At 39.9% G+C, this 70,897-nt stretch overlaps 6 protein-coding genes across 10 annotated transcripts in view; 5 read left to right on the top strand and 1 right to left on the bottom strand.

Annotated features, from left to right (window-relative positions):
* Window positions 1-6,453: 6,453 nt before the first annotated feature.
* LOC113420652 (fatty acid-binding protein, liver) lies at window positions 6,454-9,503 on the top strand. The gene is made up of 4 exons (XM_026680688.2): window positions 6,454-6,613; window positions 6,891-7,063; window positions 7,707-7,796; window positions 9,363-9,503. The coding sequence occupies exons 1-4, from the start codon at window positions 6,547-6,549 to the stop codon at window positions 9,411-9,413; spliced, it is 381 nt and encodes a 126-aa protein (XP_026536473.1). The 5' UTR covers window positions 6,454-6,546; the 3' UTR covers window positions 9,414-9,503.
* Window positions 9,504-15,711: 6,208 nt separating this feature from the next.
* Window positions 15,712-32,887, top strand: LOC113420663 (interferon alpha-inducible protein 27-like protein 2B). Of its 2 annotated transcripts, none has more exons than XM_087970577.1 (5): window positions 15,712-15,758; window positions 16,167-16,187; window positions 18,139-18,168; window positions 30,695-30,853; window positions 32,702-32,887. In XM_087970577.1, the coding sequence occupies exons 2-5, from the start codon at window positions 16,184-16,186 to the stop codon at window positions 32,773-32,775; spliced, it is 267 nt and encodes an 88-aa protein (XP_087826703.1). In that variant the 5' UTR covers window positions 15,712-15,758; window positions 16,167-16,183; the 3' UTR covers window positions 32,776-32,887. The 2 variants fall into 2 exon arrangements, with proteins under 2 accessions (XP_087826703.1, XP_087826702.1); XM_087970576.1 differs by lacking the exons at window positions 15,712-15,758; window positions 16,167-16,187; window positions 18,139-18,168 and adding exons at window positions 26,946-27,022; window positions 27,591-27,610; window positions 27,996-28,025.
* A 2,894-nt stretch (window positions 32,888-35,781) lies between these two features.
* SRSF10 (serine and arginine rich splicing factor 10) lies at window positions 35,782-48,716 on the top strand. Of its 4 annotated transcripts, none has more exons than XM_087970582.1 (6): window positions 35,782-36,109; window positions 37,490-37,596; window positions 39,983-40,084; window positions 42,122-42,281; window positions 42,534-42,587; window positions 47,721-48,716. In XM_087970582.1, the coding sequence occupies exons 1-6, from the start codon at window positions 36,045-36,047 to the stop codon at window positions 47,725-47,727; spliced, it is 495 nt and encodes a 164-aa protein (XP_087826708.1). In that variant the 5' UTR covers window positions 35,782-36,044; the 3' UTR covers window positions 47,728-48,716. The 4 variants fall into 4 exon arrangements, with proteins under 4 accessions (XP_087826708.1, XP_087826707.1, XP_087826710.1 ...); XM_087970581.1 differs by lacking the exon at window positions 47,721-48,716 and adding an exon at window positions 42,724-44,236; XM_087970584.1 differs by lacking the exon at window positions 42,534-42,587.
* On the bottom strand, window positions 45,276-52,733 carry PNRC2 (proline rich nuclear receptor coactivator 2). Its single transcript, XM_026680659.2, has 3 exons — window positions 52,651-52,733; window positions 49,143-49,348; window positions 45,276-47,807 (listed from the first exon to the last, which is right to left on the bottom strand). The coding sequence occupies exon 3, from the start codon at window positions 47,787-47,789 to the stop codon at window positions 47,373-47,375; it is 417 nt and encodes a 138-aa protein (XP_026536444.1). The 5' UTR covers window positions 47,790-47,807; window positions 49,143-49,348; window positions 52,651-52,733; the 3' UTR covers window positions 45,276-47,372.
* A 10,818-nt stretch (window positions 52,734-63,551) lies between these two features.
* CNR2 (cannabinoid receptor 2) lies at window positions 63,552-64,772 on the top strand. Its single transcript, XM_087970580.1, has one exon. It carries the CDS (start codon window positions 63,616-63,618, stop codon window positions 64,624-64,626), a length of 1,011 nt encoding a protein of 336 aa, XP_087826706.1. The 5' UTR covers window positions 63,552-63,615; the 3' UTR covers window positions 64,627-64,772.
* Window positions 64,773-65,509: 737 nt separating this feature from the next.
* The window catches only part of FUCA1 (alpha-L-fucosidase 1), a 23,042-nt gene continuing 17,654 nt past the window's right edge, over window positions 65,510-70,897 (top strand). Inside the window, exons 1-3 of the mRNA XM_026680651.2 lie at window positions 65,510-67,821; window positions 70,637-70,771; window positions 70,866-70,897. The exon at window positions 70,866-70,897 is cut by the window's right edge and continues 106 nt beyond it. Coding sequence (XP_026536436.2) covers window positions 67,394-67,821; window positions 70,637-70,771; window positions 70,866-70,897 — 595 coding nt within the window. The 5' untranslated portion in view covers window positions 65,510-67,393. The remainder of the gene's footprint in view (window positions 67,822-70,636; window positions 70,772-70,865) is intronic.

Below are 70,897 nucleotides of genomic sequence, written 5' to 3'. Positions count from 1 at the left end.
TCCAGTACCTGTCAATAGTGGTGTCCCCCAGGGCAGTGTTCTAGGACCAACTCTCTTCATACTCTACATAAACGACCTCTGTGATCATATTAAGAGCAATTGCGTTCTCTTCGCTGATGATGTAAAGCTGTTCAATACCACAGACAATACTGCTACCCTACAAAAGATCTTGACTATGTATCTGAATGGTCAAACAAATGGCAACTTCAAATCTCAACAAATAAATGCTCTGTCTTACATATTGGCAAAAAAAATCAGAAAATAAAATACAAGCTGAATAGTCAAGATCTTGTTGATGACCCAAGCTCTGTAAAGGACCTTGGAATACTCACCTCTAATGATCTAAGTGCTAGAGCCCACTGCAACTACATAGTCAAAAGGCATTAAGAGTTGTTAACCTAATCCTACGTAGTTTTTCTCTGGTAATATCACACTACTAACCAGAGCATACAAAACATTTGCTAGACCAATACTCGAATACAGTTCATCAGTCTGGAACCCTCATTACGTATCTGATATTAGCACAATTGAGAAAGTCCAGAAATATTCCAAAGAAGAGTTCTCCACTCTTCTACTCGTTGTAGAATACCTTATGCCACCAGACTTGAAATTCTAAAACTAGAAAACCTTGAATTACGCCGTCTTCGGTCTGACTTAAGCATGGTATATAAAATCATACATTGCAATGTCCTACCTGTCAATGAATACTTCAGCTTCAACCATAACAACACAAGAGCACACAATAGATACAAACTCAAAGTAAACCGCACCAAACTTGATTGCAGGAAATACGACTTCAGCAATAGAGTGGTCAATGTCTGGAATACTCTACCCGACTCTATAGTCTCTTCCCCAAACCCCAAAAACTTTAACCTTAGACTGTCTACTATTGACCTCACCCCTTTCCTAAGAGGTCTGTAGGGGCGTGCATAAAGCGCACCATCGTGCCTACCGTCCCTGTCCTATTGTTTCTCTTATTCTTTTATTTTTCTTATATGTACCCATTTCATGTATTCACAACTATGTATACACTTATACTTATTATCTTGTAAACAATTGGCAAATCAAATAAATAAATAAATAAATAAATAAAAGGCTGCTTTCCAACAATTAGCTCCGACAAGAAAGACCCCTGCCAAGTTGTTTGTCAAGGCTGCCAAAAACCCAGATAAGAACTAATTTACAAGATTCTCCAAACATGAACTAAGATGTCCACCAGTTGAGCTTAAGAGCTTCTTTGCTGTCTGCAAAGAACTCTTTTCCAAATCTGGCTTTTATCCTCTTGAGGGAGGGGCCATTACCTTGCAGCCTTACTCCTGAGTCACCTGTGCTGCTGTAATTGTTCTTTCCTCCGAGTAATCCTTTGTGCACATGCACTTGGCACAGGCTCCTCAGGAACCTCCTCATCACTGCTACCAGCCCCCACAATCTCTGGAAGGCAGCAATCCACTCCCTGAAGGTCCTGCCCTTCATCAGAGTCCTCGCTCTCCTCAGCCATCTGCACCTGCTGCCGGCTAACCACAACAGAAACAGGATGGGAGCAACGATACCTCTGGAGGAATAATGTTCTCTAAAGAAGGGGCCATCTCCAAGAAGGCCCTTTTTCGTGGTCCCACTAGATGCTCCAATAAATTGATTCAGCACTAAACATTGATGGTCTCATTCACTTATTATACTAAGGGAATTGTTGGTTATGTAAGGGAACCCAGTGTGAAGAACACAATGTCCACGCAGGATTGAAGAAAGACAAAACTCTTATTTCTGTACAGAAGAAGAAAAGGTCTCCTCTAGGTTTCATACCCAAAGAGAAATCAGGCACAGTTATTTTTGTAAAATTCACTACAGGAAATAAAAATACCGTAAGAAAATTGCTGATTGGTTACAAAGTTCCATGACAGTCACACATGCATTCAAAGAAAAGGCATCTGCATACTCCATTAATTATTTAATTCTATTGTACTATCATACAAGTTGACTACCTTTGGATATGTTTTTTTTATAGTGCTAAAGATAAATTTTGCTTACTCCTGAATCTTTATCTCGCCTCTTGCTGCTGCTTTGGCTAAATAACATGTCACTTTCCTTGATTCCAGTAACAGGAATTCATAGCTTACAAAAGCCTCTAATTTAAAATAAGAGAGTTGGAAGGGACCTTGAAGGTCTTCTAGTCCAACTCCCTGCTTAGTCAGGAAAGGTTACACCACTTCAGACAAATGGTTGTCCAATCTCTTCTTAAAAACTTTAAGTGTTGGAGCATTTACAACTTCTGGAGGCCAGTTGTTCCACTGATTAATTGTTCTAATGGTCAGGAAATTTCTCCTTAGTTCTAAGTTGCTTTTCTCCTTGATTAGTTTCCACCCATTGTTTCTTGTCCTGCCCTCAGGTGCTTTGGAGAATAGCTTGACCCCCCCACCCTCTTCTTTGTGGCAGCCCCTGAGATATTGGAACACTGCTATCATGTCTCCCCTAGTCCTTCTTTTCATATTACTAGACATATCCAGTTCCAGCAAGCAATCTTTTTATGTTTTAGCCTCTCATCCCCATATCATCTAATTCGTTATTGATTATCTAATAAGCCACCAGACCTTCAATCTGCAGGGGTGTCATGGCTGTAAATAAATACCAGGCAAATTTCTACTCATCCTGCAGAACATCTAGGTTTCTCTTCCTACGAGACTCAAATTACTCAGCCCCATTTTAACTTAGTCTAGCATGTTTGCAAACTCAGACTTCAAGACGTGCAAAGGAAGTGGGCAAGATTGCTCTCTGAATCTTTGCCAGGGTGAGCAGCGTTGATGGCCAAATCAAAGAAAGAGAGAGCCACTTAACCTTTTTAAACACCTAAAAAGAGTTCAAGTTGCGAATTAACTCTGATTTTCTCTCTGAGATAGAGAAGTGTCAGGTATGAAGAATCGGAACCACAAATTAAGCTGATTTGTTGCTCCTGCCTATACACCAGAATCTGATCAACTAATAGTCGGTACTAAATTAATGCTGGATAAGAGTTAACAAAATTCAAGAGGAATTGGACTTATCCCAGTTGTGGGAACCTAAGGACTCCAGGTTGATTCCTTTCTTGACTCCACCCCCAGGCTCTGCTACACATAGCCCAGCTTTGGTGATGTATAAACTAGATTTGTTTAACTTACGCATTTAGAAAGACGTATCTCACACACGAACATTTTATTTTGGGGATTTTTAGCAAATCTTAAGACATCAAATTTAAACCCATCTGCAGGGTGAATGTCCTCTGTTATCATCCTCCCTGCACAATGGTTTGAAAGGTTTACAAGTAACATTACTTATACAACAAGAAAGCATCAGATAAAACAGACTAAAAAAAAAAAATAGAAGGGATAGAAAGAAAGTCTGTCCTTATCATCCTCAGGGAAGATCCGGAAAAAAGTTGGACAAGCAAGTGCCTTGACTAATGTTTCTCAACTTTGGCAACTGTCAGATATGTGGACTTCAACTCCCAGGATCCCCCAGGGCTTAGGGGCCAAACATCGGACAGTTGCCAAGGTTGAGAAAAACTGATCTAGAGCTAGTAATGCCTCTTTAAAAAAATTAGCGTGTGACAATGTCCTAACAAAGGAACTCGCTTCAATTTCAGAGTCACAAACTGCATCTTGATTTTTCTGACACCTTTTAGTAGAACCCACTGAGAATTATGACAATATGACATTTGTAGCTTGTTCCCTTTTCTGAGCAGTTAAAGCAGTGCAAAAGTCCTGATCAGCAGATTTGTACAAATAAAACCAGGGAGGGGCAGCTTAAGCACTCTTTCAAAATAGCTCCCTTTTTCCTGTTCAATTTATGAAGCAAAGGGAGAAAAATGTGAATGGCTAACCCTATATATACTTCTGTCCTGGTTAAGGCTGTTATCAGGGACAGAAAGTCAAACTTTGCTCCCTTTCGTAGGTCAGTATAACTCATTTTCCAGGACTGTTTTTCCCCCCCTCAATTTTCAGTGACCTAGACTGGAACACAAAAGCAGGACAATCCCATGCATGATAAGCCTGACCATTGTCGGCATCCATATTAGGATCTCCCCAAACTTTCACAGCAATTGAGACCACAGGTAGTTCTTGACCACAATTTAGTCCACAATTTTCATTGCTAAGCAAGACAGTGGTTAAGTGAACTTTACGACCTTTCTTGTCACAGTTGTTAAGTGTATCACTGCAGTTGTTAAGTAAATCACACAGTCATTAAGTGAATCCAGTTTCTCCCATTGACTTTGCTTCTCTGAAGCCAACCGGGAAGTTTACAATAGTGATCACATGATCCCGAGGCAGTGCAATGTCATAAATACATACATGCATACATACATAAATGCAGGATTTAAGTGTGAAAACCAGTCTTAAGTCCCTTTGTCAGTGCCGTTGTAACTTTAAATAGACACTAAACAAATTGTTGATATCAAATACTACCTGTATTTATAATAGGGAAGAATATCTATTAGAGTCCTGGTCCTGTGTTATTTAAAACATAGAATCATAGTTCACTCAATTCGAGAAGATTCTGAGTAGGCATTAATCAGATTGCATCTTTAATTAAAAAGTTTATTAAATGTAATTCATCAGGTACAAAAGCTTTAGGGAAAACCACTGTTTCATCTCCTTTGGTGGTGGTGGTGGTGTCCTTGTTCTTTGCCTATTTTATACATTTTCTTTGAAACATCTAAAATATTTTTAAAAAACAAACTTCATATCAACTTTGTGGAAAGAGAACATCCTGCCAATACAGTCTATTCTACCTAGAGTTTATGATTCTATTTCCCTTATATAAACAATTCAAACTTTGTATCCCACAGGAACTATTAAAAGCAAAACTGCACCGTATTCTGACATTACAAATATATAGACAACAGTTCCTGTAAAAAGATGATTTTATAAAGAAATTGATAAAGAAAAGTTTGGTCTTCATTGCTCATTGTTTTCTAAATATTCTCACAGAAAAGAAATGGAAAGTCAGAAGAACGTTGGCCGATTTTACAGTAGTATCATGGACATCTAGAAAGTTGGTTGAAGTGGCTCAACTATGACCAGGTACAAATTGAGTAATGTCCTGACAAATAAGGTTGCTTGCATATTGGTCCTGATAAAGTTACCCAACATTTGTGTCTAGCTGATGAGTCATCACTATGATTTGTCTCTAAGCATCAGCTGCCAGGTCTTTGGTGCCTTTCTTTCCTTCTACCTAGCATAAATCTACCAACAATTGCAGACTTGAAAGAATGAAGCACTCCTGTGAATTGAACTCAAGTTCAAAGAGGTCCATGTTGCATTCATGGCAGGAAAATGAAACTGTGGCACTGCTGTCCTCTGTAATTTATTTTCCCCATTTTACAACAGTGAAATTCAATACAGTACAGCCCTTAGATTTTCTGGTGGCCCCTTCAAATACTCTTCCAGTACCAGAAGAATACTGTACCGGTTTGGTATAGTTCTCACAAAGGTACAGCTGAACAAGGGTTAAATGCTCCTTGAGCCTGCTGGATGATTATTCCTAGGATGGATGAAGGAGATCATCTGTCTGAGTTGTTCTTCTGTTGGAAGATAAAGCTTTGTGTCCTAGACCAGAGATCGGTTCCATGGAGAGGTTTTTCTGCAGACCAGACGGAGCGTGGTTTTGCGGGGAGTGGGGACCCATGTCCTAGACAACTAATGGTTCTCTTTGATGGAGTCAATCCTAAAGCAGAGGTGCCCAACCTTGGCAATTTTAAGCTTTGTGGACTTCATCTCCCAGAATTCTCCAGCCACGCTGGCAAGTTGAAATCCATAAGTTGCCGAGGTTGGACACTCCTGTTCTAAATTGAGGAGGGAGCTAACTTTAGAGCCAGGTCAGACAGCTGGAATGAAGGCAGTGAGATGTCAATATGACTTCTCAGTTTTCTATGGTGTTTATACAACAGGCTTCACATTACCAATTTAATCCATTTTCCGTTTTGCATGATGCTTGGCGTTAACCGGGTAGGTTGGGTTCATACAACACTCTTCGGCAGAAAAAAATACATTGAAGTTAAAACAAAACAAACCTAGCATTGTGTAAGTAAGGGTTCAGTGTAAGTATGTTGTGTGACTATAGGAAAATTACAGTGTGAGTGAAATAATCCCATCCAGGATATATTGTTTGGTAGTAACCCTTTTTTCTCTAGTAGATAAGTTCACACATTATCTACACTATGTCGATATAGCCATGAAGAGAACTATGGGTAAGCTTCAGTCAGAAATAAAAATAGACTGATGTAGTTTTCAAATATAAAATTTAGAAGTAAAAATAAGAGGGTTTTTTTTTTTCCTTATGGATGATTCCCTGAACTTGGCCATGGAATTTAGCAAATAATATTCTTCTATGGAGTCAGCCAAGGCTTTTTCTGGCATGATGAACGAGAGGTTATTTTCACAATGTACAAACAGAAGATTAATGATTGATGGCTCAAAAGGGCATAGCTCAGATTTGGCCTTCTGTATAAAGGCAGCCATTGCCAGGAGATGCCCCACTGGCCTCTCCCAATAGGAAGCATCCAGCAGTGTTGCCAACATGGCGTTTGATGGTACCTGGCAAGTCTACACCCAAGAGAAGTATGAAGACTTCCTGAAAGCAATTGGTAAGATACAGGAACTCCCCCCAAAAAAAAATGAACAGGATCTCTGAAGCAAAATCTGAGATTTTTACTGGAGACCTGATTCCATCCTGAGTATAGTGTCCTCTGGGTAAAAGGACAACTGGAAAGCTAAGCAACCTATGATGAGGTTACTCAAACTCAAGGAATGGTCCTTATCTGTTGCTAGATAGTGTTTCTCAACCTTGGCAACTTTAAGATGTGTAGACTTGGCTGGCTGTGGAATTCTGGGTTCTATCATCTTCTCTCCCATCTGCCTCAGCTCTATCAGATGATATCATTAAAATCGCCAAAAACATCAAGCCCATAACTGAAATCCATCAGACTGGGAATACTTTTGTGATCACATCGAAAACCCCCAACAAATCTGTTACGAACACGTTCACGTTGGGGAAAGAAACAGAAATGACCGCCATGGATGGGAAAAAAGTCAAGGTGAGTCATACTCAACTATGTGACATTTTATTGTACACTGCCCAGAGTCTCTCTCTAAGAGAGATGGGCAGTTCAAAAATATGAAAAGTTCAATGAATGAATGAATGAATGAATGAATGAATGAATGAATGGTCTCCTTGACTTGAAAATCTTAAGGTTAGCTATGGAGACTCCAATCCTGGAACCGCCCATCTTAGGGTTTTTTTATAATTTTCTGGACAGACAATAGGAAACATCTATGGAGATTCTCAACTATCCAGGTCATGGTTGTCCCAAAGGTGCTCTTTCCAAAAAATACCTGTACTTTCTTGCTTTTTTCCTTTGAAAATATTTTGTTTCTCATCCAAGTTAGAACTGAATAAATTTATTGGATGTGAAGCAAAACATTTCAAAGGAAAAAAAAATCAAGAAAGTTCAGTTGCCTTTTGGAAAAGCACTTTTGGGACAACTGCAGGAAACCTTTTCTACTGCAATCTATGGCAAAACATCTCTGCATTTTATTAACTCAAGGTTGTAACTTTAGCACTATTTTCTTTTTTTCCCCAAACATTGATATTTTTATAACTTTATGTTTACAGTTTCTGGTGGCTTGGAACATGGCTGTTTGATCTATGTTCAGTTTTATTGTTTTATTGTTTTACAGTGCACAGTAAATCTCGAGGATGGAAAATTAATAGCCAAGTCAGACAAATTCATCCACGAGCAAGAAATTGTAGGCAATGAAATGGTGGAGGTAAGTCAATGTTCGTAGTTTAATGGACAGGAAGAATAAAAATTTAATTTCACCCAGGAAGATATGGTAAGAAGTTGATTCAAAAGGCTGTGGTTCACTGACACAGCCCTAGAGAATATGGAATCCCTGTTTCCTCAGTTAACTCAGTTTTCTCAGTCTTCATGATATACAAGCTGAGATTTTATCACACACTAGGCTGAAATATGCTGGAAAACAATGGTGTCACTCTCCTGGGTCTGCAGGAAGAATGAAGTCAACCCTGATTGTTCATTGGAAGCACAAATTATAAAGCTTATATATTGGAAGCACAAATTATAAAGCTTAAATCACAGTTTCTCACCATGGCAACTTTAGGACCTGTGGACTTCATCTCCCAGAATTCCCCAGCCAGCTATGCTGGCTTAGGAATTATGGGAGTTGCAGTCCACAGGTCTTAAAGTTTGCCACGGTTGGGAAACTCTGGCTTAGATGTTACAGATACATAATACAAGTGAAAGAGTCATTGTTGATCATGATGTTGAAAAAAATCAAAGGCCATTGAAAAAATGGCTAGATACTCTCTGTCAACCTGCCTCCCCAGACAGACCAGATCAGGAAGGCTAAAATTACCTGCATGGACATTGGATATGATAACAGAATTTTACAAGTCTATTCTATCTCTGCCTTCTTTTCATTTTAGTGAAATAGGGAAGAGTCACTTGTACCATAATGTTGTTGTTCTGAATTTAGCAATGTTCCCCTCCCTTTTACTTGGGCAATGATTTTTGCATATTTCCAGCGAAGTCAACTTCCTTATTCTCTACACTCAAGCATGCAAGAAAACTGCATAGTGTATTCACATAGGCATCAGGAGTTGAGGTCAACTTAAAGGGGTTTACTAGCTATAAAACGACCACAATTACTTGTAAATTGTAACCACCTATACAGGTGACAATCTCCTTTTTTTTTCTTTTAATAAATCCAAGACAACCTCTAAGATAGGTAAAAAGAGTGTTCAAAAGTAAAAGGGGTGGGGCACAAAAAATAGTGCAAACTAATTAAAGAGAGAAGAACCAACCTAGAAATGAGGAGACATTTCTTGACAATTAATCAGTGGAACAGCTTGCCTCCAAAAGTTGTGGGTACACCATGACTGGAGGGTTTTTAAAAAGAGATTGGACAGCCATTTGTCTGATATGGGATAGGGTCTCCTGTTTAACCCAGGGGTTGGACTAGAAGACCTCTAAGGTACCTTCCAACTCTGTTACTCTGTTAAAAAGAGAAAGAAACAAAAGCAAAGATTTTTAGCATCTACGCTTGTTTGATGTAAAAAGAAGGGCTTTTTAAAGTAAATTCTTAAATAAATAAAATTCCTGTGTTTTATCAACCAGTGCAGTTCCTCATCTTTTCAAATGCCATTGATTCAAAGATATATTCATTTTCCTCCTAGTTCTTGCCTGCTGCAATTTTAAAGAGCTATACTTGTGTTGAAATATATTTTGTCATGCCTACAGAAGCTTTATTCACATTGGCTAATTAAAAGTCATTTTAATTTCAAAAGCCCATATCTTCACTTTTCTCCCACAGACTATTTCCTGCAGCTCAGCCACATTCACCCGAAGGAGCAAGAAGATTTAAACAAAAAGGGAGATAACTTTATTATTTTTTGTAGGTGCTTTTGTACATGAGAAATAAATAAATAAATAAATAAATAGAAACCACTGTCCATATCAGTTTATGTTTCCTTTTATTCAAAAACAACAGATTTTAGGACAACCAAGCATTTCCTTTTATTCATTTTTATACAATTGTTGAAAGAAATATCCTTCTGGGTTCAGTTCCAAGTGGGGAAAAAGACACTGGAAACATGGAGGCTGTTTGGAAGGTTTAATGGTGAACCGGACCACAGGGACTGGAGCTCCAGAGTGAAAAGGAAGGATGATCACATGCTTCAAGGTGAAGGAAGAGATCAAAAAAGGGCCGAGGTGCTGAGAGTGCCTGGGTTTTATAACCTTTGTTGGGATTTGAATTGGAGCTTGTATTCTGATTGGTTGTCAGACTCCCATGGGGCCATGCAGGGGCAACTTTGTAAGCTGTCCTGAGTTCCAGGCTTGGTTGAGCCTTGCTGGATGATGATGCACTGAAAGGGCTTTTCAGCAATTGCTATAGCTTTACCTGGAGATCTTTGTTATGTAAAGTATTCTGGCCTAGGCCTTAATGGGTGGGCACGCATTAACAAAGGTGGGGGTCAGTTTCTGCTTCTGAGTTTCTACTCTTTTTAGAGGAAATATTCTGCCTTTTTAATATTTCCCAGGATATTTCAATTTTCTAGGAGAGGGGTGTGTGCTAACTTCCTACACAATATTGAAGAAAAAGTAGAAAAAGGCTGGGACAATATATTATTATTATTATTATTATTATTATTATTATTATTATTATTATTATTATTATTTTCATTTTGATACAATTACTGTGTATTTATTTATGTATTTATCATTTTATTAAATAATCCATTTGTTTACATGTTTAAATGATTGATATGGCCACCAGCCTCAGAACTGGAGGGCAGGTGAGAGGTAGCAACATCTGTAGCAAACCACAATGGCACAAAAAGGACCATCCACAATGTTGTGAGATCATCATACAAATGCCACCATTAAGTACCTGCATGGCAGCATCATGTGTAAATATGTAAAATTGCGGCATTTGGAGAATGTTATCCTCACATGCGTGTCCACCTTTTCCTTTCCCTTTGCGCTGCAGATGGTCCAGAAATTATTTGCCACACAACTAGCCAGGTGTACCTGCAAGGTTATGGTTAAAAAAGGCAAAAAGGTGGAACTTTGATGGCATCATTGCAGCTTCACCTTCTTGGCCAGACTTTGAGGATCCTTCTGGAACAAACACGTCTCCACTTGAGCCTTATTCCACTTGAATAAGCATATTAGCATCCTGGTGATTTCCTTGTCAGAAAACCCCCAGCATCCTTCTCCTTTCTCTACCACCTGAGGTTCAGGTCCATTCCTCTATTCATTCAGGACACAGATTAAGAATCTCCCAAATGTTATTATGGATCTCCAGTGTGGTGGTCTCTCATGAAAAGAAGACACAACGCAAGGCTGTCTCGGGATGAGAGCACAGAGCAAACTCCGAAACCCTCTTTTATTAGAAGCAATCTTTGTTAATGTAGCAATTTTGTTAGCGTCCTATCACAAACACATTACATCACACAAAATGCACTGATTATTCGCATAAGCATACAAAGCTGTAAAGTTTAAGTTTGCTACAGTTCTGGTTAAGAAATGGCAACAATTTGTCCTTGCTCCTTGCTTCGTGTTCCAGCCAACCACCAGAAGGCTTCGTTGTCCTAGCACGTACACAAAGAACAAAGAATAATTCCCACACTCCACCATCTTGGTCTTGGTCAGATACACAAGGACACATATATTGATGTTCCCATGTGAATGCATATACAAGCAAGTTTAGAGACACAGTTAATTTCACACAAGAAATTTCAAATGGGGCAGTTGCATTAGAAAATTCACATCTGGTCCTTTACTCATTTCTAAGCAAGTAGAAAAACCTCCAGAAGTTCTTGAAGAAGGCACCTCTGTCCAGGGTCTTATCCTGATTTTGCATTCCATCGCCCTGATCTCAACCCACGTACCTGGCCAGCAGACTTTTACAAGCCTTGGCTTCCAGCTGAGGCTACGAAATGCTGGGTTGGCATGCACAAGGCCTCCTTCATCTGTGATTTGATGTATTATTGGGACCTGCCTGGGTCCAGAAGTGGCAGGGGTGTTCTCCTTTTGGAAATGTGCCCAGCTATGTTTGTGGTGTGGCAACAGCTGAGAATTCAGGCAGGGCTGTGGGTATGATCATTGTTATTCAAGAATCTCTTAAGACTTTCATGGGTGTGTCGCTCCATGGCTTTGCTGCATATAAGAAGTGGTTCATTAATTGGGTTGAAGGGACCAATTGGAATTGTTGCTATTATACCAGCTTCCCTGTTGTATAACAGCCTCCTGAGGTGACCAGGGCATGAGTAATTGTCTGAAAAGCCTCCTGATCAAGAAAACTGCACAAGTGGCCCTCTGCTTTTCTTTTCTTACCATTCCTCTCAAAGAATGTTCTTTCTGCACCAACTCAGAAAGCTCAAACTGCCCAAGGAGCTGCTGATCCAGTTCTACAGAGGAACTATTGAGTCTGTCATCTGCACCTCTAGAACTGTCTGGTTTGGTTCTGCAACCCAACAGGACAGACACAGACTTCAGAGGATAATTAGGACTGCAGAAAAAACAATTACTACCCACCTGCCTTCAATCGAGGACCTGTATACTGCAAGAGTCAAAAAGAGGGCTGTGAAAATATTTACAGACCCCTCACATCCCAGACGTAAAGTGTTTCAACTCCTACCCTCAAAACGACGCTATCAAGTACTGCACACCAGAACAACTAGACACAAGGATAGTTTTTCCCCAAACGCCATCACTCTGCTAAACAAATAATTCCCTCAACACTGTCAAACTATTTACTAACTCTGCATTACTATTACTATTAACCTTCTCATCACTCCTTATTATCTATTCCCTCCCACCTGTGACTGTATGACTGTAACTTTGTTGCTTGTATCCTTACGATCTATATTGATTGTTTCCTAGTATGATTTGATTGCTTATTGTACCCTATGACTATTATTAAATGTTGTACCTTATGATTCTTGACTCTTGACAAATGTATTTTTTCCTTTATGTACACTGAGAGTATTTGAAGCAAGACAAATTCCTTGTGTGTCCAACCACACTTGGCCAATAACGAATTCTATTCTATTCCATTCAAGAGCATTTTTTTCTTCCATTTCTGGAAGAAGCCAATTGAGTTGAGAGGTCAAGGTACCAGGCTAGACACCAGGAGACAGTGAGTTCTAGTCCTGCCTTAGGCATGAAAGCTGGCTGGGTGGCTTTGGACCAGTCACTACCCATGGCAGTTGTTCTGAGAAAACTAGAAGGAGGAAGGAGTATTGCCACCTTGAGTTATTTATAAAAAGTGATAAAGGCAAGATGAAAATAGATAAATAAACAAACATCATGCTAGAAAAGGCTGCTTTGAGATTAATGGGAACATCTGGAATAGCTGAGGTAACCAAATGAGCTCCTCTCTGGTGCCTTTCTCTGGAGCATTTTAGATAATTAAAAAGTGTAGGTGGCTATAGCCCAATCCAAGAATAGCACATTTCCCGAAGTGGGACGGTGGCAAGGAACATCATAGGGACTAATGACAGAGAACAATCTCTCCAATTTACCTTTTGCAAGTATGTTTTTCTGTGTGAGTGATGGAAACAAGAGAAAAACAGAGGGGAAATCATGGCAGCCATTTTGTGAAAGTACCTGAGTTATAGTTTCTACTTGCATCTATTCTTAAGGATAGTGGTTCAAAGGTCCTTGTTTTCCTGAATGAGGCTGTGAAAAATTCCTACAAAATGTCAGCTTATCCTCCCCCACTATTCAACTGGGATTCAGCCTACAATCAAAACTCAGATGCTATTTGTGTCTGGTAGCACCTACATGATATCCAATGCCCCTCTATCCTCTAGACCAATGTTTCCCAACCTTGGCACCTTTTTAAGATGTGTAGACTTCAGTTCCCAGAATCCCTCAGCCAATACAGCAGTGTTTCCGCTAAGATGTGTGGACTTCAATTGCCATGCTGGCTGGGGGATTCTGAGAGTTGAAGTCCGCATATCTTACAGTTGCTAAGGTTGAGAAATCCTGTTGTAGACCACTATGTTCATCCAACAGCAAACAGTGTACAATTTCCCTGCACTGTTGATCCTCTGGCAATGGTCTATATCAGGGGTGTTAAACTGGTAGCCCGTGGGCCAATATTGTGGTTCATCAACTGCCAGTGGAGATGGCAGTCGAGTCAGTTGAATCACAGGAGATGGAGAAGGTGCTTGGGTTACCATGGGAGCTGGCTCTGCAGGAGGTCTCAGAACCAGATGCGGAGCAGGGCCCATCTACTCACACTCAGGTGGAGAAACAGTTGTTTTCAGGGCCTGAGCTGAGTGAGGAGGAGGAGGAACAGCTGGGCCCTGTCCCAAATGCGCCTATGCACAGACGCAGGACTGAGGGCCAACTATCCAGGAAAAGAAGGAGATGTTAACAAGGCCCTTCCTGGCTGGGATATAGGAGGAAGGGTGTGTGAGGCAAGGTTGTTGGAGACAACTGTTCATGCTCCAGAAAAGTTCCCTCCAGCACATTCTTTGCTAGGGTTTCCTTGCCACTAACCAGGTCATTCAGGACTCTTTGTGTTGGGACTGAAATGCTAATTGAGGCTCCTTGAAACTGTTGTGTGAATCACCTAAGGAAGTGTGACCTGGAGCTTTGTCAGTGAATGCCATGTATTCCTGCCTTTCTAAATAAAAAGGGGTTTCTCTTCACAAGTAAGCCGTTGAGTGGGGCTCATGAAGGCTGGGTCAGAACAGCCGGATGCATCAGACGTAGGCCATACCCACCCCAGCTCCGTGAATGGGAAAAACATCACGAAATATCACGTGACAGCAACGTGATGCCATAGGTTTGACACACGTGGGCTAGATGATAAGAGCAATAAGAAACATTTTTTCTTTTCATCTGGTCCAGTACATAAATACTAATGTCACTTTTTATAAGGACAGATGCTAATTGAAATTGAATTGAATTCAAGGCTTCCCCATCAGTTGCAACAAGACTGCCTGACTATTGGGCAGATAAATACAAATACAAATAAATAAATAAACAATAAACAAGGCATGTCTCAACACAAAACTTCCAATTACTCTGGGGGTATATTGATAAAGATAATCCGTCCTTCATATGGAGTTTTCTGGAATGTGTCATGGCAACTGCATTCCTTTTCTATTTGGCTTGAAACATCTTGCTGCTTATTCAAGCAGTTCCTTTGGTCAGACTGAAGAAGCTACAGTCAGATAAACAGTGAAACATTTGAAACCAAGAAGAGAAGAGAAGAGAAGAGAAGAGAAGAGAAGAGAAGAGAAGAGAAGAGAAGAGAAGAGAAAGGTTCATTTAGTGATCATTCAAAGTTACAACAGCATTGGAAAAAAGTGACTTATGACCATTTTTCACACTTACAACCGTTGCAGCATCCTCATGGTCACATGATTAAAATTCAGACACTGGCAACTAACTCCTATTTACGATGGTTGCAGTGTCCTGGGGTCATGTGATCAGCTTTTGTGACCTTCTGACAAGCAAAGTCAATGGGAAATCCAGATTCACTTAACAACGTTACTAACTTAACAACTGCAATGGTTCGCTTAACAACTGGGGCAAGAAACTGGGGCAAAACTCACTTGACAAATGTTTCACTTAGCAACATAAATTTTGGGCTCAATTGTCCTCATTTGGCAGCTAGTGGCGCGGCACAATGATCCATACACCACTGTATTTGTCCTTCTGAATTGTGCCCACGCAATTGGCATTTTACATAAGGTTTCTGTTTATTGTAAGCTTCACCCAATTGCTGTATGAACATCTAAAAAAGTTTACAAACCATAAGAAACCTAAAAATCAGATCTGTTTATTTCCTGCTTGTTATCTCAACTTTGCAGTTCAGCATGACATAAACCAAACAGCCTTGTGACAGATGGAGATGAATTGTCAGCAAATTGTCAGGATGCAGATATTATTGCAATGCTGGGAAGGGCTTCCTGGGTTGCCATCAACCCACAGGGAGGTCCTTCATTCTTTTCCTCCGCTGGGAAATTGAAATTAAAATGCTGCTTGGGAAACTGAAACCTAAAAATAAGATATAAAGGACTGGGTCAATATTTAATAGCTGGAATGTGTGGACTTTTTTTTAAGCCAGTGTACAAGGAGCAGCTCAGGAAGGTTTCGGCAAGTCCTTTAAGTGAATGAAGCGTACTAGCTTCATTTATTAAGAATAACCTTATTTTGTTTCCTCTGTTGGTTTACAAGGTACCAGGTAGTTTGGATTTTAATCATTTCCTTTTGGGTTACAGAATTTTTTGAGCATAGTGAGGGAAATCAGAAGTTCTCGGTTGGCTTGGGGGAAATATGTTCAGATTTGGTACCTGGGCTGGCTAGAAAACAGTACTGGTTGGAAACTTCAGTTCTGGGGATAATGGTTGGATGGACTTCAAGGCATTGGATCAGCAGTCAGAAGTTCTTAGCTGTAGAATGTATTTTCTTACCAGAGTTAAGGGGCGTGCATAAGCGCACCAACGTGCCTACCGTCCCTGCCCTAATGTTCCTTTTTATTTGTATCCATTTCATGTACTCACAATCATGTTTATACATATACATGTTATCTAATGCATGCTTGACAAAATAAATAAATGCATAAAATAAAATTTCTGTTTTTTACTTACAGGTGCATTCACAGCAACGATGGGTGAGAAATAAGACCAATTAATTTAATTCTTAATTAATTAATTAATTAATTTTCTAGTCCTAAACATGTTGTCAACCTTGTATGATATATGATATGAGTTACAACAGCTGGGTTCACTTGGCCATATAAAAGAGATAAATACTATTTTTAACACCATATTAGAGGCATCCTAGGTAGGAGTGTTTGAGTGCGAGAAGTGTGTGTGTGAGAGAGAGAGAGAGAAAAAGAGGGAGGGAGAGGGAATGAGAATGGCAATTGTACACACGTCAGCATCGCCCAACCATGGAGGAAAAGGGGAAGGGGAAAATGTTGGAAAAAGAGAAAGAAAGGGTGTTGACTTCTGATTCCCTTTGAAGCAGTAGAATAAGATAATAATATCAAACCTCAACTTTTTACTTTTACATAGTAATATAAACTAGCCATTTCTATAACAACCTAAATCCTATTAATCAAAATTTCATTTTTTTTCCCCACCTCAGACAGAAGCAGTTTCCCAAAAAAAAGACCCAGCAGGTTTTCTAGGCATAAAATGAAATTAAGCCCCTCCACCCAAATTTAGGCCTATTTTAAAACATACGAAATGGGGGGAAGGGCTGGGGGACTTGCCGTTAGGAGCGCCCCGCAGGCAGCAATTCCTCACCATGAGCTGCTCCTAATGGGTGATCATGGCAGAGCACGGAGAGCTCCCTACTCCTGCCAAGCACCTTTGTGGCAGACCCAAGACCTTCAGCACCCACCGCTGTTGATTTCCCTTCTGCCCATGCCGCCGCCGCGTTTGGAGCTGCCACTTCCACATTTGGAGCACCGCTGCTGTTTGGAGCACCACTGCCATTTGGAGCTGCTGCTTCTGCATTTGGAGCTGCTGCTGCCTTTGGAGCTGCCGCTTCCACGTTTGGAACCCCACCGCTGTTTGGAGCACTGCCGCTGTTTGGAGTTGCCATGTCCGCATTTGGAGCTGCCACTGCGTTTGGAGCTGCCGCTTCCACGTTTGGAGCACTGCTGCTGTTTGGAGCACCGCCGCCATTTGGACTGCCGCCACCACTCCAAACACGGTGGCAGCTCCAAACACAGAAGTGGCAGCTCCAAACATGACAGCGGTGCTCCAAATGGCGGCGGCACTCCAAATGGCAGCGGCACTCCAAACACGGAAGCGGCAGCTCCAAACGTGGCGGCGGTGCTCCAAATGGCGGCGGCACTCCAAATGGCAGCAGCACTGCAAACACGGAAGTGGCAGCTCCAAACGTGGCGGCGGTGCTCCAAATGGCGGCGGCACTCCAAATGGCAGTGGCACTCCAAATACAGAAGCGGCAGCTCCAAACGTGGCAGCAGAATGGGCAGAAGGGAAAGCAACAGCAGTGGGTGCCAAAGGTCTTGGGTCTGCAGCAAAGGTGTTTGGTGGGAGTAGGGAGCTCTCTGCGCTTCGCCATGATCACCCGTTAGGAGCGGCTGGTGGCAAGGCTGCCTGCAGGGCGCTCTAGATGAGGATGCAAGGGGGGGAAACCCTGCCGACCACCCAGTAGCCCACCACTGCTACTATTGGTCTATGAGGTACCGGGCAATTTAGGTTTTACCCATTTATCTTGGGTTTATATAACTTTTTAAGCATTGTGTGGGAAGTCAGTAGTTCTCAGGTGGCTTGGGGAAAATATGTTCAGCTTTTGCACCTAGGTTGGCTAGAAAACAGTACTGGTTGGAAGCTTCAGTTCTGGGGATAATGGTTGGATGGACTTCAAGGCATTGGGTCAGCAGTCAAAAGTTCTTAGCTGTAGAATGTATTTTCTTACCAGAGTTAAGGGGCGTGCATAAGTGCACCAACGTGCCTACCGTCCCTGCCCTAATGTTCTTTTTTATTCGTATCCATTTCTATATCCATGTATGTATATAGTCACCATGGATGAATAGGCAGCAATATAAATTCAAATATCTGACTGGCACATATCTATTTCCTTAGGACTGCTAACTGGGGTTGCCATTGGGCTTGGTAAGTTGTTTCTTTATGGATTGTCATATTGGTGGGTGGGAGAGTTTTGCATTAGAGGAGTTCCCAGTTCAAACAAGATGTTTAGTTTGGAGAAAAAAGAACTCCAGATTTTGGGACTCTTCCTAGTGCGGATGGAACTTAAGAATGTTCTTCCATTATTTTTCCTAGCTTTTAAGAAGCCCATGCACCAAGAACCTGTAGTGCCCAAGTCATTTTTGTTTTAACAAAAATGATTTGAGGATCCATAGGGAGGTTCAAAGCTTCGGTGACAAGTGCAGTCTTCAATCTGTATCAGAGATGGGCAACAGCTGAAACACTCATAGAAGTGTGGGAAATGGTTGTGTCACTTTTTTCACTGCCATTTTAATTCTGAATGGTCACTAACAAATGATTGTAAGTCAAAGGCTGCCTGTAGGTTCCATTTTACCCAGATGGATTCCTGTATTCTATGCAGTAGTGTCGTGCTCCTGTTGGAATCTGATTCCGAGGGAGAGGTGGAACAGCTGACAGGGAGTGGGAGTGTGGCTCTGGTGGCTGTGGAGGAAACTGGGGAAGGGAACAGTCCAGCTGGGCATTCAGAGGAAGACCCAGGCCCACCCCCTCTTCATCGTATGGCACGCGGGGAGGAATGGAGAAGGAACAACATGGGTTATGGGGGAGAAAAAGTCCCTGATTCCCTTCATTAGTTGCAGCTGGGAAAACAGGATAAAGAGGGTGTTTGCGCACAGCTCCTTGCTGGAAGCAAAGCATGGATTATTTTGGTTTGTCAAGTCTTATCTGGGTTCCGGAGTCCTCCCAACTGTGGGTGTTTCGTTATCTTTTGAAGTCTGCAATTCCTTATCCTGCCCTTTCTCGTTAATTGCTGCAACGTGGTTTGTGTTGGTTTTTATTTATAATTTAGATATACTTTGGGTTCGACTGAATTTCTTCCCTTTAAAAACTGTTTTTCTCCAGCCGATGAGAAATGGACATTGGGGGCCAAGTTGGAGGTATTTTAGGGACTTTACCTACTTTTGTGACTTTGTTGCTTTTGTGCCACGCCATGGGTCATCACAAGTGGGATACAGTCAGCATGCCGTTAATGTTCACAGAGCACAACGAGAAGCAGCGTTTTTGTTGAAATATTAGTTTGCTGCCTTCCGTGAGTAAAGTCACTACTGGGTTAGCGTGTAGCTGTTTCTGTTAAGACTTTAAGGGGAATACAGGCAGGGGAAGTAATTTAGAAAGCCAATTTATTGGTTAAAATGCTGGATTGCTTTAAGGAGACATGCATTCACTTTAACTGTGCAGCTGATTGAATGACTCTGGTGAGAAATAAGGTGTGGAGAGAAAAATTGCTAGAAAATGCAGTAAATGAACAAGTGATATGAATTTACTTCAGATCTAGTTAGTTATGTAACTAACAGCATGCTTTTCAGGAACTGCCTTCATCGGTGGTCCATTGGCACTGAGTGCCGTGGGGTTCACGGCCACTGACATTGCTGCTGGGTCACTGGCAGCGAAGATTATGTCAGCCGCAGCCATAGCCAACGGTGGTGGTGTGGCCGCTGGAAGCCTTGTTGCCCTTGCGCAAGCAGCTGGTTAGTATCACTTTTCATTTTTTTGCTCTCTTGCAACAAAACCTGTAGTGACCCAGCCATTTATTATGCCATAGCATTTTGCAGATGATTGTCCCATTTCCTCAAATGCCTAAGTTGTGATTTTGAAAAAAGGGATACTTATATACTTGTGGGAAGGTGCCAACAGGAACATAGAAACTGAATTTTATTGCTTTGGATGGTTTAAATAAGAGAAAAAGTCAGCCTGGAATGTTGCAACATGCCTTTTTCTCTCGTGCATCATCATCTTCTTTTAACGACTCCATAATCCTTTGCGGGGTGACGTCTGAGCAACTGAATGGAGCTAGCAGAGTATTTAATGGCCAGATGCCTTTCCTGTTGCCAATGCGGAGTTTTGTTCAGCATATATATTCCCATTGTGCCCAGAGAGAGAAATATCTGCCTCTATCTAGGATCAAACTCACAGTCTCCTGATTGTGAGGTGAGAGCTCCACCTCTAGGCCCTTTTCTCTCATGGATAGGCAACCTTTTTTCCCAGGACCACGTGTGACCCACCCCCAAAAAAGTACTCTTTGTGGAGACTTAGCTGACTTTGCATAATTGGCATTAGTGGACAACAGTGTCTTATTGTTCCATGGTGGGAAACCCTAATATAAGTCCTAAAATTAAAACCAAGACAAATCCTTGGGTGTCCAATCATACTTGGCCAATAAAGAATTCTATTCTATTCTAAAAAATGCCAACTGATGGATTGATCTGTGGGTTTGGCCCAAAGATTTAAATCAAGAGTCCCCAATTTCTGTCTCGGTACCTTAACTATTATAACCCACTGGCTCTTTAAATGGTTCAAGAACCAAAGACCCCAGGTTCCTAGCCAGCCATTTTGGTAGATCCACCCTTCTCCAGTATGTAACTTTCAAATAACAATTTGTGCAAAACAGAGAAAGTTTTCTATTACAACTCAGAACAAAAGACTGAGCTGTGGGAGTTCTGTCAACCTGCTCCATGCCAGCCATAATTGGGCAGAAACAAAGCCAGACGTCTCATATAATAACCAAAACAAACCAAAAATATTTTGGAGTATTTTGGCCAAGGAAAAAAACTGAGATTCAGAGCCCTGATAGCAGTACCAGGATATAAAAGACAATTGACTGAGTTTTAAACATGCTTGGGACAAACATCTGATAGAAATGAAAAACGAGATAATAAAATATAAAAATAATAAATAATACATTCATTCATTAAAAAGTAAACAAAAACTCTAGTGGTTGTTGTCCAAACCTGGTACAGGGAATCCTCAACTTACCACAATTGAGCCCAAAATTGGTTGCTAAATGAAACATTTGTTAAGTGAGTTTTGCCCTATTTGATAACCTTTTTTGCCAGTTAACTGAATCACTGCAGTTGTTAAGTTAGTAACATAGCTAAGAATTTCCCTATTCTTGTTACTTGTCAGAATCTTGCAAAAAGGTGATCACATGAATTGTCTTAAATATGAGTCAGTTGCCAAGCATCTGAATTTTTAATCATGTGACCATGGAGATGTTTGCAATGGCTGTAAGTGTGAAAAATGGTCATAAGTCACTTTTTTCATTGCCATTGTAACTTTGAACAGTCACTAAATGAGTTGTTGTAAGTCGAGGACTACCTGTACTGTAGCATTAGCACCAGGGTTCCCTTTTTATTTGGAAGAACAGATGTTCTTATTGAAAGGATGCAACGAGAGATAGGATGGCTTTGTGTTTGTGATTCCTCACAACACATTCCTTTCAAAAATCAATTACTTCCAGGAGTTTTTGAAGGGTGTATTGAGGGCCACACTGGTATACACGAAGCTCTGCATGTTTTTTTTTTTTTTGTATCTGGCTTTGAAGAACAACCTAACTGGTCGCTTGAAGTCAAATGGACATCCTTGCAGAAAATATTACACTAATTCTATGAGAAGGGTATTTTTTAAACAAATATTTTCAAATATACCTCTCTCTTGTTTTCTCCTAAACTTAATTGGATTGTTTCTCTCCATCCCAGTATTTAAAGATCTGCCTGCATTTATTTTTTCTATTGTTTTTTCCTGAAAACAAAACAATTGGCAGTTTCTACTTGATCGAATGAACATTCGGAGGGAGGTGGGAGGACAAGAAAAAGTTACTCAGAATAGAGGCCCCACCCTGGAAACATCAAACATTTCTCTTTGCCCAGCTACCCATTTAATCCTTTGATGTAGAATATATATTAATAGTATTCCAAACAATATGTAATTGTAGGATAAGCATTCTTGAAGATATACTGGAACAGAGAATATACAGATCAAATCACCAAGTGCAAAGTAGCTTTTGGGTTAAATATGGCACCTACTGCATCAACAGTGCTCCAGGATGAATAGATCATATGTCCATATGACTGTATTTTAACAGGTGAACATAAAATCATTTGCATTTTAAACAACAAAAGGGTACATGAGAATGAACTTTACACAGCCCAAGATTGAATGATAGTCAAATAGCTATCCAAAACCAAGGTATCAGTGCCAAACCTTTGGGGAAAAAAAAAGCATAACAATAATTAAGAGATACTAAGTTTAGCCACATTTATCCTGCTGAATGTGAAGTTTCAGAGCGCCTTGAAAATAAAGCACTTAGTGTATGTGTATATGCGTGTGTATATTTCTAAATCCCAAAATCTATAGCAAACAATGATTTTCTGGGTGCACTTACATGAGTACTTAAATGGACAATAAACAAGACTGATGTATACTATTTACACATTTACAGTACTTCTGCTTATTTTTCCTAGCTCAATTTGCATAAGATCTGACTTTTAAGTTTCCAAGACATCAAATTCTTTTTTTTCCAGACATTTGTAGAACATTTGATCATTTGTTTTTCATCTTCCTAATTATGTTACATTTTTGTTTTTCACCCTAGGGATGGCAGGCCTTTCTGTCGCTACCAAAGCTGCGATAACAGCCATTGGTACAGTGGTGGGGCTCCTGCTGTAAGAAATGTCTGGAAAGTTCACGCTATCTTTAAGAAGACTAGCATTTAAATACATATTTGTGAACTAATAAGCTTAATTGCTACTAACCAATAATTGATTTATGTCAATCATACTCTGAATAAAATAATTTCACAAGTCTCTTCTTTCTGTTGGCTGATTATCTATATATATAAAAGCGAAATACCACTCACGCATCATCACAAAATCTCCAGAACCATAAAGCCTACAAACTTGAAATTTGGCACGTATGTTCCTCTTGGCTTCTAGGTACTCACTAAGAAAGGATTTTTCAAAATGACCATCAGAGCATTAGTATTTCCTATATTGTTATTATTAACATGCTCTGAAAAGAAATCTGTTCCAACTGCCAATTGCCTCACATTCCATTACCTCAGTTCAAACTGGCAGACGTTCCACTCCTTCACTCAGGAGTGTCTGGGGCTCCTTACAGTACTAATTTATTTTTATTTATTTTTTATTTTTATTTATTTATTTATTTATTTCGATTTGTCAATTGTTTACAAGATAATAGGTATAAGTATATACATAGTTATGAATACATGAAATGGGTACATATAAGAAAAATAAAAGAAACAATAGGACAGGGACGGTAGGCACCTTGGTGCGCTTATGCACGCCCCCTACAGACCTCTTAGAAAAGGGGTACCTCACCAAAATGTCTATGCCTTCCACCTATGGAACTGCTTCCGGGCTCAAAGCGACAGGAGCGATATTCCCTTATGTGTTTCAATCACCAACCACCACTGAGCCAACTGACTGAACCAAATTTCTCCTTCATAGCCCGATCACAAAGTTTTGTCACGAAGCACGGATATCCAGCTAGTACATACGCAGAGCTTCTAGCACTTAAACAAAGAAGTATTTGACACTCTCAACTATAGTTAAGGGTGGGGTTCTTTTTTGGAATTGTAGATATTTGAAATAGGAAAAATTTGGTGTATTGGACTTGCTTTTGGTAAAGGAGAAATAGTATCTGTTGGTTATGTTGCGGTTTATTTACATTGGGATATTGGGACCCTCTCAGGACTTTTAAATGGATTTTGTTGCAATTAAGAGTTAAGATGGGAACAAAGGGTGGGATGCAAATATTTTTACTACCAGTTCTGTGGGCGTGGCTAGGTGGGAGTGGCTAGGTGGGCATGGCCACGTGCCTGGATGGGCGTGGCTTCTTTTTTTGTGCAGCACCCCCTGCTCCATTTTTTTTTACCTCCTGGGCAAAGCAGTAAGACAGCGAGGGGGATCCCGGCACAGCTGATCGTCAGAACAGCTGATCGTCAGGAGGGGAAAAAAAGAAATGCCAGTTCAGCTTCTTACTACCGGTTCGCTCAATCAGGCCAAACCGGTAGAATCCCACCACTGGATGTGAAACGCTGTGTTATATAATGTTGATTATTGTCAAAATCCTAGAGCTCTGCATAGACTTTTCGCTGGTAACTGGATTAAAGATGTTACTTATTTGATTTCCCTATTTATTAAATAATTATTTAAACTTATATAGCCGCCCAATTCACACACAATGACTCCAGGCAACATGCATTAAAAATTCAGTTAAAAATCCACAATTTATCACCCATCCCACGGTGGCAATAATTCTATAAGACAAGCAACTTGATAGGCTCAAGCCTGCTGACAAAGCCACTGTAAGCTGCTCAGAGTTACCTTGAGGTAAGATGGACGACCAGTAAATTTGATGGATGGATGGGTGGATGGGCAGACAGACAGACAGACAGTTTTCAAGGCCTTGTGGAAAAGCAACAAGATGGGAGCCAACTTCATCTCTGAGGGAATGGTGTTCCAAAAAGAGGGAGTCATCAGAGAGAAGCCCTTTTTCTATGTCCCACCATTTCTATCCTACATCCAGGCCAGAATCCCAATCAAAAGGGACCCACGTTATCCATTTCCTCCAGCACCCTTGGCCAAGGGGAGCGGGGAAGAGACCTATATCTCTCTACCAGGTTAAAAGTACTAATATCCCCTTTTAAAATGCTAACCATGAAGCTTAAAATCCCAGGCAACATTACTACAAAAAAGATGTTGAGACCTTGGAAAAAGTTCAGAGAAGAACAAGTAAGATGATCAAACATATGAAGAATGGCTTCAGGTTTTGGGTCTGGCTAGTCTAAGATAAAGGAGAGTTAGAGGCGACATGATAGCAGTGTTCCAATATTTGAGAAGCTGCCACAAAGAAGAGGGGGTTAACCTATTTTCGAAAGCACCAGAAGGCAGGACAAGAAACAATGGATGGAAACCAATCAAGGGTAGAAGCAACCTGGAATTAAGGAGAAACTTCCTAACAGTGAGGACAATTAACCAATGGAATAGCTTGCCTTCAAAAATTGTGGGCGCTCCATCACTGGAGGTTTTTAAGAAGAATTATTTTAGGTAATTAAAAGAAACCTCCTTTTCAAAAACAGCTAGCCTTCATATCTTGTTTGCCTCTAGGCTCGGACGGAAGGAACCCAAGGAAATTCTCCCAGCAAAACGTTTTGCAGTTTGTCCAAGCAACTTCTTTGGCTACACTGAAGAAACCACAGTCAGATAAGCAGCAAACATTTCAAAACCAAACAGGAAAGAAAAGTTAGTGGGGAGACAAATGATTAAGGACTTAATCATTTGTCTCCCCACCAACTTTTCTCTGCTATTAACTATAGTGTGTGTGTGTGTGTGTGTGTGTGTGTGTGTACAGTTTGGGCAGTTTGGATATTATGTAATACCAGCTATTTTTATTTTTAAACCACAGCTCATGGTTCAAGCATTGTGTAAGATGCAAGCCCCTATGACTTCTTCAATAAATGATAGTTGAAAAAGCAAAGCCTACCGTGTGAAGCATCATCAGTTCTATGATTTTACTGGTTGACTGGCAAGAGGAATAATGCCGCAAACTACCTTGTTTCCTTGGCTCTCATGGGATTAGATAGCGTGTCAGAATATAGAACACATTAAAGCCAAAATTTAGCTTTACAAAACACCACTGTCAGCTGCCTCCTCACTCTCTGCTTGTGCTTCGATGCCATGCGATGAAAATCTGCTATGAACTATGGAGGAGCGGGGAGGGGAGGGGAAAGCAAAACTGACTGCTGTTTGGGGAAAGCAGAAGGAAATTTTGTATCCTCCCCCCCACCCCCAGGCTGCTTGCTGTAGCTCCCCTGAACCCTGTTTCATGACCACCCAGCTGAGAGAAGAATGCTGCTGCATGCCAACCTACACTTGAAGTAACCATTCTCAAAACATCTTGAACGTGATGGTCAGGGATGGGTTGGCAGTGATGGGAGGCAACTAAGGGAGGGAAATGTTGAATTTAGGGATGGTTGTGCGATTCTCAGTTCTGCCTGCGCATTCTATCTAGCAATGTAGGCAAAAGGCCATATCTCTACAACATAGGCCTGAATATGGTCTCTTACTTGTCTTTGGTTAGACTCAGTCTTTCTCCAACAGCCCTCCAGAGGTTGCTTCTGGCATTTTATTTCTTGATTGATCAGATTTATAAGTTTCCGAGGGTTTCTTTAATAGGTTTAAGGTATCTCAGAGCTTGTCCAACAAGCTGTAAAGCTCAAAGAACATGTATGTCCAGTGGTCATCTGCAGCCAACTTGCACCAGCTTGTGAGAGCTAATTGTGAAATTTTCTGGACTGGTCACTTGAGAGCAGAACTAAGCCATAAGACCCAGTATGCCAATCAGCTGTTTGGGGGATAATGGTGTGGCGTTGCTGGTTGTTAAACAACTATCCATACCCCACTGTCCTTCTGAATCGTGCCCATGTGATCGGCATTATATAAAGTTTCTGTTTCTTGCAAACCTCAGCTAGTTGCTATCTGGACATCCAGAATAAAATCTTGCAAACAGTAACAATCTTAAAAACCTGCTCTATTTATGTAACTTTGCAATTCTGCATGATATAAACCAAACAGCCCCGTGACAGATAAAGATTATCATCCAACAGGAAAGTGTCAGGATGCGAATATTATTGCAATGTTGGGAAAGCCCTCATGGGTTTCCATCAACCCACAAGGAAGTCCTTGATTCTTTTCTTCTGCTGGGAAATCGAAATTAAAATGTTACTTGGGAAACTGAAACCTAAAAATAAGATTTGGGGGCTGGGTCAATATTAAACAACTGGAAGGTGCATCATGGCAACCAAGGCAGTTCTACTGCAATACTATTGGCTATCTGTCACTAGCCATGCCCACTGTGGACAGTTTTTAAGCCACAGGGATGGTCAGTGTACACAGAACACCTCGAGTGTTAAGTCCTTCAACAAGAATATCAACTAGATTTAGTAAGAATAAGCTGCTTTTGTTTCTTCTACTACTCAGAGGGGTTGGCAAGGGGTTTGCTGGTCATGAGCGCACTTTGGGGCTGAAACGCAGTTTCAAACAGGTAACTAATCGACTCAGGCAGCTCCAGTGAATACAGCAGGTGGGCGCAGAACTCGCCTGGGCAGCCTGGGCAGGGGAAAAGTTAGTTATTTAAGGAAAGCATAGCACAAGGACAAGTGGCCGGCCCAACCAGAGATAACAACTAGGGGTTCACCCGAACCCTGCCGACCACCCAGTAGCCCACCATTGCTACTACTGGTCTATGAGGTACCGGGCAATTTAGGTATTAGCCATTTATTTTTGGGTTATATAACTTTTTAAGCATTGTGTGGGAAGTCAGTAGTTCTCAGGTGGTTTGGGGAAAATATGTTCAGTTTTTGCACCTAGGCTGGCTAGAAAACAGTACTGGTTGGAAGCTTCAGTTCTGGGGATAATGGTTGGATGGACTTCAAGGCATTGGGTCAGCAGTCAGAAGTTCTTAGCTGTAGAATGTATTTTCTTACCAGAGTTTCTATTTTTTACTTGCAGGTCCATCAATAGAAATATGGGTAAGAACTAAGACATTTAATTTTCTGCTAATGAAGATGTTGTCAACTTTGTGTGATTTAGTTACAGTGACTTGGTTCACTTGGCCGTGTAAGGTGGGAAAATACCATTATTAGTACTTCACATCAGAGGTGGGGTGTTTGAATGTGAGAAGTGTGTGAAGAGAGAGAAGGAGGGAGGGGAGAGAGGGAGAGGGAGGAAGAGAGAGATTGGTGACTGCATACAAGTCATCAAAGCCCAGCTTCTTTTTACCCACATTGTTCATAGAAAAATTCAGTGTTTCTTTTATAACATTGGGAAGCGTGGAATTCGACTTTCCTTGGCAGTGGAACTTGAAGCTTACTATATATGTCAAAAATGTGACTGGCACATATCTATTTCCTTTAGGTCTACTACTAGCAGCCGTACTCGGTGTGGGTAAGTTGTTTTGCTGTATCTCTAAACAATGGGAGAGGAGTTTTGCATTAGAGGAGCAGTTCTCAGTGCAAGCAAGAAGTTTCATTTGCAAAAAAGAGAACTGTAGGAAATTTTGGACCAGAAATCTTCCTAGTGCAGATGGAACATGACAATCCTTTTCCTTTATATTTTTCTAGCTTTTAAGAAGCATATGCACCAAGACTTTGTAATGCTCAAATAATCTTTGTTAAAATTGACAAAAATGATTCGAGCATCCATAGGGAAGTTAAAAGCTTCAGAGGTAGGTGCAGTTTTCAGTCTCTACCAGGGTGGGCATCTCTTGCCCCTTTAAGACCTGTGGACTTCAACTCCCAGAATTCCTGAGCCAGAATTGCCTGACAGCAGACAATAAGGGCCTGCTGCTTATAATTGACATTTTTAAGTGAATTGCTACTGTACACTATCAGTTTCTGAGCTTTTTAAATAATGAAAATGAAATTATTAATTTCCATTCTGCAGATAAGAGACATCAGCAGCAGAATGAAAGGACTGCCTGAGGTCCTCCCTACAAGGGAGTGCATGCTGAACGAGCACTTGTTCAGCAGCCATTCAAACTTACAATGACATTGAATGAGGGCTACTTATGACGGGTCCCCATAGTTACAGCTGTTGCGGCATCCCCATGGTCACATGATCGCCATTGGTAACTTTCACTGCTGGCTTCCTACAAACAAAATTGATGTGGGAGCCAGCAGGTCACAAATGGCAATCATCTGACCACCAGGCACTGTGGTCTCGTAGTCACCTAGCAGCATCACTTAGCAACAGAATTTCCAGTCTCTGTTACGGCTGGTAACAAGAACTACCTGTAGAGTTGGTAGAAGGAATGGGAGCTTTCTATATAGTCCAAATTTTATGCCACAATATTCACCCTTCATGAGCTTACAAGTATGAAGATCACTTAATAATACCTTGTATAAAAAATGGTTTATTAAAAATCTTTACAGGTACGGGTAGTCCTCGACTTACGGCCACAATTGAGCTCAAAATTTATGTTGTTAAGTGAGACATTTGTTGAGTTTTGCCCCATTTTACGACACTTCTTGCCACGTGAATCACTGTGGTTCTTAAGCTAGTAACATGGTTGTTAATTGAATCTGGCTTCCCCATTATTATGCTTGTCCAAAAGTTGCAAAAGGGGATCCCACAACTCTGGGACAATGCAACTGTCATAAGTATGAATCACTTGCCAGCAGCTGAATTTTGATCACGTGATCACGGGGATGCTGCAAAGGGTCACAAGTGTGAAAAATGGAAAAATGTCACTTTTTTCAGTATTGTTATAACTTTGAACGGTCATTAAATGAACTGTTGTAAGTCAAGAACTACCTATAGTCCTCAGCTTATGACCGCAGTCGAGTCCAAAATTGCTGAGCAAGACAGTTAAGTAAGTTTTGCCACATTCTATGACTTTTTTGCTACTGTTCTCAAGCAAATCACCTTAGTTGTTAAATGAATCATGCAGTCATTAAGCATATCTGGCTTCTTCCCCCATTGACTTCGTTGGGAGCCAGCTGGGAAGGTTGCAAATGGTGAATCACACGACTTCAGCCCAGTGCAACTGTCCTAAATACATGCCAGATGCCAAGTGCCTGAATTTTGATCATAGGAATGTTGCAATGGTCGTAAGTGTGGAAAATGGTCATAAGTCACTTTTTTCATAGCTGTTGTAACTTCAAACGATCATTAAACCAATAGTTGTAAGTCAAGGATTGCCTGTCCTTTTTATCCCGATAGATTCCTGTATTCTACACAATGTAATGTCAGTCTGCGTGTCGTTCATGTTTACAGAGCACATTAGAAGCAGCTTGTTTTGAGCTGAAGGGATTAGCTTGCTGCCTTCTTGCTGCGTAAAACCACTCCTGGGATAGGTTTTTAGAAAGCCAATGTGTCAGGGTTCCAAGTAATAGATCCATATCAAGCAAAACTCCAAGGCAGGTAGAATAGGTTTATTGGAAATACCATATTGGCACATACCTGGTGAAAACCAACACTGAAGGGCCCCACGGTTTTCACGTAATTAACCTGTTCTCCGGCCGGTTGCTGGGTAGGCGTGGCCATGGTGGGAACTTCTGGGAGGCCTGTTTTTCGCCTTTCCCAGGCTCTGGAAGCTTTCCTTGAGCCTCTAGGAGGCCAAAAACTGCCTCCCCTGGGCTCCGGAGACCCTCCGGAAGCCGGAAACGGGTCCGTTTCTGGACTTCTGGAATTTCTGGGAGGCCCGTTTTTCCCCCTCCCGAGCTTCCACTGTGGCAGCACTGAAGCTCCAGGATGGCTTTGGCCAGGCCAGCTTCAGGGTTGACACAATGTAGTGGTTAATTTTTATTTATTTATTTGTTCATTTGTTTGTCAAGCATATATTAGATAACAGATAGAAGTATAACCATGATTATTAATACATGAAATGGGTACGAATAAAAGGGAACATTAGGACAAAGACGGTAGGCACATTGGTGTGGAGACATACATACAGTCAACCCCTTTTGACCATGCAGCTGCTTGAATTACTCTGGTGAGAAATAAGGTGTAGAGAGGAAAAATGGGTAGAAAATGCAGCCCACAAACAAGTAATGTGAATTTACTTCAGATCTAGATTATGTCTGTGCAGCTGTAACTAACAGCATACTTTTCAGGTGGTGTGGTCGGTGCGCCACTGGCACTAAGTGCCGTGGGGTTCACGGCAGCTGGCATTGCTGCCGGAACAGTGGCAGCGAAGATTATGTCAGCCGCAGCCATAGCCAACGGTGGTGGTGTGGCCGCTGGAAGCCTTGTTGCCCTTGCGCAAGCAGCTGGTTAGTATCACTTTTCATTTTTTTGCTCTCTTGCAACAAAACCTGTAGTGACCCAGCCATTTATTATGCCATAGTGTTTTGCAGATGATTGTCCCATTTCCTCAAAGGTCCAAGTTGTGATTTTGGGAGGGGAAAAATGGTATCTATATACTTGTGGGAAGGTGCCAATGGGAACATAAAAACCAGTGGTGATATTCTACCAGTTTGGCCCGGTTCTAGCTTACCGGTAGCGCTGAAGATCAGCTGGCAGATCAGTTCACTCCGAGTCTCTCCGACACTCTGCAGTTGGGCCCCCCACCCACCCACCCCTGCTCCTAGGTCCTTTTTAACCTCTCCGTTGTTTGGCACGGCAGAGCGGATTGCTGTGCTAAACAGCTGAGAGGCGCAGTAGCTTAGTTTTTACTGTTTTAACGTGTCCCCACTTGTACTTGAAATGGCTCAAGAACAAGAATGTTTATGTCATTTTAGTCGACCCCTCCTTTGCCAATATATAGCTTTGTTGCCATCTAGTGGTTTTTCTCCAAATCTGGTACTGTAGCATTAGCACCAGGGTTTCCCTTTTTCTTTGGAATAACAGATGTTTTTCTATTGAAAGGATGCGATGAGAGATAGGCTGGGTTTGTGTTTCTGATTTCTCACAAGACACATCCATTACTTTCAAAAATCCATTACTTCCAGGGGTTTTTGAAGGGTGTAGTCCCAAAGATCAAGATGATGGCCACAATGGTACAAATTGAAGCTCTGCACAGTTTTTTGTTATCTGACTTTAAATTAGATACCTACATAATTAGATAAACCTAATTAGCTTCTTGAGACCAGATGGACATCCATGCAGAAAATATTAAACTGATTCTATGAGAAAACTATTTTTTTAAAAAATATATGTTCAAATAGACCTCTTCCTTGTTGTCTCCTAAACCTAATTGGATTGTTTCTGTCCATCCAGTGTTTAAAGATATGCCTGCATTTACTTTTTCCATTTTTCCTGAAAGAAAAACAAATGGCAGTTTCTACCTGATCAATTTCTACCTGAGCATTTGGAGGAAGATGGGAGGACAAAAAAATAAATTACTCAGAATAGAGACCCCACCCAAATATTTCCCTTTACACAGCTACTCATTTAATCCTCCAAAGTAGTATACACCGGTAGTACTACTAGTACTCCAAGCAATTATAGGACATGCATTTTTGAAGTTATATTGGAACAGAGAATATACAGGTCAAATCACCAAGTATAAATTAGCTTTTGGGTTAAATATAGCATATATTGCATCAACAATGCTCAAGGGTGAATAGACCATATGACTATATGACTGTATTTTAACAGATGAACATAAAATTGTTTGGATTTTAAAATGTGTTCTGAACAAAAGAGTGCAAGAGAATGAACTTTACACAGTGCAAGACTGAACGATAATCAATCAGCTATCCAAAACCAAGATATCAGTGCCAAACCTTTGAAAAAATGCATAACAATAATTAAGTGATGCTGAGTTGAGCTGTTTTTATCCTGCTGAATGTGAAGTTTCAGTCTTGAAAATAAAGCACTTAACTAACACACACACACACACACACACATACAGAATCTCAAAATCTGTAGGAACTTCCAGGGTGCAGTTAACTGAGTACTTAAGCAGACAATAAACAACATCAATGCTTAATTGTACTTTTTACATTTACGGTACTTCTGTGTATATGTGTAGCTTATTTTCCCTAGCTCAATTTGCATTATATCTGACTTTTAACTTTCTAAGATATCACATTATTGTTTTCAGACACTTGTAGAACATTTGATAATTTGTTTTTCATCTTCCTAATTGTATTACCTATTTTTGTTTTTCACCCTAGGGGCGGCAGGCCTTTCTGCCGCAGCCAACGCTGGGATAGCAGGTGCCGGTGCAGTGGTGGGGCTCCTGGTATAAGAAAGATCTGAAAAGGAGTTCACAATGTCATTTAGAACAGCACTTAAATACTTATCTATGAACTAAGAAGCTTATTAGCCACTAACCAATAAAGGATTTATCTCAATCATAATCTGAATAATTTCATAATTTCACAAGTCTCTTCTTTCCGTTGGCTGAGTATGCATATATAAAGCTGCTACCTAAATAAAGAAGCATTTGACACTCTCAGCTATAAGCCATATAGAATTAGGAGTGGGATTTTTTTGGAATTGTATTTAAAATAGGAAAAACTTTGGTTTTATTAGAGCTTGCTTTTTGTAAAGGAGAAATGGTAATATTAAACCTGGGTTTTCTTTATTTTAGTTACATTGAAATATTGGAACCCTCTCAGGCCTTTTAAATGGATTTTCTTGCAACTAGAAGTTGAGATGTGGAATGTTGAGTGTTATATACATTAATTATTGTTAAAATCCTACATCTTTGCATAGACCTTTTGTTGATAACTGGGTTAAAGAAGATGAAACTTATAATTATGGAAAGTTTATAAGTGTTCCCATAGAAGTATGGTACTTATTTGAAAAGTAATGTGTAAAATGTTCAAGATTTAAATGAATATTAATATTAATGATAGAATTGAATTGGTATGGATTGTTGTTTTAATTATGTTATATATTTACAATTTTTTCTTTTTTTAAAATACATTGTGTAGTTTTAGAATATACCAAGCAGAATCCGAACGGAAGTTATGTATTATATTAAGTGTTATAATTTTAGGGGAAAGATATAAAGGCGTCATACTCCTATCAGTGATCACAGGAGAAATTTTGCTTAATGAGAAAAGATAATAGACAGCTGAAACAGAACAGACAAAGAATATAAGTATTATGATTTGAATTGAGATGAAATAAATAAAATAAAATTAAGAAAGTCAAAAGAGGGGAGAAGTTATATAGAAAATGTAGAATGATAATAAGATATGGAATGGAATATAAAAATGACCATGAACTTGAATTTGTGTCTGCACGAAGAGATGTAACCCGGGATCAGGCTGCTTTCAAAAAAGCCCCTTCATTACATCACCCAGCAAGATTCAACCAAGCCTGGGACTCAAGACAAGTCCTACAAAGTTACTGCATGGGAGTCTGACAACCAGCCAGGATACATTTTTTGCCACAGGAACAGGAAGCAAGTTCAAAGCCCAACAGAGGTTATATATCTCTCTCCCTCTCTCACCCATGTGCTCCATTTTGCCTAGGACCTCAAAACCATGTGGTCCTGTCCTCCAATAAACCATCTTTCCAAATAGCCTCCATGTTTCCAGTGTCTTTCTCCCCACTTGGAACTGAACCCAGATGGACATTTCTTCCAACAGTCCCACCATTTTCAACCTACATCCAGGCCAGAATCCCAATTGAAAGGGGTCCACATTATCCATTTCCTTCAGGATCCTCCAGAGCTGCAGTGCAATTACCTTCTCAACCACCCTCCCCAGAAAGGGAAAATTAGAGGCAAAACAATTTATTGATCTTAATGGGATCTAACAATGATTTAAGAGCACCCTTCAAGGCTTGGAGCAACCCTCATACCCACTCACAAGTCAATTTCCATGAAGGCTTTATTAGCCAGACTGTGGACTGCAGCTCCCAGCATTACACCCATCTTAAAGTGGCCATGGTTGGAGAAATACTGCCAGAGACTGAGATGACTTTGCTCTTACAGTTACCACTGTTGGAAGAAATATCCTTCTGCCTTTTTAATATTTCCTAGGATATTTCAATTTTCTAGGAGAGGTGTGAATGCCAACTTCCTACACCACCAAACAAAGGCACCCTGAGTCTGCCAGGGAGATTTATTTGTTTTTATTTAGTTTAGTTTGTCAAGCATGTATGAGAAAACAAGTATGAACATAACATCTAAACATGTAAGTATAAACAAGTATAAGTATATACATAATGAATGAGTACGAATACATGGAAACATAGGAGAGGGATGGTAGGCACACTGGTGTGCTTATGCACGTCCCCTGTGCATAAACACGAGATAATAAGAGCGGGCCACACCAAAGTGGCTTCTGAAAATACCAATCACTAGATAATTCAGACAAAGCAAAAAGCATTTGTTAAGCATGTTTTTATTGAGTACAGAAATGATACATTCATTTGATATATGTGACACATCAGAAAACAAATGAACAATAAAAAGGCATTAATTACATGCAGGACTTGAACAAAAAAAATGATTCTAAATAACATTCCACAAGTGGCAAATTTATTGGTTACATTATTCTTTCCCAGCTGGGTTGGTATCTTTCTTAAAATGTACAGGCATTCAAGACTGTTCAGAATATGCTATTGTTTAGAACTTTAATGAAAAGTTCTGATGTACCAAAAGAAATTACCATGGCCAAACATGTTTTCCTGAGGTTAAAAAGAGACCTATACAACTCTTATCAGATTAAAAGTGCTAATATCTTTTTTAAAACGCTAACAACGAAGCCTAAAATCCCAAGCAACTTTACCACGTCTTAAAGAGAACATTATTTTTACAAAACGCAGCCTAACAAACCAAATGACCAAGGACGTTCCCCCACAGACACGGTTTTAAACGATTTTACATTCTCTTCTTTTTGCATTCCTCCCCTCCCCAAAGAATCACTATTTGTAGTGTTTACGTAGTGTATATTGGAGGTGGTGACTCTTCCAGTCCTGTATGCAACGAAATTTGATTTTATCGTAGGCCGATTAGTGCAGAGGTCTCCAACCTTGGCAACTTTAAGCCTGGCGGACTTCAATTCCCAGAATTCCCTAGCTTTCCTTCCCAGCCAGCAAAGCTGGCTGGAGAATTCTGGGAATTGAAGTCCGCCAGGCTTAAAGTCGCCAAGGTTGGAGACCTCTGGATTATACATTCAAAGTGACAATAAAGTTATTCTAAGTCTCATCCTGTCCCAGCTTTGCCCGGGAAACAAAGGCGGCAAAGCAAAACCCGAATCGACCGCGCAGGCGCCCTGAACCCCAAGCGCTCGCCAAATCACGCGAGACCTGCCTCCGTACAACGGTTGCTGGCGAGGCGCCTCGCTCGACGGATGAGAACGCGAGACGCCATCCCGCCCGCCGTTGGTGCGCGCGGCCTGGCTCTCGCGAGATTTCGCCACAAGGCGGTTGCCCCGAGTCGTTCTCTTGTTGTGTGTGTGCGCCTCTTTCTCCTCAGCGCCGGCCTCGTTTCAACCCTTCTTGGGCTCGCCCTTCGCCTCTAGCCCTGCGGGCCGCTTCCCTTTCCCCGGAATAACCATGTCTCGCTACCTGCGGCCGCCCAACACCTCGCTATTTGTGCGAAACGTGGCCGACGACACCAGGTGTGTGTTAACTAAGGGAAGCGGGGAAGGAAGGGCGCGATAGGCCTGAGGCGCGACCGGGGGCTTGGTTGCCTCGCTGTTTCCCGCGTCCCGGCCTTGCGCTTGCAGCAGCTTCGGGTGGGGTCGCTAGGCGCCCCTTTGTCCCGGGCAGGCCTGCTTGGAGAGGCCTCCTTGGTCGTTTTCCCGCCCCGTGGCCGCCTCACCCGTTCTCCGTTAGATCGCCACTTGGGGCTCGTTTCATTTGTGTGCTAACTTCTCTTTTTGGCGCCAACAGAGACTTAGAAAGAATCGTGTGTAAAATCAAGAATATCGCGTTAGTTGGTGAAATGATAAACCCGTTCTGTGTTTGAGAGATTATTAGGAGAGGAAGAATATTTACATTTTTAACCCCCTTTTTCTTTCCCCTTGCCTGCGTTTCTGCCAGCTTCCTTTCGGTTTTTGTACATTTTTTGCTATTTTTTTTCCTTTTCCGCAAGACTGCTGCATGTTTGCTGTATCCACTGCTTCCTTTATTCGAATTTAGCCTCATTAAAATGACTCCTCGGTAATGATACATAATAATTCCAATTTTAGTATGTTCCAAGTCTTCATTTTTTTACTTTAACTTTGGATTATGTTTTGACATTTACATTAAGTTTTATTTTCCCCAGATTCTTCTCTCCTTTCCTTTCCTAAGACTAGAGAACTTAAGTAATTAATTGAAATCTACAGCAAGTCTATTTTCCTCCCCAATGTTCTTTATTAATCTGCATCTAAGTAAATGGTCAGATTCTGATTATTAGAGTTGGTGCATGAAGTCTTACAGTATAGGGGGAGGCACCAGGCGTGATGTTTCTTTACTTTATTTTCTTATATGAACCATTTCATGTATTCACAACTATGTATACATTTATACTTATTATCTTGTAAACAATTGGCAAATCAAATAAATAAATAAATAAATAAGTAAGTAAGTATTATGGCTTGTAGGAGCGTGCACACACAAAAAGTTCAGCGCACAAAATAAGTTGGGGTTTGGAATTTCAATCAAATGTTTCCAGACCAGTCGTGCAGGTTTTTCAGTTTAATCACAAACCACCTTGAAATCAGCTATTCTGATGCAAGAACTTTTGTATATCTCTAGCTAGTAGCCATTTACAAGCTTGAATTTATTTTCTCCAAAGGTTACATTCTTAATAATATTTGGCATGAATGGCATATTGTTTTAAGTCTTGTTTCATTATATTCTATTAAAAATTGGGTTCTTGCTTCAAGATGGCAAGGGAAAGCTCGTACTTAGTGGGATGTACTTAGCAAAGTCATAGTATTGTACCCCCAAATCTATATGGGTTGATACAACATATATACACATAAGTATCTTAGCGTTAAATCTTATTGCAGGTCTGAAGACTTACGTCGGGAATTTGGTCGATATGGTCCAATAGTTGATGTATATGTACCCCTGGATTTCTACACCCGCCGTCCAAGGGGATTTGCTTATGTTCAATATCCTTTCTTCAGATGACTGATTGGTGAGAGGGGTGTTGGAGTTTGAAATTCACGTTTGTGTATGAGGTAACAAACCTAAATGACAAGGCTGTTTTCTTCTGTTATTTGTAATATGTTGTGTGTGTTCCATTCCTTGAGATTAATGCATTAACAAATTTTATACTTTGAAAACTTTTAACTATAGTCAATAATATGTTGCATTATTGTAGCACAGGCCTCATATTTAGATGTGCTTTTAGTATGGAAATGGCATTTGCTGTGGCCTCCAAAGTTTATCATTGCAATTCAGCATATTGGGCATTTCTAGTAAATATATTCTTAATGCTTAGCAAAATGTGACTTTTATTGTTTATTTAATCAAGAACAGACTTGTATAAAATAAGGTGAAAATTCTTGCTCTGATTATTGTCCCCTAATTTACTGTCCTCTGTTGTTGCCTCAGAGTGTAAAGCTGTACAGTAATGGCGACCCCAAAGAAAAAGCATGAAAGAACCTTTAGAGTAGAATTCAAGAATTAAGGCAAGTAGACAAGCCAAAGACCTCTTAAGGATCAGGCTTGAAGAGAAGGGAAAGTTTGGGAAAAGAAAATATAAAGAAAAGCTGGAAGAAGGACAAGCCATAATGGGAGAAAAAGCTTCGCTTTATCTACAAATGGGGGAAAAGGTTGTTTTTCAAAGTGTAAAGATAAAGCCATCTGTCACTTTTGACCAAGCATCTCAAGTCCTTCTGACAAGCACTTAAAGAGTTAAAGGTCAAGATGAAGTTGACTGGTGGCCAAGATAAAAGGAGCCTTACCTGATGTATCCTACAGAATAAGAGCTGTCCTCTTGCTGCTTGTGTAAGTGGTTAACCAATACTTTTTATTCTAATTTAGTTTAGCTATGGCCCTGTAATAACCATGATGTCTATGCATTTAATTAAGTACAATTTCAATTTATCATTACTGATTTGAGATGAGGGTATCTGTAATAAGGTGACATTTGCTACATAGGGTATTTGTAATTTGACACATAGGGACAATTAAGATCACTTAGGTGCTTGCAATATGTAACGAGCTTAATTTTCCAGCATATGTCTTTGTCATAAAATCTTACATAATTTTGCAATGATCTTATTAAATGAATTATTGAAAACGAAAATCATCCATACAGGCAGTCCCTGGGCTAAGAACATCCAACTTAAACTGTAGAGTTGTAATTGCAGGAATGTTCCAATCTCAGATGGCAAACCTCAGATAAAGAATGTTTCTAAACAAATACAACTCAGGCAAACAAAGTCACTAATCTAAAGGAGGATTAGAGAGAGGAAGTAAACATATATTAGACTTTAACTAAAGATAATTAATTGTATTAATTACTGTGCTAAACAGTAACAAAAGTTAAGCAGTAACCAAAGTTAACCAATGATGGAGAATAACTAAAAATGTGTATAAATGCAAGACTAGACTCCAATAAAGATCATCATGATTCAGTTGTTCATGATCAAACAACTCGACTGCCTCGTCATTACAACATTAACCTCTAGAGAGGAACAGGACTAACTGTTACAAAATGGCAGATGTGTTGCAAAAACATTTATTACAGTTTATGGCAGATGGCTGACTAGCAATGTGATCCCATCAAATGGCGGAAAGTGTTCTCCTTTGAGCTGGCAAAGTGCTGAAGCTACAAAAAGATTTCATGAACATTACAAAGTAGTATGTGTATTTTTAATACAGTATATACCTTTTTTTTAACAGTTCTTGAAAGCATTGTGCAATTTTAGTAGAAGGAGAACACTGACTGCCATTTTGAGTTGAATCACTTTGCGTTCAGGACAGTGAGAGATTGAATTCCAGAGGATTCTCCTTGACTTGAGTTTTCCTTGCTGGAAATCTGTCTTCGCCATAACTCAATTTTAAAGTCATAATTTTAAACTTTACAAAAAAAAACCTTTGTAAGCAACTTTGTTGTTCTTGATGTTCACTCCTAATAGGCAGAAGCACAAGTACAATAGCCTATTCCAACCTGAAAACAATTTTGGGTTAAAGACATTTAGGAAAGAGAACAGGTGCTTAACCCTGGAATTGCCTGTATTAGTTTCATCTGGAAAATGCTATACTGTTACTATGTTAAAGCTCTCTAAGAAAAATACTTAAGAGTGAGATATTTTTAAACATTGATAGATGAAGCATGACAATTAAGAATCCAATTTTTTAAAAATTAAAAATTTGAGGCAAATGCAAATTAACATTACTGATATCAGCTAATCTTAGTTATGCTGCAGAACATACAAAAAATGAGGACAAGTTAGTTGCAAGGCTGTAATGGCATTATGGGAAAACAATTTACTAATTACATAGTTGCAAATACTTCAAATCCCCAAGTACCTTAACATCTAGCACATTTGAAGATGTCCGGGATGCTGAAGATGCCCTTCATAATTTGGATCGGAAATGGATTTGTGGCCGCCAAATAGAAATCCAGTTTGCTCAAGGAGATCGGAAAAGTATGTAGTGCATTTATATTTAAATAAAGTTTGTCAGAAAATTAATACTGAAACAGCATATAGAGCTGTAGGAATTATTCTGTCATAGCCACAATACATAAACTTATTTTTCCTCTACACAGATTATTAAAATGTTGCCATATTTGCTATTTACTGTTAAATGATCTGGTAAAAATTATAGTGCAAGATTCTGATTAGAATGTATGATACCTCCAAATTTTACAAGAATATATATTAATGAGGGATCAGATGAGAACAAATAATTGATGGGAATGCTTTTCATGAGCAGTCAGCTGGGCTACATGGACTTTTCCAAATCAATATGAAAAAAATCATATAAAACCTACCAGTTAAATATAGATACAACTCAATAAGAGTGGAAAAAATGTCCTTCCCCTGGCATTATTAGTCTTTTTATATCCATTTAGTGTAATTGTAGTCATATGTCACTCAGCTACCATGGAAGTTGGTTTGAGATATGAAGCAGTTATGTACAGCAAATTGCCCCACTTAATAAACATCTTTTTTATCACAAGCTGTCAGACTATAGGATATAGTGGCAGCGTCAATCTTCACTAGTCTCAGAAAAAAGTAAAACAGTGTCTAATTTGATTATTACTTGCAATGGAGACCAGAAGGAAACACCAGGGTTTTGGCTAGACCAGGAAGTCATAAAAACCTTCATAGAGCAATTAGTAGAGGTATTATTTTAAAAAATGGGGGGGGGGGGATTTGGTCTACTTTTAATTAATTACTTTTCAACAAAATGTAGAAACATTCTTTCACATTTAGGTATTTAATTCCCAATTTTTTCACCTGTGTGATCAGTAACAGGTTACAGAGGGTTGCTGCAATTAAGAATATCTAATAATGATTGTTAAAAAGTTCATTCAAGGAAAAAGGAAGGTCCCAGAAAGATTTGCACGATGAACAGAATACATTGATAATAATTTCAGAACAGATTGTCAATCTGAAATTCAGATTCATCCAGCACAGTTGAATTGTTGAATTATAATTCACATAACTAAGAATTTGCAAAACAAATCTATCATGGCCACCAGTTTGATCGCCTATACAAGATTTGAGAAATTCATAGTTAAAACTCAGCATGTTGCTTGTAATAAATTTTATACATACTATTATTCCTCTAAATATATATTGTAAATTAATATGACCTATTGCAGATGTTTTGTAGACACCTGGCCATTGAAGAAACAAAACATTAGATTACTAAAATACAGGTAGTCCTTGTTTAATGGCCATAATTGGGACTGGCAACTGTTGCTAAGCAACATGCTCATTAAGCAAGATATTGCATAACTGCAATGAACTTACAGCCTTACTTTCTCTACAATCACGGAGCAAATCTCCATGGATATCACGTGACTGGGGATGTTGCAACATAAGAGGACTGGTTGTAAAAGTTACTTTTTCAAGGCCATTGTAACTCTGCAACTGCTAAAGGGCATTAAATGAGGACTATCCATATTTCATCTGACAAGTAGTTTTTAGGGGAATGCAGAGCTAAAGTTTTAAGAAAATAGTGGAAAAGTAAAACAATAAATAATGGAACACAGCAGATTATGTGGGTTTATTGAGAGAAAAGCAATATGGATACAAGAAGACAGATTTGAAAATACTTTTTGACAAAGATGATACGGGAGATAGATGCAAAGAGAAGAAATAGACGTGCTGTGTTTTAATGGAACTTTCAAAAAGAGCAGAATAAGTTATAGATGAGCGCTTCTGCCCTCAGTGTGCAGTTATTGGGATCTAATAAGAAATACTAAGCTTAAACATTAAGCACGTTAGCTTACAAATAAATAAGGGGCTAGATTTTAAGCTCTCAAGTTGATTTTTCTGTCAATTCTGTCCCTGAATTGAGAAGAAATGGAGAGATCATACCCACTTAAATGTGTTCAAAGGCAATCCTAGTTGGACTTTCAGTATCCAATCTTTATAGAAGTCAAATAAATGAAGTATTGTTGCATTAGATATTAATGTTTAATAAAAAAACTGATTATTTTTTGTCTATAGCACCAAACCAAATGAAAGCTAAGGAAGGAAGAAATGTGTATAGCTCATCTCGTTATGATGATTATGATAGATACCGGCGTTCAAGAAGTCGCAGTTATGAAAGGCGGTCAAGAAGCCGATCTTTTGATTACAACTATCGCAGATCTTATAGTCCTAGAAAGTAAGTGTTGTACTACCTTGACCTATGCTGACCTGTAATGAAGAGGAAACTCATTGACTGTCTGACACCTAGATTCCAAGTCACCTTAGCAGTAACATGCATGGAAGTTGTTATACCTTGCATGAACTATGAGAAATAGTGCATCCTTGAAGAAAAAAAGAAATATTGCAACTGAAGAATCTTTAGTTGGGGGTGTGTGAGTAATTCTAAAGGTATATGCCACTGTTTACTTTTTCTCATGTACCTTTTTAGCAGTAGACCTGCTGGAAGACATCGCCGTAGCAGAAGTCGTTCAGATAATGATAGGTAAACATTCTTTTATATAACACATTCAAAATCAGAAAAGCCTGTGCCTGCAACAATAAGCCATTTTAATGTGAGATAATACAACACCTAATGAGCCTGACCATATTCAAATGTATTATCTTCCTCTTTCTGATAGGTTCAGACACCGTAACACATCTTTTTCAAGGTCAAAGTCCAATTCAAGATCACGATCTAAGTCACCAGCCAAAAAAGAAATGAAGGCTAAATCACGGTCTAGGTCTACATCTCGCACTAAATCTAGAGACAACTCTAAAATGGATTCTAAGGCACATTATAAGTCCAGCTCAAGATATGAAAAAGAATCAAGGAAAAATGAATCAGCTAGATCCAAATCTCAGTCAAGATCGCAGTCTAGATCTAGATCAAAATCCAGATCCAGATCATGGGCTAGTCCCAAGTCCAGTGGCCACTAAACAGTGTACTTTGTTTTTTAGTCATGTGTCATCTAGATAAACAATTGAGTTATGATGTTGCAACATTGCTTTAAAATAATTTTGTTAGTTATCCCTGGAGCAGGCAATTATTACTATTAAAAATACAATACAGATAATCTTACACAATAGAGTCCACTTTGTTAAATGTCTTGGGCAGCTGAGATTCTTGTGTTTCTATGTATATTTTTGTAAAAAAAAAAAAAAAAAAGTATGGTCTTATGCTTCAAATATCAATGGTATCTTGATCATCACCATTTACACTATTACTTAATATCTGCTGTACAGCCAGCAGATTGAGCAGTTTTGCTGTAGTGACTGAGCTTAAAAATGTCAGGGTTGTAAAGGGTTGCTTGTCGTGGACACTTGTGCCAAAATGGTTGGTTCCTTGGGCATCTGAAAGACATTGAAATACTGATAACTTCTGAAGCGATGGTCTTGAGAATAAATTAGAAAAAGCAGAAATTACTCACAATGATTTACTGTGGATTTGTCAAAATCCAGGTGCTTTTCCTAATATGTTAACCTCCAAAAAATACTCAGTTAAATCGTTAAATAAATATTTGTATGCAATGTGGTGGGCTTTGTGAGGTTTAGTAAGCAAATTCCATACGGCTTTTTGCTGCATTAAACATTCAGATTGCACAATGTATAAACTAAACTTCAACACGAATGTCTTTATAAGTAGTTGGCTTACCTATTTAGTACCCCAGGGTTTTATTAGCAGTATTTCTAAATAGAAGCGACAGTTTTGAGTTTATACATCAATCTAACTTTCTCTTCAGATCAGGAAGGTTATTCAATATATGTTGTTTTTGCTTTTGGTAATATTATTTAGACTATGGAAAGTTGCCATGGAATAATCTCAAAAATATTCTCTGGAAGATAATATTGTATTAAGAACATAGCTTTTCTGTTGGAAGAATGAAAGTTGGCAGCAGGAAAATTTAATATCAAAGATGTCTTTTAAAATGCTGGCTGTTCAATAAGCTGAAGGAGTGATTCCAGAATCTTTGTATATTTGATAGCCTAAGTTTTGTTTAGTACTAAAAGTTAATGTCCTGCTATGCAATCATTTATTACTTTTTTTTTAAAGAGTTCTTCCTAATGTAGTTTAAAACAAAGTGTAAAATTGTGTTACTGTGCAGCTCTGGTCAGAAGAAACTTGTGGAAATAAACTTTATATTTTCTTTCTTATAGAGGCTTCCAAAAAAGGTATTTTTATGTTTTTTTAAATACCGGTACTACTTTAAGAAATCACTGTTTTGATTAGGAGGACCAGTTTATATTTTGCTTGCTGTAAATTTAGCATACAAACAAATAAAAAAAGGAAGTAGAAACACACAAATTCTCTACTGTAGTTTTAACTAGTATTGTTTGAGGATGGATATATTCATACTTAAAGGAGAAAACCAATGCTGCTTGTTCAATGCAGGAGCAGTAATTATTTCAGGGCTTCCTTAGCCAATGAGAAAGACAAGTCTAAAATATTTTGTTATCCAGAACAAATTCTGCCTCAGAGATTGAGTCCTAGAGCAGTTATATAAATATTTTATTGGTTTGTATAACGGCTCATCTTGCCAGTTGTGATTCTGAGTGAACTTAAGAAACAAACAAAACCTCAGAACCCCAGAATACAGTAAGAAAAAGATGAGATCTTGCACTAATTTATTGTGCACTATTTTACTAAGTTTGGCTTTTCCACAAAAAGATTAAATTTCATCCATAAGTTAAATGAAACAATAGGCCAATGGAAGTTTTCCTCAATCAGGAAGATGTTGAAAACATACCATGCTCTTAATAACGTCAAATTTTCATTTTATGCTTATTTGGTTCAACATATCCAGTGTACTGTAATCCAGTAATATATAAAGAACAAATTGAATTTGCTCCCATAGTCATTAGATATAGGGCTAATCATAATCACCTTATGCCCAACCGCAAATATTTTAGCACACCTGTACTTTTCATTTTTAACATGATTCACAGCTCAATGTTAAAGCCTCTGCTTTACAGATAAAAAATCTTCCATCTAAAGGTTCGTATTGAAAGAAAACCATTGGGTTACTTGCCAACTATCTGCAGCTATTCATATTAAAACGGAATTCATGCACATGCTTTTTTCTCTTCAACCTCTCGTGTCTTTATGGGCAAGATGTCCCTTAATGCTTACTATATCTGCTTTTTTAGTTTGAAAAGAGTAATATTATAAATAAAGTAGCAAGTCAACACACTGTTGGGGAGAAAGGGTTAAGGATTTTTATTTTAAATTTGTTTCAAATTCATATCTAAGTATATCAAGCATAGAATTTAGAGTATCAAAATTACATCTGGGATACAAAGATTTTCAAACGTTTGAGATATATTTGGGACATAAGGTAATATTTTTGATAAAGTTGTCCAATGTTCTGATGGTTGCTAAAACATTTTGAATATATATGTAGCTGAAATGTGCAACAATGTACATCCAAATACCCCTCACAATTTTAAAAAAAAACATCTTTCATGGCAACTAAATGTTTCATTACCACTGTTGGAAATTTAGCAACATTACACATTTTGTTATGTATGTTTCTGTTTACATAATCTATTTTCACCAAGATACATAGTGCCTAACACATCTGAAATTCTACCAAATTCTAAAGTTGCTGCTTCTAAGAAGAGTTCAGCACAAGTCAAAAAATAATTATGGTATATAATGAAATACTACTTTTAACAAATGACAGCATATAAAACAGCTAAGAAAAGTGCTACAATATAATACATAGTTTAAAAACAAATATTTGAGGGAAAAAAACACTTTATTATATATCTTGACAAATACAAGATGGGGTGTTTCTTTTTGGCATTTTGGACACGAACTGCTAATACTTTGTTTCTCTGCTAAAAATACTTTATACATCCAAAATGAAAGCAACCATCAGAGGGTACATTACAACTGTACACAACAGTTCTAGTATACAGGAGTTGAGGTTTCACTGAAATGCAATCTTACCGCCCAGTCCCAAACACACTTGGATGAAGCAGTTTTCAACAAAGTATATTAGGACTGAAATCTAAAGAATGCATAAACATTTAACTGAATTATCAAGATTTTTTTCTCTGCATTTTAAGCAGAAATTGGACTGCGCCCTTACTTCAAAAAGATATTTTTATCTTTTAAAACGGTACTTTCTACCAAGTTAAATCCAAATTCTCATCTAGACACAGGCTGAGCACATTCTTTCACTGATACTCAAGTGCAATGGCATAGATATGTGCTTTTAAAAGGTTTTTTTAGCAATTTTTTTTTATAAAAATCATGCCATGTATTTAACATGGACTTGTTTACATTCAGCAGTTTTGTACTAAAAATAGTTCTTTTTTGGCAGGAAAGCCCACAATAAATTTACATATGCTACATATTTTACATTTATTTACATGGCTCTTCCTTCCCCTCCATAAAAGATGTTTTTACAATTGTCAAATTCTTTAAACAAGTTCACATAATAGATTACCCTATTACACATTGGCCTTAGCAGTTCAGTTTCAGGAAATGATGCAAAACATACAGAATGCGTATCAAAAACAGCTTAATGAAATTCACTGAAGAAAAAAGATGCTAGAAGCTTTTGGCAGTACCAGTCATTACAAACATTCAAGTTGGCACATTTTTGGGTATCAATTTTCAATGCATTGTAAGGATTGAATAAGAACTATAGATTAATAATGAAAATAATTGGCATGCAATTAAACAAGGGTTTATATATATAGATTGGCATTTCAAATCCAAATTTTGGATTTCAAGTCCCAAGCCTTTGAATGGATATATGCTTGCCCAACCCATCAGTTCAGTGATAAAAAAATGAATTACTTGAAGAAATTAAGTTGCTTTTTACAATTTTGGGTAAAAGCTCAAAAACATCTGATTTTGAACACTTACAGAATCTCACTGTATAGGGAATCACGTTTTGCAATTACACTGCCATTGTGGTTAAAAAATTGTCTGGCTTATATTACTGCATCCCAAAAGACATACCGTCAAGCACACTTTGAGAAAGAAAACATTAATACAATTTGTATAGAGAACAATGACTGAGATTTGGTCTAGGCTATCAAATTATTTTAACAATGCATCTGCAGCACATAAAAATGGATACAGTGCACAGTAACACCCAAAAGTGAACTATTTAATTGAGTATTTCCAAGGAGTGACCTTTCACCATTATACACGATTCAACTACTTTCCAGCATGGTGACTTAGTTCTGCATGTTGTGCTTTTGTTTGAATTCTGGACTCCAAAATGGATTCTTACTGAAAATTGAAACTATGAAATGTCATTTTCTATGGAACTTAAGCCTGTACTTTCAGTAAGGTCTTAAGTTGAAAAGTCATGATTTCTTTATCAGCAGGGTTAAATGAAACAGTTACCCAGTGGCTTGGTGGTTTAGGAAGAACACTTGGGGATGGCGGCTCACTAAATTTTGCTCCAGCATAGTTTTGATTGGTTTGAGGCATGAAAAGTGAGTGGGATAAAGCTGGATTCCAAGTCTGGTTGGTTTGGAAATGCACTGTGGTTTTTCCTTCATTGTGCATGGCCTGCCATGCTACAGATGATGGGTTGCAGCCATGTCCTCTCTCTTTCTTGTGAATTTTCTTCATATGGGAATTCTGATCTTTACTCTTTTTTCTATTATTCAGTTGTTGATGGCTCTTGGTAGCATTTCTGGACTGGACAGATGGAACACTGAATCTTTCTCCACCTCCCATCTTCAAGTTAAATGTCACCTATCCAGGGATTGGGAAGAGACAAGAAAAGACAAAACATGTCAGGGAAAACCTAAGAAAATATGGCATGTGATGTAACCATAATCTTTTGTTTAAAAAAAAACACCTTCAATGGCAATGCCAGAGTATATTCAGATTGCAAAGGCAAGAATCAAATAGCTTTATTAAGTCTTCAAATTATCCTGGTTTCAAAATTTGGCATGTAGGCTGGGTTTTGAGCTACCATATTGATGTAACTATAAGCCAAATTTTGCTTAAAAATGGTTTCATCAATATTTTGGATAATAGTACAATTTATTCAACACAAATACTTCTGGAGGTTTAGGATTGCTATGAAATTGAATTCCATAGTACACTGGCTTGTTTCACATACCACAGTAAATTGTGATTTTTGTTTCCAACCATGGTTTGTTAAAGCATAACAGATTAGAAAACATAGCGCAATAAGCCACTTAAAAGAGCTTTTCTGAAACAAAAATCTTTGAAACATTCCATCAGGTGTTTTTTTTAACAACACCAACCTCTTCCCATTTCAGAAAAGGTGCACCTTTCACTGTATAATAAACCAGCAGTTTTAAATATTGGTTAGGTTTTTTTTAAATCTCACCTTTATTACTTTACAAGTAACTCAAGGCAGTGATAATGCTCCTTCCTCCTACTATTTTCCCTATTACAACAGCCCGGTGAGGTGAGGTAAAAGAGTGACTTGCCCAAAGTCACCAGGCTGGCTTTTGTGCCTAATGTGGAACTAGAACTCGGTCTGGTCAAATATATACTGCATGGCAATTTTCCATGCAGAATAAAACCAAAAGAAACAGCCAATCAGATATTTTAATAAGCTGATAAAAAACAAAGATGTATTTAACTAAGTTACTGAATTTTAAGGTACAAAATAAACCATAACTTTTGCACCAGTTTTATTTATTTAAAACATATATCTACCCATCTATTCAACTCTGGGTAGCTCCCACTTAACAAAACAACCTCAATAAAAAGGACAGAATACATATATCTATTAAAACCACAGACGTTAAAAACCTGGCATCAAAGTTAAGTTTCCAACATAATAAATCCTCTTCTTATCCATCTCCCCCTGTCTCAACTCTTAGGGGAAAGCCAGGTGCTTTCTGAAAGGCTAGGAGAGTAGAAGCCTGCCAAACATGAAAGGGGTTGGGTGTTCCACCGGGCAAGGGCTGCCAGAGAAGAAAAGGCAGATTCCTTAACTTCATTACTTCCTACACAAGGAATAAGCCTTCCAAAGAAACAGCAATATATAAAGGAACACCAATCTTTCCCAAAGATATGTGGTTCCCAATTTATGTGGTTCCCATTTACCTTTCAGTTCTGTTTTCAGATTCCACAATGTCCACCTCCTGTCCTCTTTCTTGCTGCCAGACTTGAAAGAAAAGATGCTGACTTTTATTGGATCTCTTTTGGCTAGGAATGGTAGTTCTCATGGGCTGGTTTGCCGTTTTCAGCCACGAAGCCAAGCCCAACATCAGATTCTCGGCACGTGGGCTTCAAGGGTAGAAGTCCCAGCTCTAAAATGAAATTTGAAGTAGAAAATCAAAGAAAGTTCCCAGTTCCAAATAGTGCTCTATTTTTTAAAAATGTTATTTTTATTTTGTTTACAGAGCTATGCTTCCACAAAAGTGCCTTATAAACAACTATTTGGCAAAGGCAAAATATAACCCCCATCTGAATACAAAATATATATTACTGTACCACTCCCTATTTTAAAAGGTATCAAAAGTGGTTTATTTTTGTAGACTAAATTGGAGCAGATTATTAAATTGATACATCACTATAAATTTATGTGAAAATTGTATAAATACTACATATTAATAAGTCTGGGGGAAATGGCACCCAGAATATTTCTGAAAGCAGAGTGCCATAACCAACAAGGCTTCATAAGCTTAATATGTATCTAGCAATTGAACAGGTTATGTCAAATACAAATTCACCATTATTACCTGTATCAAATATTGAGTTTTAGTTTTCAAGGTCTGCTTTGAACAGCCAACAGAAAGATAACCAAATCAAGAAAAAAACCCTCAAAAATAATAAACCTACCCTACAAATGTATATAATATTAAAATTAAACCTACAAATACATACAATACTGAAATTATACAAAAAGAAAATGTCCAAAACATGCCCATCAAATTCACATCAAGAACATATAACCGATGAACCAGTTGTAATCACCTTCCAAAAACCAGAAAGGAGGAGCAGAATTCCAAAGTATGGGAGCAGTGATCAAAAATGCCAAGGTCCTCTCTGATGGCATTCTGATGCAGATGGAGCCTGAAGAAAGTTTACTCTATTTAAGTTGATCAGACAAGGAAATGACTGAGGCAGAAGGTAGTCCAGAGTCCTGAAGGTGGCAACTACCATCATGAATCCAAAAGCCAATCAGTGCAGTTCCTGACAATGAGGTCACCCAAGTATATTGAGATATATTCATCACTGCCTAGGTTGTTGGAATATGGGCAGGTGCTTTCCAAGGACAGGACTCTGCAGACTACGTTATAATCAAGTGGGATGTGACTGAGACCTGAATGTCTACGCAGTCTCCTGACTCAGGAGTGGCCAGATCTAGTCTACAAGACGCAATTGCACAAAACCTTTCCTAGACAAGCAGGAGCATGAACCATCTCTCAAACAAAGCAATACAATTCCATTCAGAATCAGATAAGGAATTACTCTGGAAACACTTAGCTCCCAAACCCACTTTTGAGATTCAGTTGGAGATTCCAGACTCAGATCCAATATTTCTACAGTATTGCATTATCTGTCTGACCCAAGGAGTATCAAAAATACCACACAAGTACAAAAAGCCCAATTCTGCACATGCCTATTCACAGAATCAGAACCATGAGAAGACCACAAAAACCATATAATCCAACCCTTTACAACAGGGGTGTCCAACCTTGGCAACTTTAAGCCTGGAGGACTTCAATTCTGGGAGTTGAAGTCCTCCAGGCTTAAAGTTGCCAAGGTTAGACACCCCTGCTTTACAATATAAGCAATCAATTATTAAACCAATGAGAAGTTGGCCTCTTAAAACTTTCAGAAGGGAGAACTCACAACCTCCATGAGTAACGTTTTCCACTGTTTACAGATCACATCTTCAGAAAACGTTTCCTTATATTTAAATAAATTTACTGCATTCATCTGGATTCTTACCACTACTAAACCAAAGCGTATACAGACTTGCAGTCTTCCATCAGCGGCAACAGAGGGATGGAGCCAAGCAAATCCCAGTGCATTGTTTCTGTTCTCTGTTAGCCGATTCATCGCTATTAAAAACACCCAGAGAGCAAATCTTTTCACAACTATGAGTGTTCCATTGCCCAAAACAAGTTTCTATCTGAATGGCATGTTTTGCATAGCACAATCCAGAAGCATTTTTGGCACAGCTATGTCAAAGAGGAGCCAATCTTGAAATTAATTCCTGTTGACAGCTAACCAAAAAAATCTTTATAAAACATTCCCGAGGGGCACCCTTACAACAAAGTTAAATTCTTAGGACACATTTTAGGTATTTAAAGCAGTGTAAGGCCATTCCTGCCTTCTTCAGACCAGTGCCCAGATAAACTAGATAAACTAGTCCACAACTGCCACTAGCCATAACTAGCCATAACGACGTCTATTCTTCTACAAGACATCTGGAGGGCAATTTATACTGGTTAATTATCACTCATCATACTCAAAAAAAGTCTTCTCACTGGCCAAGAAAGGAACCGTTGTAAGAAAGACAGTCAATAGTTTCTGTGAGACACAGAAACCCAACCCCTTGAATTGATTTGCACAACTCTGCACTGCAAACAATCCAGTGTAAATATTGCACATCCATTTCATCAGACCAGCCAGCTTTGGCTCATTGTTAACCCTCTATCCCATCTAGTAAAACCATTCATTCCCAACAAGGAAAGAGTTTGTCAACAGGATTCCTTTCCTCAGATCCCATTTGTCATCCTGACACGTCCACACAACGCAACCCACACACGGAATTTCCGAGCACCGCAACAACTGGCGAGGGAGCGGGGGAGATTTCCAAAACCACATCCTCAAGAGAAGGAAACCAAACAAAGCCTTTACCAGCTGCCTTCCCCGCAGTCCCCAAAAAGTGAATTTCACTCCTTTCACTCGCCAAATAAGCAACTTGCCAAACTACCCGAGATGTGGGGTTTTTAACCCCCAGGTGGGGAGGGGGCGTCTATTAAACTACTAGGGAGAGAGAACTGTTGGGGTCACAGAAAAGTCTTCCGATGGAAGGAGAGGTTCGATAAGCAAAAAGCACCCACAAACCACGCAAGTATTTTCAGAGTTTGTCTGTTTTTTAAAGGCTGCCCTGGAAGGCTTACCCCCGCCCACCCCCACTCTAAATGAACTATTCAGCAAAGTCATCGCTAAGTTCGGTCCCCGCTTCTCTTGAGCCCCCCCCCCCCCCCTTAACCAGGCACAATCCAGCCTCTCCCCCTTATAAAGGCCGGCCTTGAGGTTAATACGAGTGGGTGGAAACTTCTGAAGGGTGCCAAGTTGGGGAAAGGGACCTTTAGCTCTCCTCTCCCTCCCCCCACACAACGTATTATGAAGGGAACTTGTATCTCCATAAATAGAAAGGCAGGGCCGACCCCTGCCAGTGGGGAGCACTTTTCTTATCTTCCCCATTGAAACACTGGGGGGAAGCACCCATCTTGGGCTTTTATATGGGGCACCACAACATGGCGGCACACCCCTTCCCCCCCGCCCCCCCAGCTGGTCGTCTCCCCCGTGCCCCTTCTCCCGTGCCCCTTCCGTGCTACTAAGGACAGTTCCGGCCCTTGCTCAACCCCACCTTCAGCTGCAGCCGAACCCGCTCCGCTCCTCCGGCTCCTGCTGCGCTCGAGCTCCACAACCCCAAAACTCTCGCGCAAAATGGCCGACAATTCCCGACTTTGAGCCCGAAGAGAAAGGGAGGGGCAACACATACAATACCGCCCCTCCTTCTTTCCCAGGGTAGCCAATGAAAGGGCGGAGCCTACGAATGGGCAGCCAATAGGAATCGGGTCCGCCTGTTGCTAGGGGCGGAAAGGAAGGCGGGTCAAAGAAAGGAAAGGAAAATAAAGGAGGAGCCACTGTTGTTGTTTCAACTTCTCAAGAAGGAGCCTGTCGGGAAAGGGGCCTGTTGGAGGGGGGGGGGGTGATATATTATTAGAACAAACCACGATGATGGAATGGTAAGGGTCAAACCATGGTTTGTTTAAATGTGGTGTATTGAATAAACCACCTTTGGCTGAACTACATTTTAGGCTTTTTTATTAGCATTTTTATAAAGGTGATATTAGCATTTTAGCATGGTACCCATACCTCCTTTTGAGAGGTTTAGGAAACCCTACAATTCTACATAACAGATGTGAGTTCTGCCAAAGGTGGCTTATTCAGTGATCACATTTAAACAAGCCATGGTTTGATCCTTACCATTTCACCGAAGCCATTTTCTTGAATGTGCAAAAGGCAAAAGCAATGAAACAACAGGGCTGCATTCTAAAGACCTTGAACAAAGTTGCAAGTATTAAGAAAGAAAGAAACCCTGGTGGGAAAGGAGAAAATGCAACATAGTTTAAGTCTGTGTCTTAACAAAATAAATTTTTTATTGCATATTAATGTTTTTTATGATTTGATTTGTTGCTTTTTAACTAGCCACATACATATAATATATGCAATATTTATTTTTGTATCCTATATAAAGACTTGACCCACCTTAACAAACACGCTATGCTTTGCCTGAAGTACTTATAGTTCCTATCGTGCACTGAATAAACACATTGTCAGAAGATTGGCTCAGTGTATCTGTTCTTTTATACTCTATAGCACCCAGTTATCAGTTTTTTTTTTTTAGAAAATGCTACAAACTGACATGTTTTACTTTGCTCCACTTATTCCCAAAACTAGAGAAGAAAGACAGCTTCTCTCCAATTAAATATATATATATAATTGTTTGCTATAGAAGAAAGTTGCTGCCACCATTAAGAAACACCAGTTCAGATGCTATTTGCTCTAGCAGCCAAGATGCCGGACTCGTGGAGGGGAGCCTTAATTTCGCTGATCCCGAAGGAGGACCTAGACCATAGACTTATTAATAATTATAGACCAATCTCACTCCTGAATGCAGATTACAAACTATTCTCTTCTATAATAGCTAATAGACTAAAACAGGTTCTAAACACACATATTCATGAAGATCAAAATGGATTTCTCCCATTTCGACAAATTAAGAATAATCTAAGAACAGTGATAGACATTTCAGAATACTATGAAGCCCATCCGGAAAAACAATTTGCATTTATGTTTTTGGACGCTGAAAAAGCATTCGACAATTTAAATTGGCATTTTTTAATTCAAAAAATATACAATATGAACCTCGGCACTAGATTCAAAAACGTCGTCACTACAATTTACCATACTCAACAGGCAAATATTCTAATAAATGGGGAACAAACTGACCCGATAAAAATAGAAAAAGGGGTTAGACAGGGTTGCCCTCTCTCTCCTCTGCTTTTCATATTCGCCCTAGAATCTCTTTTGACGTATATTAGGCAAAATTCGAGAATTAGAGGACTGAGGATTAAATCAGAAGAGTACAAAGTACAAGCCTTTGCTGATGATTTGGTTTTTTTTGGAGGAGCCTATAGAAAAAGGACATAACTTATTAGAAGAACTAGAACGATTTGGAGAAGTCGCAGGATTTAAAATTAATAGGGGTAAAACGAAATTAATGTCTAAAAATTTAACAGGAGACCAGAATAAAGAACTAGAGACAATAATGGGAATACAGGTGACAAAAAAAATTAAATACTTAGGAATTTGGCTTACTCCACAAAGCAAATCATTAAAAGAAAACAACTATGACAAACTTCTCCAACAATCCAAGAAAGATTTAGATTCCTGGAGTACATTACAACTTTCCTTATTGGGCAGGATTGCTCTGATTAAGATGAATATTCTGCCAAAATTTCTATATCTATTCCAGACAATTCCAATCAAATTAAATAAAAAAATTTTTTATGGAATTAAACAAGATAACACTGAAATTTATTTGGCAGGGGAAAAAAGCTAGGATTAATGTAAAAGCCCTACAAGATTTGAAAAGCAGAGGAGGTTAGGCCTGCCAAACTGGGAAGTATATTACAAGGCAGCCACCCTACTATGGATAAAGGAATGGGTGAATTTAACTAACAAAAGAACACTAATATTAGAAGGCCACGATATGCAGAAAGGATGGCATGCCTTTCTGTGGGAAACTGGGAAACCCAGGCAATCATATTTCCATAGGCATCTTATCAGGGACTCTCTATTAACCAATTGGAAAAAGTACGTAAAAACTTTATCTAAAAATACCGATTTGGCTATCTCCAATGGAAGCGATAGTACACCCTAATAATTTGGATATAACTAAAATGATTAAGTACGAAAATTTATTAGACCCACAAGGAAAATTGAAAACCCAACAAGAATTACAAGAGCGAGGATTTAAAATTGATCAGTGGGTGTACCTTCAAATTCATAGTAGATATAAACAAGATATTAAGGAATTTGGAATCTACAATAAATTACAGACTTTAGACAAAATTCTATTAGGACCGAGCAAAAAAAATATATCTAAATTTTACAAACATTTATTAGAAACTGAATTAGAACAAGAAATTGTCAAAGGAAATATGATTGCGTGGAGCAGAAACGTGGGACGGAGCATTACACTAGCAGAATGGGAAAGGATCTGGAACAGGAACATTAAGATCACGAAATCAGCAGCTTATAAAGAAAACGCATATAAAATGTTTTATAGATGGCACCTGCCCCCTTCGAGATTGGCGAAGATGCACCCCAACACGAGCCCCAATTGTTGGAAATGTCAAAGCATAGAAGGTACCTTCTTCCATTTGTGGTGGTCGTGCAAGGAAACCCAGAAGTACTGGCAAAAAATTAGGCGCTGGCTAGAGGAAATAACCAAGGAACAAATAGAGTACAAACCAGAGTCCTTCCTTCTAGGAATTTTCGATAAACAAATACCCAAAAAATCGAAGTATATTGTAATTCATATCTTAACCGCAGCCAGACTGGCATTTGCCCAGTGCTGGAAATTATCTTCCATTCCCTCTGAACATATGGTTATTCAGAAAATTTTACAATGCGCCAAATGGACAAACTAACCCAAGCACTAAAAAATAAAGAATCCTCATCATATTACAATAATTGGAATCCTTTGTATAATTGGCTAAACCAAAGATAGATCATCTCTAGGAAAATTATGGCCGAGGGCCTCCGAAGCAGAGATAAAGAAAAGCACCACCGATGATACTTTTGAAGAAGAAAGGATCTTACAGACAGTCACAAAATATGGTTTTATTTTAACTGTTTTCCCTACTCTATCTTTCCCTTCCCTTACTCTTCCCTTTCCCCTCTCTTAGGCTTTCCTCGCTCTCCCTCTTGGTCTATGCCAAGGCCTATTTTTCTTTTTGTTGTACATAATTTGTAGTTGTGTTGTTCTTTTAAGGTAAAACTAATAAAGTATTTTTCCAAAAAAAAGAAACACCAGTTCAGATGCTATTTGCTCTGACCTATTCCAACCATTTCCGAGGTTTTCAAACATTTATCTAGGGTCGTTATTTAAGGACAAGCTGAATTACAAAATTCAGAGGTTCTCTGGAAAACTTGGCTGGTCAGTTCCTCTCTTGTCACTGGGTTGCTGTTGTTAGGGAGGAAAAAGGAACAAGGGGGAACACTGCATATGCCACCTTGCGCTCCTGAATGGAGAGGCAAGATAAAAAAAACTAATACAGTGGAGAAATAAATAGAATTAATAAGCAGAGGTTTTATTTCATAACAGGGTAAAATGAAACTGAAGAAATTATTGAAGTGAGGAGTGCTTTGGCCAAAACTAGGCAGGGCTGGATCTTATCCAAAGCTAGGAGCCCAAGGTAAATGGGATTAAGGATATAATAAACACTTTTAAAATGATATATGTAAAAGCAAATTGAGTACAATTGTCTTGCCAGCAATGGTTTGCAAAAGGAATTTCAGAAGCGTAACTTTTTCTTGGGCTTTCTGCTCCCTTCTGTAGTCTGTTGAAACTGGATTCATGCCCGTTTCATCTCGGCTCTCTTTTGAGGGTTAATGCAGATAGTTGTGGCTACTAGCCAAGTTGTAAGGAACACTAAACAGGCAAAACCAGCCAAATTTATCATGGCTGTGTTTAAAGCATCTAGATTATTGTATATGTGTAGCCATTATGCCACATTTCCCCTTTAAGGACTAGTGAGTTGACACTTGGATGTCAAAAAATGAAGTGAGTCAAGAGTTCCTATTTATGGGGAAACTGATAATGACAGATAACAGAGTTGGAAGGGACCTTTGAGGTTTCCTAGTCCAACCCCCTACTTAAGAGGAGACCTTATCCTATACCATTCAGGACACATGGCAGTCCAAACTCTTATTGAAACCTCCAGTGATGGAGCGCCCACAACTTCTGAAGAGAAAGCCATTCCACTGATTAATTGTTCTAGCTGTCAGGAAATTTCTCCTTAATTCCCTTGTTGGATCTTTCCTTGATAAGTCTCCATCCATTGCTTCTTTTCTTGTCCTCAGGTACTTTGGAGAGCTGGTCACAAATGAAAAGATCACTTGTTCCAAATTTGCAGTATTACTTGGAAACTGATAAAATATCCATTCTTAGTTCACACAGAGACTATCTACTTGTTTATTTATTTGCAGGACTTACACAACTGCCTATCTCAAACAAAAACTCTAGGACCGTGTTGGCGAACCTATGGCATGCGTGTCAGAAGTGGCACGCAGAGCCATTTCTGCCGGCATGTGAGAGGTCGCCCGAAAGAGCCCCACTGCGTATGTGTGTGCACGCCGCTGCCCGACAGCTGATTGTCGGGTATCTGGTGCGCATGCACAAGGGTGGGAGTGCACGGGAGGCACGTGTATGCACAGAGACATGCAACGTGTGGAGGGGTCTCACATGCATGCACAGAGACACATGACACACGAAGGGGATCGCATGCATGCGTAGGGAGCATGGGAGGGCCAGCACGCATTGCCTCCTGGGTGCTGGCATGCAAGCGCACGCCAGTAAGCGCATACGCAATTATCAGCACCGGAGCCAAAAAAGGTTAGCCACCACTGCTCTAGGAGGTGGATGACAACAAGCCATAAAGCATAGCTAAAAATAAAAGTACCATCTTCTCAGGCCCCAGACCATGCATTCTTGCAGCTCAACCCCCATCCTAGGTTAATGCTTGGGGGAAGAGCAAGGTCTTTACAGCCTACCAGAAGGCTAAAAGGATAAGAGCAGGGGTGGGATACAATTTTTTTAACAACCGGTTCCATGGGCGTGGCTTAGGTGGTGGGCGTAGCTTGGTGGTCATGTGACTGGGTGGACATGGCTCGGTGGTCATGTTATTGGCTGGGCGTGGCCAACTCAATATCACTCACATCAAGGAACGCATCTCCTCGCCTGGCCTCTCATGACTATGGGGATGCTGCAACAGTCGTAAGTGCGAAAAATGGTCATAAGTCACTTTTTTCAGGGCCATTGTAACTTTGAATGGACACTCCACACAAGCAAAGTACCAGCAAAGGAGGGGAAAAAAACTCCAGAGAAGTTCCTGAGACAGGAAGTTCAGTCCTGCCAAGAATGTAACAAGGGTTAATGGAGAGGCAGTTTCTGTAAGCAACACCAGAATGTTTCCTTCCTGCCTTCCTTACAGGATTAGGCCAGTAATTTCTTCTAACAACCGGTTCTCCGAACTGCTTAGAATGTTAACAACCGGTTTTAGCGAATAGGTGCGAACTGGTAGAATCCCACCCCTGGATAAGAGTCCGTCTATCTCTGGTGGGAGGCTGTTCCAAAGGAGTGAGGGGGACCATAAAGAAGGCAGCCTCCAAGGTCCCAACAGATGGCAACATTTAAGGGAGTGCACCCACCCTAATAATCTAGTATTAGGATAGACAGATATACTCCGGGAGAATCAGTTCTGCAGATAGCCTGGCTTTGTGCCACATGGGGCTTCAAAGGTCATAACCAGCACCTTGACTTGCACCCAGAAAACTACTGGAAGCCAGAGCAGCTCTGGTGTTACTCGGCTGAATTGCAGGGCATCCAAAATTGTGTGTGCTACTGCTGCTGCATTCTCAGCCAGTTGTAGCTTCTGGATGGTCTTCAAGGGCAGCCCCACATAGAGCACACTGACATCATCCAAACAGGAGATGACTAAGGCATGGGCAATTGTGAACAAGATTCACAATTCGCAAGGGAAATGCCTTTTTCTTACCAGTAGAAGAGGGAAATAAGGAACCAACAAATTGTGCAAGTATGTTGTAAACCTCAAGTCTCTGAATGTTACACAAGCCTAAAAAATTCCATCTCACAAATTTTATCTGTTGATACCTGACTCTGGTGGTTCGAAAGCTTTCAAGGACACTCCTGATTAGATATTGTACAAGGAGAATTACAGTTAGTTTATGATAACCAGGAATCTTAAGGAGTTAACCTTTTCAGATTAAGAAACATTACTAAGCTCATGAAAGGCTTTTTAATAAAATCTGCCAGCCCCAAAAACTGTTACCAAGCTTCTCCTAGCTTCTTGATAATGTAGTTTTATTGCAGATATTAGAATAGATATATATTAAGAATGAAGAAAGCCAGCTGCTATCAACAGTAAGACTCAAGCAATACATATGCATAGCTGATGGAAGCTTCAAAATTCCTGCTCTCACCCATGCATTGTAGCACTGAGAACCACTTGTTTTTAACCTGGAGAAGGAATTGGCATTTGTATATTGTTGTGGTAACAATAACACAAGGCCTTTGCTTCTGACCTGGCCCATTTTAGCCCTCACACCAACAATCCATTTTCCAGATGTTAAACCAACATCTCCAGCTACCTTTGTTGAACAGCCTTCTGAGAACCTTCTATTATCTCTAGTCACTTCCTTCTGCTTGCCTTCTTGTAGATGCCACCGCCTGCCACAAAGTCTGTCTAGCCCTGGAGGATGTGCAACCCAATCACAAACCAGATCCTACCCTTGGAAACGTCCAATGGCAACTTACACTGGAGATATCTCTTGCATTGTCCTATCACTCCATCTTTTTGCCCTCCCACTCATAATGACTCTTCTTTTGCTTCTGTGCTTCACTTCTTCTACCGGACCCTGCTTTGTGGTTTCAGTTCTGCAAATACTACCGGTAATTCTTTCTACTACCTCACAGCTCTCTAGCTGGTTGGACTTTAAGAAAGCTTTCCCACCACTCTCTCAGCACAGGTGAGGACCCTGCAGAAAGCCCTCAAACAACACCCCCCCCCAAAAAAAAACCATTGGAAGCTTGCACAGGTAGGTCCTAAGCCTAATTATTATTTTTTTACACTTAGAAACATCCAATCCTGGGTCAGTCTTCTAGAGTTAAATATAAGAAGGAAAAAGTATTTTGGATCCTACAATACAAACTGTGTACATTGGGGGGGAAATGAGAATGCAGATAAAAAAAATCATGAAAATCACAAGTAATGACTATATGTAGCAACTGCCGGTGCTTATAGGAAGCTGCAACATTCTGCATTGCAACAGCTTTCAAAATGTTTCTAGTTAACTTGGCTTTTCTACACAAGAAATGTGCTGTTTCCAGCAGGAGAAATGCAACTCTGCCTCATTTCAGGGATCTTGGCAAATCACTTACCTGTTTTGAACTTCTTGCTCAGGTCTGGGCTTAGATGATATGGATAAGTCCCTCCAGAAGGGCATCCAAAAAGAAGGTAAGATTGTCTGAGTGGGAACTAAACTAGTTTTCTAAAGTGGTAGTATCAGGAGAAGTGACATATCACAAGAAGTGATACTACTACTTTGTAATGCCTTGGTAAGACCATACCAAGGCATACTGGATGGAATGTTGCATCCAGTTTTGGTCACTATATTATAAAAAAACAAGCTGAACCTCTGGAAAGAGGGCAGAAAAGAGAAACAAAGAGAAATGGGGGGGCTGAAGGCTAAAACATATGAAGAACGTTTGCAGGAATGAGGTTTATGTCTAGTCCAGTGAATAGAAGAACTAGAAGGGACATAATAGCGGTCTTCCAATATTTGAAGGACTCCTATAAAGAAGAGGCGGTCAACTTATTTTCCAAAGCACAGACAAAAAACAATAGATGGAAATTGAACAAAGAGAAAAGCAACCTAGAACTAAGAAGAAACTTCCTGACAGCAAGAACAATCAACCAGTGGAACAACTTGCCTTCAGAAGTTGTGGGTGCTCCAACATTGGAGGCTTTTAAGAAGGGACAGGACAACCATTTGTCAAAAATGGTTTAGGGTCAGTCTTCTTCCCGAGCAGGGTGTTGGAACAGAAGACTTACCAAGTCCTTTCAACTCTTTTATTCTATTAACTGCAAACTGGAGTAAGTCAGGAAGAAGATGCCACCATAAGATTAGTTCTATTTATATACTAAGAAATATGGTTGAAATAAAATTCTCCAGTCCAGCAAAGAAGCATGTAATATTATAATTAGGACATGGTCAGAAAACAGTTGGAAAAACATTGTTCCAGCCACTACTCTTCAGAAATGTTGGGGTTTGGGGCTCTGTTCTAAGGACCTTACTTGAGGCTCCCCTGCAGGCACTCCTGTTGATATCCTATCTTTATTTTTTTATCTTAATGCATAATATCATAGAGTGGAAGAAGCTACTGAATTCAACCACCTGAATTCCACCGTTATATGGCTCTTATATTGTTAGAAATATCCTAATATTCAACCAGAATATTCTAAATGATGAATTCTGAGATGATTAAAAAACAAGATTGTGGTGCAGGAAACATGTGAACTCAAACCTTTAAAATGCTTGGTCAGGGGTGCATACTGAGATTCTGCTAAGTTGACCCCTTCTAAATATGAGAATACTGCATGGCAAGTTGCCACTGAAGATACCAAGACATTGTTGACATTCTTTTTTCCCTTGGAATGAAGATTATTCCTTTTCTCGCTGGTACTGATGCCCACTGCTTTCTGCTATCCTCACTGCCCTATCATTCTTTGGAGGAAAATGTGCAATGTTAGAATGTCATAAATAATGTCCTCCTTTGGGAGATGCATCTACCTTCTATTCCTTCAGCATGTAGAAAATGTGTGGAAAGGCTTCTCCTTTGACACTTCATTGTTAGGAGATTTAAGTGCAGGTTAATCTGAATACCTTCTTTCCTTGGCAGATACTGTTTTTATTTATAAAAAGTTTGCCACAATGAGTGCTTCCCAGAACAGAAAGATAGAGTGTAAATCAATTCCTTGGAAAAAGAAACCTGGTTGTAATTTTGCTGTGAATGGAGAATTGGGTCTGGAGCTGTTCATTTCCACAGTAGCCCATAGTTATACACTGTGGCTTTCTAGCCTAAGCAAGACAATCTATCAGAGATTAAATAGATGGAATGAAGTACGATGATCAAGATTTTTTGCTCCTGGTATTCTTTGTGGACGGCTACACCAATTTGGGAAAAAACCTTTCAGAGGAAGAGTGATCTCTTGTTATTTGTCTGAGGCTCCAACTTGTATAATTACGATAGGAGTACGGGCAAATTTATTAGGGTTTTAATCCAACATATCCATGTGGAAAAACAGTAGATGATTTGCCTATTATTTGTTTACTAACCAGCATCTGGAAATCATAGCTCTGCTTTTTCTGAACTTGAACTTTTGAGAGGGACATATTTATCTCAGCTTGGGAAGTCAAGGGCTGCCAATGAACAAGTAAATGTAGAAGTACAAACCAATATTCCATGCATTTGACATTAGGAACTGTTTTTCACCTGGCCTGAAAAAAAAAATTGGGCATCTGGGTTTTTTTTTTGAAGGACACAGGCAACTAAGTGGAAAGTGAGTATGAAAAGGAGAATTGTACACTGTTCAGAGCAAGAGTTGAAATAAACCTACCAATTATTTTATCTTACTTAAATTCTTTGATAAATACCCTCAAAGAAGACTTAGAGGATGTTTTGGTTAGTGTTTATGCTTGGGAAAACAGGAAGTTAAAAGGAACCAACTTCCTCAGTCAGAAAACTCATTGAGAATTTTCTCTATGGTCAACCCTGCAAAAATGTTTAAAGCCTATGTTGACAGTGTTTGATTTCATCAGAGTAATCTTGATGACTTTGGGAACTGCAGAAATAGGGTGAGAGGCCATAGGTTCCCTATTCATGGCACAAAACATACATTCATCAATCAATACACATACACACACCATGTGCCAATTTGATGTGGCGGTTGTCTCCAGGACTAGGAAATTTTGACTTCTGATCCTCCCTTAGGCATGAAAGCTGGATGGGTGACTTGGAACCAGTCCCTTTCAGCCTAGCTGGGTTGTTGATGGGGGCAAAACACCTCATCTGCCAACAAGAGATTATCTGATCCTGTTTTGAAACTCAAACCAGATTTTCTCCATAAGAGCATGTTTATGGGGTAATAATATAATATAAGGTGGGGCATGGAATAATCATTGTTTTTTCAAATCCAGCAACTTTAAGTTTTGCCAACGTCAACTCCCAGAATCCCCCAACTTGCATGCTGGCTAGGGAATTCTGAGAGTTGAAGTCCACACATCTTAAAATTGCCAAGTTTAAAAAACACTGGGATAAATCAAGGCTGTGCAGAAAATGTTACATTTGCTACGATCCATTTAATTTTCCTTGCTGTCATCTTTTGCAGTTGCAAAACTTGTCAAGGAAGAAAACCCTTTTCCGAAAAAGACCTTTGCAATCTCAAAGTTTACCAGGATGGAAGAATGCAACCCGACCGAAATATTTACTAACCTTCAATGCAATTCCACCATGCTATACCTGAAATGCTTCATGGTCCTCAACCAATCAGAAAAACCCTTTATTGCTGTTCTGTGTTTCAGCATTGGTGGGCTTTGCATCATAGAGAACTCCTTGGTACTGTTCCTCATCTTTTCTTCTTCAAAGCTTCGGAAGAAACCTTCTTACATCCTTCTTAGCAGCTTGGCCTTAGCAGACACACTGGCAACTGTTACTTTTGTGAGCAGCTTTCTTAGCTTCCATGTTCTTAACAGGACAGGTGCTTCCAAGGAAATATACTTGCTAAAGCTTACTGGAGTCAACACCTCCTTCACAGCTTCCCTTGGCAGCCTGTTCCTGATGGCATTTGACAGGTACATATGTATCCTCCGGCCCAGCCACTACAAGCAGTTAGTCACCAGAAGAAGAGCCGTGGTGGCTCTGTTAGTGCTGTGGGCTACTGCCCTTTTCCTATCCTCCTTGCCTCTTCTGGGATGGAACTGTTGTAGTACCCAGTCTACCTGCTCCCAGCTGTTCCCTTTTGTTGCTAACAGCTATCTCTCAAGCTGGATCATCTTGGTGATGGTCCTCCTGGCTTCCATCATCTATGCATACATGCACGTCCTTTGGAAGGCTCACCAACACACCACGAACATGAAGAAGCACCACCTGGAAGAAAGCCAACAAAACCCAAAGAGGAGAATTGACATCAAGCTGGCCAAGACGCTATCGATTGTCCTGATGGTCCTGGTGATATGTTGGCTACCAGGCTTGCTACTCATGGCCTACAGCCTCTTTTCCATGATGGACAACTCTATCAGGGTAGCATTTGCCTTTTGCATCACCCTCTGTCTGGCGAACTCAATGGTGAACCCAGCTATCTATGCCCTACGAAGCAAGGAGCTAAGCTCTTCCCTGAGGAGAATCTGCTCTTGTTTGGGGAAGGTGTTGGGCAATTCGGAGAGCAACCAGGAAGCAGAAAGCTCTTAAAAGTACATCCTAGTTGGAAATGAACCCACATGCTCCTATGCATCAACATGGGAATGTTCCTCCATTTGGAAGCAACTACATAGCAATGTCATCTCCTTGAACTATAATTCCCAGCATTCTTCACTATTGACTTTGGGAATTCCAGATCAGCGATATCCAGAAGGGTTCACAGTCCTTGTTCTCTAAAGTCGAAAGGGATACCCTTCCTTCTACTGAAGGATATGAGACTTGCATGCCCACACTTTATGAGGGCTAGGATTCCTCTGGGGAGAGGGGTTTAAGGAGGGAACAAAGGGAGACATAAGCAGCTCCAAAGTTTAAGGTACCTATTTTGCCTTTCAGCTGCCTGCTCTTGAAACCACCCCAAATGCAAAAAGCTTGCACCCCACCCCTCCATCACAGTGGGGCTCTCTGGGGTTGTTTAAGGGATTTTGGCTCACACTTCTTGCACTTCCATGCCTCAGGCAAAAGTTATGCTCTGAGATCAAACATTCCCCAAAACTCCAGGGGACATCACTCGGTTGCCAAAACAACATGTATTAGAACAACTTAGTGCCGAGGAAAAAATGGACTCACATCCAGTTCCTTGAGTGGCAGTTTAAAAAAAAACACCTTGAGAACTATCAGCAGGAATTAAGCATTAAGCAAGTGCATCATCGTTAAGTGAGCCAATGGTTCACTAGGGGCTTGGTTTTGCCAAAAGCTGGGAATAAATGCTGGTTTTCAGCAAAACCACTGTCAAATGTGGTCATGTGTGTTTTGTGATAAATGGGGCCCAGTTTCTGGGTGCCCAAAGTGTGCTCACATAATATTCTTGTATCAGAAGTGGTATAAAATATCTTAAAGAAAAATAAATATAGCACAACAATGTTAGGATAAATAAGAAACAGGAATACATTTATTTGATTGACAACCCAAAAAAACTCTTTGTACTTAGAGAGTTTCAGCCAAAGAATCTATTGTTAAAATACAGTACATAGTCAGTAAATATTTTTTATCAAGGCAACTGCACTATTAAAATATCGAAGGCCAGGCATGCTTATTCAGCAGTGGAAGCAAGACAGTGAAAGCCAGCTGGAGTGGCAGAGACCATGGAGTGCAGGTGGGACAGGTGGGGGAAGGGATAGGCAGGTAGAAGGAATTGAAATGCCCCTGAATTTTAACCGCTTGGCTGCAAGGCAGTCCAGCTGCTGTAATTTGGGGACCAGTTTTAAGCCCCTTCATTCAGCATCACCATAACTTCAAATGGTCACTGAACAAACAGTAAGTCAATATAATGGTACGTATGGACGGCCTTGGGGAATGAGGGAAAGACCTGCTGCCTAAGGAACAGTCAGACAAGAGGGAGCTGAGCCCACAGTTGCATAGAGGGCAGATGAAAAGTTTCAGGACGAACCCTCCCTAAGTCATTGGGCTGCAAAGGTGACAGCGGGACATTCGTACCTTCTGTACAAATTTTACAGATTCTGCTACTATGTCTTTACAAGTGAAGTAGAATTAGTCCATCTCATCATATTTCCTGCCCCTGGTTTACTTGACAGGGCTGACAGCAGTCAAGCTAGTCTAAAAGTACAAACTTCCAGCTGTCACTTTTAACCTGACTCCAAGAACAATTGTTGTAACTTTGGATAATCACTCAAGTGTTGGTTAAACGGGACTACCCGTATAGCTTGGCATGGATGTGTACATCAACTAATTGTGGTTTATTTAATAAATCATGGTTAAATTCACTGGTTTCAACCGCTCTGTAAAGCCCCCCCCCCTTTGTGTGTGTGTGTTGTGTGTGTGTGTTACAAATGATCTTCATGACAGAAACCAAAATTAATTTAACCTAATTCCTAATTCCATTAAAATACATTTACTTAACCCAACACACCTCACAGGGTTATTTATTTGATTTACATAAGCATGGGATATCTTAACATTTTTTTCATTAATTATTTTTATTCTTTCTTTGTGTTTCTTTCTTTAGTAGGAAGTTAGCACCCACACCTCCCCTAGAAAATTGAAATATCCTAGGAAATATTAAAAAGGCAGAATATTTTCTCTAAAAAGAGTAGAAACTCAGGAGCAGAAACTCACCTCAGAAGCAGAAGCCCACCTTTGTTAATGGGTGTGCCATTAAGGCCTGGGCTCGAATACTTTACATAACAGAGATCTCCAGGTAAAAGCTATAGCAATTGCTGAAAAGCCCTTTCAGTGCATCATCATCCAACAAGGCTCAACCAAGCCTGGAACTCAGGACAGCTTACAGAGTTGCCCCTGCATGGCCTCATGGGAGTCTGACAACCAGTCAGAATACAAGCTCCAATTCAAATCCCAACAAAGGTTATAAAACCCAGGCAACACGGTGGTTGTTCAATGAATCCTGCTTCCCCATAGACTTTGCTTCTCAGAAGGTCTCAAAAGAGGATCACGTGACCCCGGGACACTGCAACCATCATAAATATGAGTCAGCTGCCAAGCGCCTGACTTTTGATCACAGGACCCTGGGGATCCAGTCGTGTGTGTGTGTATATGAAAAAAATGGTCGTAAGTCACTTTTTTTTTTGAACGGTCACTAAGTGGACTGTTGTAAGCCTGTAAGGATCGCCTGTAATCCTCCTCCTCCTCATGCTGTAGCCTCGGAGAGGAGTAGATCCTAGTTCAGAGGCAGAGGCGGCCTGAGAACGGCCTACCTCGCGGGGCCATTGTGAAAAAGAAAAGAAAACGAAAAAAAAAAGGCCTCGTCCGCAGCTGCATCACGTGCTCTTCCCCGGCGCGGCCAATGGGAGGCCGACTGCGCGGGCGGCGAGCGGTGATGGCTGCCGAGGGGATTCGGCTGCGGCCGGCGCTGCTGCCGCCGTTGCTGCTGCTGCTGCTGCTTCTCTTCTCTTGCGGCGGTGTGTTCCCGAGGAGCCCCGCGGGGCCGCGCTACTCCCCCGATTGGGCCAGCCTGGATGCGCGGCCGCTGCCCGACTGGTTCGACGCGGCCAAGTTCGGGATCTTCGTGCACTGGGGGGTCTTCTCGGTGCCAGCCTGGGGCTCGGAGTGGTTCTGGTGGCACTGGAAGGGGCAGCTCCGGCCGGACTACGAGCACTTCGTCCGCCTGCACTTCCCTCCGGGGACCTCCTACGCCGACTTCGCTCCGCGCTTCTCCGCCGTCGACTTCCAGCCGGAGGACTGGGCTCAGCTCTTCCAGGACGCCGGGGCCAGGTAGCTGGCGCCTTCCCGTGCCGGATCCCACCTCCCATCATTCCCAGCTGCTGGATCCTCGGGGGAGTGAGGGATAGGAGAGGGAATTCCACGGCCTGCTTGTGGAGGATACCGCAAATCTCATTATTATTATTGTTATTATTATTATTATTATCATTATTTGCCATATTTGCAAAGCATGATTAATATTGTGGTACACCCTTTTCCAAATTGCCGTTTATTTTCAAGCTTTCTTGGGAATTCTTGAATGATTTTGTCCTTTTTAGGCCTGTTTAGGGGAGAATTTATTGTGCAAATTATCCTGCGTTTGCAATACCAGGAAATGATATTATGCAGTTTTTTTTCTGCCTTATGGGGAAACAAGCCAGGACAGCATTTGCATTTGAAACATATCCTGTGAACTACCGAATGTATGTGGTTGCCTTCAACAATTTTAGATTCTTTTTAAAGGCGGTGATAACAAATAGATGGCAGCTTAGTCTCTTGGTGCATTCCAAAATACATTTTCTCTATCCTAGGGTACAGCATATAACTAATAGCTTGTTGCGTTCATAGCTTTCTTGACAGCAGGTGATGGATGCTGGATAAGGTAGAATATTGGTTCTTCTCTAGCCTGGGCTTTTGGACTTTTGTCCAAAAGTACAAATAGATGTGAAATCTCTCAGTCTGATTCCCTGTGAACTGGTTGCTGGTACTCCCAATTCACAGATGTTTGTAGACAGGAGAAATTCAAACTCTGGCTTTGGTCCATCCAGTACTTAAATGGGTCATGTACTACCTTTTCTCAGGTATTCTTTGAGTTGCTTGAGCCCCCACCCTGTTTTGAATGCAGATTTTGCCTCTATAATAAAAAGGAATGCTTCTAAGGATGAGCATGGATTCTTTCACCGCAGCAAAGGAAACTTTAAGTTATATACAGTATATAGATTGGCCTTAGACATGCTTCATAGTTGGAGAATTCGACTTCATAGAATTGGCACCTCTTAAAAATTAACAGTAGGATGCTTGTCATAAAAATACCTCTTACTGTATATTCCTATGTAAATGTCTTAGAAATAAGTCCCAATGATTGATTTCACACAGAAGTACTAAGCCAAGGTCTGTTTAGTTGTTGAATATGCATCATATCATTAGTCATGCAGTAGTTTAGAATTGGAATGGATGGGTTCAGCCCATCAAATCAATATCAGTACATGATGTATGAATAAACTAGTGAGATCCATAAATCCAGCCCTGCTCATAGAGATTCAATCTTCCCTCCAATTACATTCATCTCCTAGCAACTACATGGCTGTAGTTTTCTCAGCGTTCATGTGAAAGGGGCTTGTGTTTTGCTTTTTTCCATAATGTTCTTTCCACTATTTGGACTCGCTTAACAATCCTGAAATTTCTGGTGGTCTCCCTCCTGTGGTGCTCTGCTTAATTTAGTTTAGTTTTCTTTTAAGATCTGCCAAGATCGATTAAAGTTCTTCTAGCAGCTGGACACTGAAACTGTAGAGAATTGAAAAAAGGACTCTTGGCTTTTCTTGCCATGAAGAATTAAGGCAGAAGTATTGCTGTATAAATAGATCCATAACAGTGAATCCCGAAATTATAATTGGCATGGCTAAAAACAATTGTGTAAAGCTCAGAGAAAAAGCTATACACAGCATTGATTTAGGATACTGAGAGGGACCAGTGGTTAAAGAGAGGGGTAAGTATAAAGAGACATACCAGCATGGTTTCCTGGGAGGAAACACCATAGAAAGATTAGGCTAGGCCTTAACTACTGGTTCCCAAGGGAATGCAGCCAATCTGGCTAGATTAATGTGAGATGCAAGGAACCAGAACAACTTTTGTCAATAGGCTACAATAGTTTCTTTATTGTTGATCACCTGTTTTACAAGAATCTGGCCAGACCGACTGCATTCCCATGGGAACCAGTAGATAAGGCCTCGCTAGTCTGGTCTATGAATGTTTCCTCCCACAGAGAGACTCCATGCTGGCACGCCTGTTTACTTACTCCCCCTTCTCCTTTAGCTGGTGATTCCACCATAGATACATAATGTGCACAATTTTTAGGGCCCGAGTGATAGTTATTAAGCAGCAAAGATGGACGTTTCTGGTCTAAAATAGGACTTCAAAGTCTCAGTGAAAAAAGAACAAGGGCAACCCATAAGGTAGCCTATTTAGCTATATTTAACATAGGCTCGATACAGCTTGCTTACCCAAGAGAGAAGGTGGGCCGAGCCCACCAGTCTCAGGGAAACAGCAACAAACTATATATAAAGGTGACAGGTAGTAAAAATACATGTAAACAAAATTGCAAGGAAATTGTTAAACAAACAAGACATGCAATGTGTGAAAGCTGCCGGGACAATGAGGCAGAGATACAGAAAGCAAGCTAATTTCAGATTCCTATCAACACCAGTAGAGAAAAAGATACAAGACTGAAAAGCATTCCAATATCGGTGCCCTAAGCCACCTGGCAAAACCAGGATATTTTAAGGTCTTTCTGGAATGCCAGAAGGGAGCAGGCAGATTTCACCTCCAGCATCAGAATGTTCCATAGGATAGAATAGATATATCTATTCCCAAGCAACAATTGTTCTGTACAGAATAAGGTTTTGCAAAGATCTCTACATCTGGTGTTACCTCAATTGGGTGGAGCACACCAGGCTAAAAACTCAGCATTCCATATTTTTGGTGTATCCTTATTCATATTGATGTTTTTAACTTACTTCTTTTCCCACATTCACCTTATAAATACTAAACAGTGGTGAGATGTCAAAAGAGGATGAAGTTCCTTCTAATTCTTTGTCTTTGGTTCCTGCAGGTATGTGGTATTTACTGCTAAGCATCATGAAGGCTTCACCAACTGGGGATCGGAAGTGTCCTGGAACTGGAATTCAGTGGATACTGGTCCCCACCGTGACCTGGTTGGTGATCTAGGAGAGGCTGTCCGAAAAAGGTATCAATCTAATTTTAAAGGGGGAATCAAGTTGATGCAGAAAAAAAAGTAGGTTTACTAATTAGCTAATAACTTTTGTTTTGTTTAATCTTAGAAACATATCCTTTGGACTGTATCACTCCCTTT

This window comes from Notechis scutatus, chromosome 8, assembly GCF_049901735.1.
Source record: "Notechis scutatus isolate UNSWTSFEM ecotype Mainland chromosome 8, rNotScu1.2, whole genome shotgun sequence".
Lineage (NCBI taxonomy): Eukaryota > Metazoa > Chordata > Lepidosauria > Squamata > Elapidae > Notechis > Notechis scutatus.
Note: the sequence above shows the minus strand (reverse complement) of the source record. Positions and strands in the feature narration are given on the sequence as shown.

Coding starts and splice junctions, on each gene's coding strand:
- LOC113420652 (XM_026680688.2), top strand. CDS start 6,547: ATGGCGTTTGATGGTACCTGGCAAGTCTACACCCAAGAGAAGTATGAA. Junction 6,614..6,890: donor AGACTTCCTGAAAGCAATTG/GTAAGATACAGG, acceptor CATCTGCCTCAG/CTCTATCAGATGATATCATT. Junction 7,797..9,362: donor TAGGCAATGAAATGGTGGAG/GTAAGTCAATGT, acceptor TTTCTCCCACAG/ACTATTTCCTGCAGCTCAGC.
- PNRC2 (XM_026680659.2), bottom strand. CDS start 47,789: ATGGGAGGTGGAGAAAGATTCAGTGTTCCATCTGTCCAGTCCAGAAAT.
- SRSF10 (XM_087970581.1), top strand. CDS start 36,045: ATGTCTCGCTACCTGCGGCCGCCCAACACCTCGCTATTTGTGCGAAAC. Junction 40,085..42,121: donor TGCTCAAGGAGATCGGAAAA/GTATGTAGTGCA, acceptor TTTTGTCTATAG/CACCAAACCAAATGAAAGCT. Junction 42,282..42,533: donor AGATCTTATAGTCCTAGAAA/GTAAGTGTTGTA, acceptor GTACCTTTTTAG/CAGTAGACCTGCTGGAAGAC.
- LOC113420663 (XM_087970577.1), top strand. Junction 18,169..30,694: donor TGGGGTTGCCATTGGGCTTG/GTAAGTTGTTTC, acceptor CATACTTTTCAG/GTGGTGTGGTCGGTGCGCCA. Junction 30,854..32,701: donor TGCCCTTGCGCAAGCAGCTG/GTTAGTATCACT, acceptor TTTTCACCCTAG/GGGCGGCAGGCCTTTCTGCC.
- CNR2 (XM_087970580.1), top strand. CDS start 63,616: ATGGAAGAATGCAACCCGACCGAAATATTTACTAACCTTCAATGCAAT.